Consider the following 72,089-nt stretch of genomic DNA (forward strand, 5'->3'; position numbering starts at 1 on the left):
TCTTCAGTTTTGGTTGCCAGCTCAAAACCCTGTATGTGACTTGTAGCTATACTATCTTAGAGTTTCAGGTGTAGTCAATAGAGCCTGTACTTGAATTTATAATGTAGTATAATGCATGTAAAATTAAGTAGTCATTGCTAAAGGTTGTTTGTTTTTTTTTTTGGCCATAAACTCTTATTCGGTTTCCCCTTAGTAGAACAGGGAAAATAACACCATGTGGAGAGCTTTGCAGAAATAGAACTAGTTATTATTTGTGCAGCACTCTGCTAATACATTGAGAGCCTGCACAAAGATTAAAGGAAATTAATAATGCTGCTTTCATAAAGTGCTTGAATAGTGTGCAGCAAGCAAGATAAGATACAGAGTTGCACACTTAAGAGGGAGAGGTTATTAATTAAAGTTCTTGTCTTGATGTACTGTCACTTAGAACAATATAATGCATATTCACATAACAGAGCAAATCCAACTTGTCTGGAAACACTTAGCTTAATACTTAAAGTGTGCTTGATTTTCCAGCCATTCTAGTTTTTGAGGTCTTATTTCTGGATATTTGAGCTTATGGACAGTCAGCTACATAACTAAATCTAAGTCATATTATTTTGAAAGGTTGATCTGAAATTTTGTCATTCTTCTGCGACACTCTAGTTAACCCAGCGGTTTTTCAGCTCATACACTCTAGGATTTCACAGTACTACAAATCTTCCTAAGAGAGTTTTCTACAATTTTCTTACCAGTGGAGAATTTCTGCTAGATGTAGTCTCTCTGTTATTAATTTCTGGTGTCTGTGACAGAAAGAGTAGAATGAGTAAATAATAAAAAAGAAAAGACATTTTTGAAAAGCTGGAAACAGTATGTTTAAAGAGGTTAAGCTGTGGTATGGATTTAAGAAGGCACTTTCCCCACAGAAATTTTTTCACATCTCATGTTGCACTCTCACAGGATTTCTAGCAAATATTTCTAGAGCTATAGGTACTAGCCACTGAATTCTTATGTTCATACCACTGTTTTGCTCCAGTTGCTATAAATCCAGCTAAAAGTCCCTGAAGAGAATTAGGATACCCCAGAGTCTGTGCTAAGTTGAGCTGTTAGTGAAATGTGAGCCCAGCAACAGAAAGCTAAGAATGACATAAACTCCCATATTTCCCCACCTCCCTCACTAGAGGCACTGCTTGCTATTCTGGGATATAAAAGCAGCTGGGTTGCTGAATTAGCCATATTTTTCTCTACTCATGAGCTCAGAATTTCCATTGAAGTTACTTTAAGTTTTGCACAAAAATCAAGGGCAGTACATTGGCCAGAACGTGTGCTAAATAAATATTTATACACAAATCAGAATGCTACTGACGGCTTCTTTACACTTTAAAATTCTAAATATTTTAAGAAGCATCTGTTACTAAACTGAGGCATCATTTTTGAAAGTACCCATATTTACTGAGTGGAAGTACACATACTTGGAAGTACACATATTTACTGAGTGAGTACCCGTATTTAATGAGATGAACGCTGTGACAAACTCTTGGACTAGAAGAATGCACATAAATAAAATTGTAAAAGCAGTATGACGTGATTGAATTAAAATCATAGTGAACAGACTGAACAGTTAGTTCGACTACTATTGAAGATAAACTATATCCAAAGAAATAACCCCTCTCATCATGCCTAAACTTTATATGTGCTGAAAGATTCCTGTGATCTTTTATGAGAAGCTTTCTGATTATTATTTTTTAACCTGAAAGCAAGTTAAATCAATACATTTATTTTATCATTTCAACAGGTAAGAGACAAAGGAGGTTTCTTTTCTTCCCTGAGTAACATACATATTATTCCATTTTCATTCCTCCATCCCTTTATAAAACTTATTTCATATAATTTTGGAAGTAATATTTCAAAATGTTGCAAATCCACAGTCACTTTCCTCCTTCAGTTAAAAGAAAAGCGTAAGTACAAGGCTGCATGCATGATGAGACGACGTTTGTCATGTTTGGAATTTTCTGTTTCAGAGTTCTTCAGAGATAATAAATAAATAAAATTGTTGTGTTTAAGTGTACAATTCAACAGGCTAGATTTAAAAGCTGATTTTAAAGAGCTGCAGTAGCTTTTTAACCATGATGACTTAAATCTGTATTGTATGGTTTCTTTTTACTCCTTAGCGTGTCTGAGTTCTTTATTTATTGCTTGTATTTATGCTTGTATTAGTTATGCTTGTATTTAAAGAAAAAAGGTGTTTCCACTCAGCAAAATTCTGTAGGAGGGATTCTCTGATAGACAAGCATATTGGTATGACCTGGAGTAAAAACAGGCTGTAATTTAAACATGGCACAAGATGTGTGCATGTTTTTGAGATTCTTTTTCCACTGAAAGGGAATTAAGAATTATATTTACACCTTACATAATACATATGCAATTCAAAGCACTCTGCAAACTCAAAATGTCCTTGTATTTCTAATTAATAGTTAAATAATGCACATAACAAGTTAGCATCACAGCCAAGATACAAGCGCACAAATTTCTTACAAAAGTGACATCGAGCTACTGAATTGTTTTAGAGTATAAAAACATCAGCAGTTTGCTTTAAATTATGTCTCATTGAAGACCCAAACATAACAACAAATCTAAAAAAATCTATTAATATTAGAAACACAGATGAATTGCTTGGAGTTTCAGCACTATAATCATTCCTGTGACTCTAGGTAGAACCCAAAATAATTTAAAAGGCAAGATGGAACACAGACTCAGCCTCTGCTGATTATCCCTAGTTACTTCCTAATGCACAGATACTGTATTTGGAAGAATACTGCTGAGATAAAAGCAATGGCCAGCTTATTCATGACCTTGGCAAAGAAAAGGAGAGAAGCATGTTTTTGCTGGCTCCATTAATATAGAAGGGCAAGCATCCAAAACAAGAAGAGCTAGTTAAGCAAGAAAGTGGCATTGAATATAAATTGACCAGGACTATATGCAGCCTAAAAAAGTGTAACAGTCTTGAAAACAGCATCTACTCAAATGTGTGACTTTTTAAATAATATATGTCTTCATGAATGAATTAACAGATTTTTGAAAAGAAAGAATATTTGATTTTTTGACGCATTAAGTCAATGAGTACAGAAAGCTGTGGAACTTCACAGAAGGCTTTGGAGAAGATGGGGTGCAGGGTTTTATTTTTCCCTTGACTACAAAGCAGTTTGGGGTGGAAAGTGACAGATGTGACTCTTCTCTGGGGAAAACTGAGCGTAGTGTTCAAGAAATTAGTTTTAATAGACAGTTGTGAGCTGGGGTGAGGGTCGCAGATGGGGACACACACACAATCATGGGTACCATTATGTCTGGTCTCACCACAACTCCCTTTTAAAGGTTCAGCTACTCTTGAGACTTGAAAACAACATACTTTGCCAAAATATTACTAAGTAATTTCAATGTCCATCTACTGTACTATCATAGGGCTAATGTAACTAAACAATACCGCTTACAGAGAAATATTTAATACATTACTTATAGGAGTGAGATCTTTATTGCTTTATTTGGCATTGCTACTGAGGGCTGTAATCATATGACCTAGCATTAGGCATCTAATACTAGTTTCCAATACCAGAAGCTCATTCAAAGCACTTAAATGAGTCCTGATTTGCCCTCTGGAAGGACCTCTGTTTGACCTTTACGAAATTGACCTTTATGAAATTTAAGACAGCTAATCACACTGGGACATCCAAAGGCTGAAAGCACAGGAAACATGGATTCCTCCTTGAGCTTTCACAGTTTTGATACCATGTGGAAATTTGAGGGGTTTGATGCAACTGATGATCTATCGCAAACAGAGGTCAGCGGGTTTGAGTTAGCTTTGCAAAGCTGTTTTAGATAATTTATCAGCTCAATTCCAAAATTTATTTGCCTGCCTACTTTTTGGTATGGAAATAGCTCCTAAAATGTTGCCTTGTGGGTGGCACTTAGACATGCTACCAGAAAAGAAATTTGAGGACTAATTACTGTCATCTCTGATCCCAGGAAAACATCGTAGCCTCTACTAAGTGTCCCATGCTGTCTCTTAAACACAAGTCAGACTTACAGCTCTCATCTGAAAACCAACTTTTTTGAAAGCCAAGGGGTTTTCAAGCTGTTACATTTCCACTTGTTCTGATACATACAAACATAAGCTACAGTGATTTCTGAAGTAGTCAGATATAATACAAGCTAATGGTGGAAGTTGGTGCTGCCTACAGTGTTCTTTCCAACACATTAGCTAGGGTGCTGCAACATGCTAACATGGCTCATCCAGCCAGCTCAGAGCTTGGGTAAATTTTACTCATAGTTTCTATATGTGTCCATGGATGCTAGATGGTGTACTAAGTGATGGAGAAAGGGCAAGTATAACTACCCTTTTGGTGTCAAGTGCAGATTTTGAAAAGCCTAAGTCAATCATGAAGCTGCAAACTCCAGACTAATTTAAAATAAGCATCTTAACTTGCTTACTTTTATCACAATTTAAGCGTCAGACAGGGTGCATCGGTGTAAGTCTATTTTAATAAATTGCTTTGCATTTGCATATTTTCATCCAATGCATGTTTCTCTAAAAGCTTCAATTATTAGACAAATAGTGTTCAGTCCTTGTTATTTAAAGAATTTGTTACCAGTACTTTTGTAACTTTTTTATTTAACTTGTTTCCATACAGAAAACTTACACCTTCTGGAAGCTTTAAAGCAAAGGCATGCAGTGGGCGTATTTATTTGAATACAGCCATGTCTGATCCTATTCAAGGCACTGTCATTACTTTTTCCATTCCCATTGCACATTCTAATTCAACTTCAAAAAGAATATTTAGTTTAACCTCTGCTTGAAGAAATGAAGTGGAGATCACCTTGATATCAAAACAAAGGAGGTCATATTCAAACAGACTTCAATGATATCTGCCTGGAAGTTTAAAGTATTCAAGTGGCAGGTGCTGGATAATGAGCAAAGAAACAAAGCACTGAAACCTCTCTAGAGATTCTGTTAAATTCCCCCCCTAATTAATCCATGTACCAAATAGAGTAGGCTAATTGCTAACAGGTCTAACTGATTACCAAATTGCCGACTTGTTTAAGCACGTAGTTTTTCCCTCTTACTTTTGCCTTCCCTCTCCTCCCCGAGTTTATAGGTGCACACACCGAACAGAACATGCAGCAGTGCTGGGATGGTGGTGCTGTCCGACATTAATAAGAACAGGTCCTTTCCACAGTACCTCCTGGACACTGTTTGGACCACAACTTTTGCTCTAAACAATAAAACAGGATCGCTCAGGCTTTCCATGCCTGGTTCCTTGGGTTATAGGGGCTGCTGGGCTCCACCTCGGCCTGCCCAGGCGGGTGCAACTCCCCTCAGGCTTTTCGGGTCTCCCTGTCCTTTCCTCGCCGGGGGGCGCTGCCCCGCCGCCACCGGCCGGGTGCGGGCTGCAGGGCCGGGAGGGCGCGGCAGGTGGCGACACCGCATCCCCTCCGTCCCCCCCGCCCGGCCGTCGCGCCCCGGAACCGCTCCGTACCGCTGCTGCCTTCCGCTCCCCTCGGCTCCGGGAGGCACGGGGCTGGGGCCGGGAACAGGAACGGGACCGGGTCGGGGCAGGGGAGGGGAGGGAGAGGCACCGGCGCTGCCCGGCGAGTGCTGCGATGGCGGCGCCGGCGGCCTCTGCGCCGCCCAAGAAGATCGTGGCGCCCACCGTATCGCAGATCAACGCCGAGTTCGTCACCCAGGTGGGCACGGCGAGGAGGGACCGGGGGGGTCCCCGCGGGCTGGCTGAGCCGGGTCGGGGTTTGGAGAGGCTGCCGCTGCTGCTCGGGAGCCCGGCCCCGCTGTGCGGCGTGGCAGTGCCAGCGCCTCGTTTAAATGGCCGCTGGAAGCCGCGGGTGTCGGGGAGGGCCGCGGAGGTGCTTGAGGGCCTGTGTCACCGCAGGGAAGCGCATGTGCCCCCAAACGTTCAGACTAGAGCTCTGTAAAAGCAATCAGGTCTGTCGCAATGTGTAAACAGCGGCTGTCTGTGCCTCGCAGCTGGTACGTAAAGTAGCTTCACAGGTGCTGAAAATCCTGCTTTCCATCCTCCTCTACAGCACGGAGAAGTGTGGTTAAAGGGGTCCAGGAAGGCCTTGGCGGCACAGCTTGGTAGCGATGCAGGGGCGGCTCCAGCGGTAGCCCTGCAGTGTTAGGCCCTGACCTGCTGCCTTCACCTCTGCCTGAGGCTTGCAGGCTGCAGTTTGCAGCCACTGAAAACTCCTGGTGTATTTTGGAGGGATTTGTTAGGGGTAGCCTAACCAAAATAACAAAAGAAGGTGTTTACTATATAATGGTAACATCAGAAACTCTTACAGAGTATCACGCTTCTTTCAGAAAATGTTTATATGTAGAACATTAAGTGGTTGAAAAGCACTGCTGTTGGAAAAACAGCATTGGTGTGCGTAGTTAAACCTGAAATTCAGCAAAAAAAAAAAAAAAAAAAGTGAAATAAAGCATGGGGATTGGATCTGTTACAGAGCTATTCTGTCATTACAATTGAAAATAAACATATTTGCCCTTTTTTTTTTTTTTTTTTTCTTTTTCATATAGTTAGCAAATAAATACTGGGCTCCACATGTGAAGAAAAAATTGTGCTTTGATTCAAAGGTAAGAACTTCTACCAGAACTGTGCCAGGGTGTGAAAGAAGGAAGATCAATGATATTCTGTCATGCTGACCTCTGATGATGCCTATATTGTAGAAGAGTATGGGAGACTGTTTGAAAGGTCACCAGTTACTTAACACACTGTAGTTACAAGTTGGTTGTTATTTATTTGAAATTTAAAAATGTATGCACTGTTGTGATGATATGTAATAGCAGCACATTTTTTTTGTGTGCTATATGTTCAGTTTATTTGAGCGAAGAAGCTGAATGTAAAAGATGTCTGAGGAGATATTCTTAAAAATCAATGGATGAAAGATACATGCAATACTTAACTTAAAAAGCTCTTCAGAGAGTTTTGAGTGGACAACTTGAGTGCTGTTCAGGTGGATATCTGTGTTTTTAATGTTTAAAGCTTGGCCTAATACGTTTGGTTTTGTGATGGCTTTCTGTAGTGCATATTTGATTCTGTATCATTAGGTGCTTTTTTTTTTTCTTTTTCCTCCCTAAGTTGATTCATTTTCTTTGTCAGAAATATATGTCTGTGAAGGTTTTGGTCTCATCAGAGCTGAGACTTACCTGTTATGACGTATTTCATCAAATAGCACTAAGCAGAGAGTAACTAATACAGAGTAGCTTTGACTGCGTTAAATATCTTAATGCATTTTTAATAATTTCATGAAGTATAAACTTTTTGAATTACTCTTCCCCATAGGTTATTGAAGATGTATATACAAAAGAAATTGTCAAGTCAAAGTAAGTATACTAGCATAAACACTTACAAACAGTATAGTATAAACATGTGCAAAGTATACTAGTCAGTTTCATATAGACTAGCATTCCATCATTGTTGCAGTTGTTTCTAATGTTCCATAGAATTCCTTGAAATTCTGTATTTGAAGCAAGTGAAGATGGCCCAAGTTCATTCTAGTAATTTAATCCTTATATTTTTTTCCAAGTCTGAATGTGGTAAAAAGAAAGCTCATGAGCTCATTCTCCTTGAATATGAGGGTTGGACGTAATATTGTTTGGTTCCTTGATCTGCTAGTATGTTGTGATTTGTGTTAGTTTTGTGTTGTGGTGGTTATAGAATGCTGGTCCCTCCTTTGTCACTGAGGTATGTAAAGAAAAAAATCAGTTAAGGATTGTGGTGCCCCTAGCTTTTTTGTTTTTTGTAATTATTATAATTAGCGAGAGTGTCATTTCAGTAAGTTTTAATGTTAGATGATGGAGAAAAAAAAATCTCGATAAACTCTTTTCTACAGCTTTGTGTATAGAAAAGAGTAGTAACCAAAGCTATTTGTATCTATTCTTCTGAAGTTTGAACTCTGGAGATAATCCTATTTGTGATTGCTTTATGAAAGTCATCAAAAAATTGCCATGAAGAATCAGAGCAAGCTTGCAGTTCCATTGACTGAGAAGTGATACCATTACAAACTGAATAAATATTTAGTTGTAGTTTTCCAGAATACTCGGTCAGTTTCCAGCAATTTAATGTCTTCAAGACTGTTGGAAGTGGTGTCTTCATACTTAAAAAAAAAAAAAAAAAAAAAAAAAAAAAAAAACTAATTTTTTTAATATGTAAATTCATTGGTTACTTAATGATCCTGCATGAACTTTAGCTTTCACAATGTTATAGCAGTTAAGCACTGTATTCCAGTGATTGCTGTTGCCTAGAAATGTATATGTGTGTGTGGGGGAAGATACCTTCTAGATGCTTCAATCAGTTTTGTTATATAAGAGTGTGTGTGTGTGGGGGGGAGTAGCTAAGCTAAGATGTGCGTGGGAGGCTTTCTTTTCTGTGTTAATTGATTAATTTTTTTCCTTTTTTAGGTTTGCTATTAGAAAGATAATGCTTCTTGAATTCAGGTAAACTTAAATGAGTGAAATTTAAGTTGTTTTTCTGTAGGAGCACATAATGATGAGAAGCAAATGCAGAACAGTGAATTTGCTTGAAGGTTGTATACTCATTTGCTTACTAAAGCCTTGAACACATAGGAAAATTGAGTGAGGAGAGTTGAATTTTAGGAGAAAATAGTTTCATAAGTAACATCAGAATATCTTGTTTTATGACTCTGAATTTCTAGTATAAATGAAGCACCAAGGAACAGAGTAGGAATGAAATAGGTGAAAAACTTGGGTCTGTAATTTGAAATGTGTCATTAAGTGGTAAATCAGCACTCGGTGAAGTCAGTGGAAGTTTTTTGTGTTAAGTCTTCCTGCAAGGGTAAAAAATTTGCTGCAACACATTCATCATGAAATTTTCTTCATTTGAAAAGAAATTAAGTCTGTTTAGAAGATTCTTACAACTACTTTAGACTCTTTTGGGCTTGCTTAGCATTCTAAAATGGTGTAAAACACATTTGCAATTTTACATATTTACAAATGGAATATTTAGTATTCTGGTTGTCTCAAATCTTATGAGCAGGCAGAATGAGATGGGTTTTTGTTGGGATGGTTTCTTTGCTTGGAAAGGCTGAAATATATTAGTACCACTAACTGGAAAAGTAGGATAAACTTTATTTTGCTTTCTTTAATAGAAAAGGCATAAGAGCAAATGGAAGCTATGATTTTGGGTTTGACAAACAGTGCACTGGTAGCATGCCTGTTCTGGAATCTGCGTGAAAGCAATACCATAGAGTTAGTCTTTTTAATCCTTTCTGTGAACATTCTTAATGTTACCGGCTTGTAATGTAATTTAAGTACTTCCTGGTGTATAGCCCCATCTACTGCCATTCGTCCTGTAAGTTGTTTTTCTCTCTGTTTTTTTTTTGCTTCTTTCCTCATCTGTCCCTTAAGTTCTCTTGCCACATCCTATGTACAAAATACATAGGATTTTCCTATTCTCCATTCATGCTCGTATATGTTTATCCTCACTTGGGGGTGTTACTGTTTTTATTATTATTATTATTGAAATATATGGAAGTTTATTAAAATGCCCGGGAGAAAATGAAGTATGGAACTCTCTCTGGATTTTGTGGATGTTCTTCCCCTACTGTTGGCAGATTCAAGCTCTTGGGACGCAGTATATGTTCCATGTTGAATATGCCTCTGAAGTTATCTCAGCTGCTCTATTTGATGCTATGCATTCTGGCTGAGCCCCCAGAAAGTATCAATTCTTGTCTGACCCTTAACTGAGTCTTCCGGTCCTGGCTACATACAAGCCCTTTCTGCCTTTTTTCTCCACTGTCTCTGGTACTTGTCTTACCTGAAGTGATTGAAGTAGCTTACTACATCAAGAAAATAGTAAGTTGTGGAAAGTAAATAAGTAAAACTGGATTGTCTCAGGAAGGGCAAAAAGAATGTTAGAGCTGGTATTAAGAGGAGAGCAGGTGAACAACTGGCCTGAGAAGAAGCAAGATGTTCTGATGGCATAGGGTGCAAGTACACTGTTGAAAAGGTTGAATTTAGAGATTGCCTCCTTGGGAGTAGCTATCCTGTGTAGGTTCAATTGGTAGTTAAAAGAGGGCGACAGTTGTGTGTCCAAATTGCTCCTCATCTCCAAGCTCTAATTCTAAGCGTTTCTTCTGTGAGAAATGTGCCATGTTAATGAAGAAGAAGTGCATGTTGCTAGGAAGCTGCTATTTCCCAGTGTCCAGTAATTTTTCCTACTTTCTTGAAATCACTTGATCTCTCCCATAATAAAGTTTTTTAGTTACACTATTTTTTTTTTTTTACTACCTTTATATGATGATTGCAAACAAAATCTCTGGATGATTTTATTTTTTTTTTTATAGTAAGAGGTGTTTAATATTACAAATAGTGTTATACAGTAGTTGTCTTTTACATCTTATGCTAGAAGTGCTGTAAGTGACGTTCTTTAGACAAGCAGGTTTTGTTTTTTCATTCTGGAAAATCAGTATGAATTCACGTTCTGACTTTGCATTGAGCTATGGCTACTTAGCACATTTGAAATCCTCCCTGAGTTGTGTTTCTTCCTGATGAGAACTCATCTGTCTCTTGTAGCAGTTATCTGAGCTGAGCCTGCCATTAACAAGTTATGCTGCAGTGACCTAGATGAGGGGTAACTTCAGGAACTATTCACAAACTACAAAAATGGCAAAAAGAAAAAAAACAACCCTGTGGATAAGTGCTTTTTCACATGAGTGACAGATTATGTGGGTGGCAGCAACTAATGAAATATTCTTTGTCTCTTCACAGCCAGTACCTTGAAAATTACCTATGGATGAATTATTCTCCAGAGGTGTCCAGTAAGGCATATTTAATGTCAATCTGCTGTATGGTGAATGAGAAGTTCAGAGAGAATGTCCCTGCGTGGGAGGTAACCAATTACAATTACAGTTAGAATTGACTTTTATCCACAAGTTGCAGCTTCTGCAGTGTGCTCACTTACACTGACAGAAGGTAGCAAATCTTGTAGTGTTAATGGTAAATGGTTCCTCAGCTGGAATGTCTCGTATGGTATTTTAAAGTGTGTGTTCTTTTCTGAGAAGGCAGGGGATGGATGGAAGATCATCCGATCTTCCATCGGAAAAGATGATTCTTTTCGGTGCATGAGTCTTTTGTTCTGCTGCATGATGCTTTTACATCAGCAGTGTTTGCTTTTTTTGGCACTCAACAAGTCTGGCATTTGCAGAGAAGTTATTTCTCTGATATTGAAAGAAAAGAGAGAATTTGTATATCTGTGAGTATAAGAAGGCACGGCTGGCAGTCTGACATTTTAACTAATACTGTCTTGCTTAAAATCTGTGTATATGGTTTTGTAGCTTTTCTGCATGAAATTTATCATAAAGTAATCTCTTATTCTGCTTCTATTTATACTGTTTTGTGTAGTAGTAGGTTCAGAAATAATGTGTTGTTCTACAAATAGTTCAGTTCTCACAGGACATCCCAATGACATGAGCCTACTTAGAAATTCTATGCAAGCATCACTTTAGAAGCACACTTACTCTGGTAGTTGTGCTATCACTTCAGTTCCAGCAAAACACAAAGGATTAATAACTTGGGCATATGATGTCTGTGTCTTCTATTTTGCTTTGGTGTAGGTGCTAGAAGCAAAATGACAGGTGCATGTAACCATCCAAGCAGTTTAGTTAAATTTGTTATTTGGTATGTGGCCGCCCTTTTAAAGAAACTATTGCCATAGTTACTGACTATCTTTTTCTGTCTGAGGCAGTTGAATGCAAGGTCCACAACTGTAGTTAATCTTTGTTGTTTTTACTTGCTTGCTTTTTCTAGATCACTAAACAGCTGCTATAGTTTTGGCTAAAATCTACCAATTCTGTGGATCTAAAGGAATTTTTCTAACCTGTGTCATTTTACAGTAATACTGTGTGATCATCAGTTGAGTGTTTCCATAACACAACCCACTCCACTTGCTCTTCTTGTTCAGTTTGTCTTATGCATCACCTGTGTTAGAGGCCAAGCAGAATGCAGCAGTTCCTCTAAGCTCTCCTGTCTATTGGGATTCCCTAATAGGAGGATATTGTAAGAGGATATCAAGTGTTTTGCTTGCTCTGCCTGGTCAGAATAAATGACAGAGAGAGAAATAAATCCTTCTTCCTTTTACAGATTTAAACAAACCTGGAGGTCTCAATCTATGTTATGTGAATGAAGATAATTTGTATCACCTTGACTCACGATTAACTTTCTCTTTTATTCCTAGACATTCAAAAAAAAGCCAGAACACTTTCCTTTCTTCTTCAAATGCATATTGGAAGCGTCACTGGTTGAGAATGACAGTGAATTCTCTCTGCATGAACAAACAGTCCTCCTGCTTTTCCTTGATCATTGCTTCAATAGTTTGGTACGTTAAAAGCAACTAATACGTGTGGTTACACCATTCTGAGTTAGCAGCAATTTAGTTTTAGTAATTCCTTAAGAAACAGATAAAGCAAAATTTCCATTTAGAGACAATGGTGGTACTGAATGGCTTTTACCCTTTTTGACACTTGCTTTGTTTCTGTCACCACGTTTATGTTGACACAACATTGTAAGAGACTAAAAATTTGGAGTAATGACACTTACTGCAATTTAGAGACATATTTCAAATTGTGCTTAAAAATGTTTTTATTTAAAAAGGTGGCTTACCCTTAAAAGCAAATTTGTTACTACTGTACTTTTTTAGTTTTGTTGCCAAATTGCAACATTGCAACCATTGTTTTTTTATTAACAGTTGAGACAGATGGCAGACTTATTAGCTTTTGAAATTAGGTTTTAGGTAATATTTGTCTGCACTTTTTTGAGTTAGTCTTAAGAAACCATTTGGTCAGATTGTGTTCTTAGTCTATAGTAAAAACTGGGCACAGTTGTTGATCCTAGTTTGCAACTGTGGAGAGTAAAATAAAAGTCTTTTATATCAGACATGGTACTGTTACCTCTCTTGTAACTGGACTTTGTGTTAGATGTAGGATGTATCGGTCAAAATCAGGGTTTGCACAAGCAAAGAACTAAATAGTGTCTCACAAACAAAGCAATTGAGGAAGTGTGTGATTTGATTTTGGAATTAGGGATGATCATTGGAGCCAGTAATCAGCATCACCCTCATGTGTCTAGTTTATTAATCTTCCTTTTCAAGGAGAGTTTGATAGTGACTCTATGTTGTCCTGTCTGCAGGACATTTATCATAAAACACAATATGTAAGCTGGTATAAACGTGCTTGCAAAAGCATACTTCTATTAGAAGCTATACTTCTTTGTGAGGTGCAGAACAGGATAGTCACAGTGATGTTTTAAATAGGGAGCACCAAAGTGTGAAGTTTCAGAATGCTGAATACGGAACATTTGTCCCTGAAGATATATTTAAGATATTGGTGGAAGTTAGGCCCTGGAATGTGCCCAGAAAAGGGCTACGAAGCTGGTGAAGGGCCTGGGACACAAGTCCTATGAGGAGCAGCTGAGGGAGCTGGGGATGTTTAGTCTGGAGAAGAGGAGGCTCAAGGGAGACCTTATTGCTCTCTACAGCTACCTTACAGCTCTCTACAGGTGTGAGGAGATGGGGGTCGGCCTCTTCTCACAGGTAACTAGTGATAGGACTAGAGGGAATGGCCTCAAGTTGCACCAGGGAAAGTTTAGGTTGGAAATAAGGAGACATTTCTTCTCAGAAAGAGCAGTCAGGCACTGGGATGGGTTGCCAAGGGAGGTGGTGGTGTCACTGTCCTTTGGGGTGTTTAAGGAAAGGTTGGACCTGGTACTTACGGACATGGTGCAGTGGATGATATTGGTGGTAGGGTGATGGTTGGATCAGATGATCTTGAAGGTCTTTCTCAACCTTAATGATTCTATGTTTCTTCAGTAGTTAAGGAAAGAAGCAAAATTTTGTGGATGCAGATCATAGGCAGAAAAAGAGCATTGAATTACAGAGAAATTTGGTATTTTAGAATTAGAAGAATGTAGATGAAGTGGGAGAAATTTGATAATTGAGGGGCTTACCGAGACCTCTAGAAGAGATTTTAAAAAGAATTGAGTAAAAAGAAAGCAGAGTAAGAAAACTCAGAAGGACAAGAAATGACTGAAGAAATAACATCAGTTCTCAGCTTCTATCCTAAAATACTTACCTGGATAAAGCCCCTCATAAAGTATTAAGAACTGACAGAATCCATGAAAAGAACCTAAAATGAGAAAGTCATCAACAATTTTAAGAGTTACCGGGGAGAGATACTGTGTAGTTTCTTTTCAGGAAATTGTGAAATCTAATATTGCAACATACATATACTTTGATGGTACTGTCTGTTGATCCACTTTGTAAGAATATACTTGTAAGACTGGCACATGAGAAAATACAAGAGCTCTTAAAAAGCACCTTTTATGTCTCTGACTTTCTAACAGGAAGTGGATTTGATCAGAAGTCAGGTGCAACAGCTAATTTCCTTACCAATGTGGATGGCTCTACAACCTGTAAGCATAACACTGTAAACTGGCAGTGATCTTCTAGGCAGTATGGGAGTCCTGGGGTGTGAATTGTATAGTGAGTGTTATTTGTCTAATGTATGAAGCTACCTACATTACTGTGGTATTGTATTTTTGGTAAAACTCTCTTTTCCGTTTGCTGTAAATTTCCTTGTAATTGTATTTTTCATTTGTATTTGTTGTTCTTTTTTTTTTTTTTTTTTCCATAAAACAAAGCTTTGATGCTTATAGCATTTCTGAGCTATAATTTGTAGACAAGGACATGAGAACACTGGGACTGGGAAATGGGTCTGCTGTGTGGGAACAGAAAACACCGGAATAGGGAAGGGAGGAATAATACCAAAAAGACAACTGAGAATGATAAATGCAGTGGGACTGGATTAACTGGCACTATGCGGATATGTATCAGTGGTTTCTATGGTATTTCTCAGAATTAGTACTTGGGATTATTGAGACTCTCAATACTTACTTCCCTTGTGAAAACAGGGGAATTCTTAATTCTTGGTGAATTAATAGCATTTTACCTTTTCAGAAACGACTGGAACAAGAGCTGAAAAAGACACCAAAACTAAGAAAATTCTGGAATCTAATTAAGAAAAATGATGAGAAAATGAATGAAGAGGCAAGAACGCAGTATGTTACAGAAATCTTTTTATTGTATTAAAGCCTAAACCCTTAATGGATTTATTATAATTCAGCTAAGTGAAGTTGTTTTAATAATAATATGTATAGTATAAAAACAAATAAACTAAAACCTCTAATGATTGCAAATAAGGATTGATCATCTGTGATCTCCTGGAAACTTTTGTTTTCCAGTAGTCTTTATGCAAAATAATATTAAAGAACTTAACATTTTATTTGATCAGTGAATTCATGATTCCAAATTTTAGAGCTATAATGTGCGTATGAGAATATTTGTATAGTTACTCATGTATTTTTTATGACCTTCAGCAAAGATTTAGCTCTTACTTGAACAGCTATTAAAGTGTGTGAATAATCTTGTGCGTATCTTAACAAAGATAAGTGTTCCAAAACTTTTTGGTGTCACAGTGTAGTAAAGTGCAGGTGGTAGCCTATTTCTCTATTACTCAGTAGAAGCATGGCTTGTTAATAAATTTTGTGCTGGAAGTTAAAAATACAGATTCTGCTAATCTGTCTGCCCAAATGAAAGGAGAAAAGTTATCATCTAAACAGTTTAGGTATGGTTTCAAGCAAACTTATCATTATACAAATGTTAAAGCAGCTAATTTTGATAAGGTGTACTTCTAGTCTGCATTTCAGAAGTGTTAATACTTTTGTCATGTCTCATTTTAGAGCCTATCGGGAGAGAAGATTTCTGTCACAGCTCATTCAGAAATTTATTTCTGTGCTGAAATCAATACCCATCTCAGGTAACTGTGGTTCTTCTGTTATTATATCATCTGATAATCAGCCTTAAATTTTTCTCTGTTTTTGAGAAGAAACTACTCCTTAGGATACCAACCTGACATTGGAGACCTTATCTATATAGGGTTTTAGTGAAAGACTGAATGGATTTCATGTCAAAATTAGTACTCAAATTTTCATATGCTTTAAAAATGAAATAGCAGAAAGCTACCTTAAATCTCCTCTACTTCTTTTCAGTATGGACTTAAAAATATATTTTGGGGAAGTGATATTCTTCATTGCTTGCTTATACCCTTACAGCATTAAAGCATTTTAGTGCGTACTTAGTTGTCCTGTTAAACAGATGTTATAAATGCATATCATAAGTATATATTCTCTCACTACTGTTCTCTATGGTGAGAACAAAAAGCTAAGTGAACTGAAATTCTGTAAGATTTGACTGCTCTTGATTTATAAATCATTGTGACAAGCAAAATTACATGCTCGCCTGATTTAGAAAGGAAAAGTGTTTCTACAGGAAGGCATTAGCCTTTTGACAAAAAAAAAAAAAAGCTTATTGTACTTCAAGCACAGCACTGTAGTAAATCAATCACTGAGTAAAATCAATTCTCAAAGTTCTGCTTTTGCTTTTGAGAGCTGAAGTTTGCTAAGTGTTTTCCTGAGCTGTACAGGAATTTCTGTGTATTGGGATTTCCTCAAAAATGATACCTAACACCTCCCATCTTCCCGCTTATGCAAAGATCAGTCTTACAAAGACTTAGAGTAACAGTTAATGCTGGGGGCTTTAGGAAATAGATGTTCATTAAAGTAGATTTGGTGTTATGTTTTGACTTGATCTTAAAAGCTCCTCAGCAGTCCACCTAAAGACTCTACGTACTGCTTTTGTCATTGTGCAGTGTAGCCCTTGATGCTTCGTTTGGTGAAGTTCCAATGTAAAATGGATAAGATACTGGTGAAAGTACCACTTTCTAGATCATTTTTGTTTCCTTTTAGATCTAAGATGGCTCATCTGACTGCTTCATTAGAAGAAAATCTTAACACCAATTTCACTTCTATTTCACACTATATTAAGTGCTTCATTTAAGTGTTTTCACAAGATCATAAAATAGTTGAGTTTGGACGTTTAATAAATTCCCTTTTAAAAGTCTGGTTCCATTACTTTTCTATATCCAAAAAGCTTCTAGTTTGCGGTGAAGGAAAGGATTGTGTCTGCAAAAGAGAAGAAGGTACTAGTTAGTTTTCTAATCTCATTATAAGGTGATACTGTATTAATACTGTGTATTAGCAACATTTAATATATTTTTAAAGAATAGTTAAATATAAGCATATTATGGTGTGAGTCAATTACAAAGATTTTTATTTCTATCTAGGTCCTATTTCTATGGACAAAGTTCATTATTGTGAGAGATTCATTGAACTCATGATAGATCTTGAGGTAAGTTAAGTTGTTTCGGCCTGTTTCCAGGTATACTTTTCTAGGTTTTATATGCATAAAATTGTCATTGTAGCCTTATTCCAATTAATGGGTAGTTATATCACAGCTGTGCATATTATGGTTGCTTAATAGTAGTTTTCCATCTGTAACTAGGAGGTTGTAACAGTGGAGCTACACTGAGAACTAACATAATGTTTATAAATCAAATAAACTATTAGAGAAATCTAGGATACTAAATTGCTCTCTGAAGACTGTTAATGGGAATGGTAATAATTCCAGCAATTGAGGAAAATGTGTGAGGCTTTAATCCATTAGGATTAATCTGGGAGTGCTCCTCCCACAGCATGATAGGCTATTTAAAATATCTTTAGTGTTACGTATTATAATCCTAGAAAGCATCTGTAGTTCTGAAATGCAAGTTATTTCTATTTGACTAGAATTCATTATTTACAGGAAACAGTTCTGGTGATTTAGTTTTGTTACAGAATAATATGAGGAGGCCAAGTGAGGTTTTCTATCTGCAGGTACTGAGAAAATGGGACAACTTTAAGCTTCACGGTACCAGAATTAAAAGTAAAACATTAAAAGACCTTCTCACACAAGTAACAAATTATATTTTAAATAATTTGAGCTTTAGAAGACACTTTGGAATAAGACAGAATTTGCTGAAACAGTAATGACTGAAATGAGTGTAGAATGCACACATTTAAAACAATATTGCAGCAGTTTGATGTATCATGTAATACACAATGATTATACAGACATTTAGTAGTAGAACAATTGCTATAATTAATTTAGTTTTATTGCTAATAGGAGCATTCTGCCTTGTGATGAGCTTGTGCCATGCTACCAGACCTATAAAAGTCAGTGTTCATAGCAGCCTACCCACATAAAAAAAACAGGCACAGGTAAATGCTGCTTTAATATGAAGACCTCTGTTAGGGTATTAGATACGAAAATAACTGTGCAGCAATCTACCTTGATCTGCTTTCTTGAAATGGAAATTTGAGAAACTAAGATTTCTTAAATTTTGAAGAACTGCTTGTACTAACATGAGATTGTTTGCCACAGGCTTTGCTTCCCACACGACGCTGGTTTAACACAGTGTTGGATGACTCCCATCTTGTTGTTCACTGTTACCTATCTAGTCTTGCCAAGAGAGAGAAGGAAGGTCATCTCTTCTGCCAGGTGAAATAGGAAGTTGTTGAAAATAACTTACTTCATTCTGATGCAACTCTGAATATTGCAATTGCTGTATTTTATGTTTGATTGTTAAGACAGGTTTTTATGAATATTTCTGATGCATGCAAATCGTATGTTTATTTAAATCCTTCAGATAGTAGTCCCTTCTAAACTGTGTCTTTGTGTGTCTGTTTTTACATTTCTGGCTGTTTTTCAGCAGTTTTGAAAAGTACAACCTAGAAAGCAATGGAACTTATGGCTTGCTTTACCCCATGAATAACAGAAGTCATGTCACTAATGCATTCTTGCCTTTGTTTTGACCTCTGGCAGTTCTACAATGCAGATGTTATTCACTACTGTCCTTCATTTTACTCAGCCACAGACAGTATATTACTAAGGATCTGAAGATCTTTTCCCTTCTCTGCTTCTCAGCTGCTTTTCTTGAGGCTTACTGTCCCCGATCTCTGGCATGTGTTCAGTTATTCTGAGGGTCGATGAAACAGAAAGCCAGCAACACATCTGATTGACAATATGTAACTTGGAAGAAGAAAATCATTGAAAAGTAGGATTAATTCCAGGGCTGGCATCAGAGAGGGCAGGAGTGAAGCAAGACCTCTCCCTTTTGATAGCAGCAAGCCAGAGGTTGAATTCAGTGTCTCTGAACCTCTGGCTAGGTCAATGTAGTATACTTAGTTTCTAATACTGATTTGTAGAAGAAACAACTTTGGCCATGGTCTGTGCTATAGTTTCTATGGCTTGATGAGATACCTACCAAAATTTTGCGCATCAACCAAATTTAGATACCAGTCCGTGGTCTGTTTCTTGAAGTACTCTGATAAACTTGTTTGTGCATGGTGCTCAGATTTGTTTGTTAAATGGTATTTTTTTGTTTGTGGTAAGGTGCCTCTTATTGTTAATCCACTAATTTGTATGCATAATGTCTCAGCTTTTAGATATGCTTAAATTCTACACTGGCTTTGAAATCAATGATCAGACTGGAAATGCTTTGACAGAGAATGAGATGACGACAATTCACTATGATAGAATTACTTCTTTACAGGTAAAGTGTTTAGGGGCGTGAATGGATGTAGTTGGGTTTTTTTGTTTGTTTTTTGTAGTTTTATACAACTCTTCTATGTACAAATTAGGCTATTTCCCAAAGCAAACCCCTTAATTTTTATGTTGAGTTTCAGGAATAGTTATAATTTGACTTTCTCTGCTATACGGAAGACTTAATTCACATATGTGACTAAGACTAAATAAAATGCTCTAGCAAAACACCATCACTTTTGATGTTTTTAAGTTAGGTGAACTGCACCCATTAAATCTGTTCAGAAGTGAACATTCAGTGCAGTAGGAACCCGATTTATGGTTATGCAGTAGGTGGCATCATTTCTTCAAGTTCAGTCCACACATGATAGCAATAATGGTACCTTCTACATAAGAGATAGAAAATAAAGATTCACATTGCCTATAGTCATATAAGGAAAGCTACGCTTACCAGAGTTTTTCACATCACTTTTGACAATAAAATTCAAGGAAGCATGGTTAAAATAAATTTGTTCCTTGTCTTCCTTAATTGTCTACAAGTCTACATGTCTGTCCCCTTATGTTTTTATTTTAATGACAGAACAAATGCTGATAGGTGGTGTATCAGAAAGACAGTATATCAGAAGTCCAGGAATAATAAATAGGTGGTGCTCAGAAAAATGGAGATTTCACCTGTTTTTTTTTATTTCTAGTCTGAAATTGTCCACAGGGTACTTTGTGTTATGAATCAGAAGAAAACATTGTTTTGTACAAATATTTAGATTGTTGTTTAATTGCTTCATTAATGTGCTTACGTTCAGTTTTGGGGGGTTGGGTCTTTTTGTAGAGAACAGCATTTGCACATTTCCCAGAGTTATATGACTTCGCACTCTCAAATGTGGCTGCAGTAGATACTCGTGATTCACTGGTGAAGTTATTTGGACCCCTCAGGTAATGCATCAGAATGAAATTTAACATAAAATTGATGTTCTTTGTTCTCAGTTTTTTAATTTAACAAATTTCTGTATGGCTTCTCACATTAGTAAGACTTTCTGTATGGCTTCTCACATTAGTAAGACCAATTCATATTTCTTCACTTTTGGAGCCTTTACATGTGTTGAAATAGGGAGAAATAGAGAGTTTGGGTCCACTAGTAGAAATTGGTAGTGAATTCTCAGAAATCCACCGTAAGAAAAATAACTTTTTCATTTTTTCTAATGTGAAGAAAAAGTATTAATTTCCTGGAAAATAGCTAGCTGTTTGTTTGTTTGTTTTAAATAAAGGTTATTTACTATAAGGCAATTACTGCTACAGTTATTTTAATTTAGCTTTTTTTCACTCTCATGAAATTTTGTAGTTGTACTTTAAAAAAAAAAGATACTCATAACCTGTTTTTCACAGGTTTTCAGTATTTGTCACTAAAGTTTATCTTCTATTATGCAGCTCAAACACGCTCCACCAGGTGGCATCATACCTCTGCTTACTGCCTCCTCTTCCTGAAGGGAATGACACTGGCTACGAAAAGGATTTTCTGCTAGAGCTGCTGGTAAAACTGCCATTCATATAATTTAGCAACTAAACTGTAGTAAAGTAGCTATTTAGCACCTCTTGTTAAATCACCAGTGAACCACAGCAGTGCTATAACAGTAAAGTAGACACTAAGATGGGGTTTTAAACCATATAAATTAAATATTTGGAAATGTTAATGTATAAAAGTAGTTTTCGTAAGAAATTAGTATACTTGGCGTAACTGTAAAGGTCAATAAGCAAAGCCAAGCAACAGTTTTGTGTTCTTCCAGAAAAGTTATTTATATAGTCACTGTTTTTCTCTTTTAAAAACAAAAAATGCTAAAATAAATCTAGCTGCCCATTATCTGTTTGGTTTCCCAAACCTATTTGTAACACCATTTCATGCACAAGATTTTTATTTTTGGATATTCAGTGTATTAACAGTTACTGTAGGTATCAAATACTGATATTAGAATCAATATTAGAAAGGTGTATTTGTTTTCAATGTCTTTCAGAACTCTTTTTTGTGGTTGTTTTTTTCCTTCAAAAATGTTTATATGATTTTTCTAAGTATTAGGTAGTAGGAATATGATGAGTACTGATACTATGAAGAGATGTTTGTTCAGCTGACAGTATAGTAATATTGATTTTTTTTTTTTTTTTTATTCTCCCTGATGGAATTAAGAGTAGCTATTGCTGGATGAGCAATGCTACACTTAGCTATTGAACATGTGCTTAATGCAAAAAATATATAATTTTTAAATTCATTTTAATTAGATTCTCTGCAAAGTATGCACTGAGTATTTTCGGTTCTGTTGTGCCATTTTTCATCAGGTGATTGTTTGATTCCAGAGCTATGATAGATAGTTGGAATATCTTTCAATGCAATTGTATATTTATTATTATTATTATTATTATATTTATTATAATTGTTATATTTAATTGGGAGAAAAAAAGTTATTAAAACAGGAAATGGCCAATGAACACCAGCGTTCTTATGGATTAATACTAGTGTTTCAAAGATAGCTTTATTGTTCTTTTTTCGACTTTTAAATGTTCTAAATGCATCCTTTAGGTTTCCCGTCATGAGAGACGAATATCTCAAATTCAGCAACTCAACCAGATGCCTCTGTATCCCACGGAGAAGATTATTTGGGATGAAAATATTGTCCCAACTGAATATTATTCTGGAGAAGGTATGATAAGTGTTCAGTAAAGGCAGAACAGGGCAGTAAATGCTCTAAAAAGCAGTTCTGATATCTGTGCTTATCCTGTCTTCGGAACTTATGCAGCAATTGACACGTTTCAGTATCTTAGGGAAGGGTCAGCTTTCAGATTTTTGACATGTGACTCAAGAACGCTGACGTGAAATTGTTAGTGAAAAAATAGTATATTTCAAGAAAAATCCAAGAGTTTGTGTTCACATAAAGCCAATTCTTTACCTGTAAGCTGGGCAACAAATACACTATACCTCCACATGGTTTCAGTGAGGTGAAACAGGTTTTAAATATGCAGCAGAAAATCAGTGCAAAAGACTAGTGCAGAGTATGTTTCTGGTTTGAACAGAGTGTATTCTATACCCTTGTCCGTATAAATTTCATACAGAAGTGGGCTTTTTGTGTGGATATAAGACTTAATAAATTTTGTTAAGCAGATATAGTTTAGAGGGGTGATTTCTTTATGAAGCACCAATGATGATTAGAAAGATAGACATTTGAATCTTAACCACTTTAGGTAACGTAGGTTTATGGACAACAGAGGATCTTTTGCATACATATATGATACAAATACCATTTATATATCTGCCCAAGAAGAGATGTTTCTTTTCTGTGTTCTTTAAAGCAGCAAAATTCTTTTTGTCTGAAACTTAAAGACAACTAATTTAGCCTGAGAAAGAGATATTTCTTTAAAATAAATAAATAAAACGGGAGAGAAGAGTATCTGTCTGATAAATGCTGTGCAGCCATAAGAGGAGTTGCTTCAGGCCCTGCCCTTTGTGCATATAACTAGCTTTACAGGACAGGGCTTGTTACTTGGTGTTGGGAAATGTGTTAAAGGATTTTATCACCATGTAGCTTTCCAGAATAGAAGTTGTATTCTGTTGCCTTTCTTTACTGCCAATATATCTCAGAACACGTGAAAGCCAGTGTGTAGTACTGGTTTCAAGGATAATATTGCATGTTACAAATGCCTGATGCTTTCACAGGTGTTAAGCACAGGTATCAAACTGGAAGAGTAGTCCAGTAATGATAAGTAACATTTAACAATTTTTATTATGGCAGATTCACATCTAAGACTACCTTAAGGGTATGCAAGTAGTTATGTGGACTTCTCTAGGAGTTTTGATACTCCTTGATACTCTTAAATCTAATTTTCCTATGTTTTCATTTTCACTGAAAAATCTATAATCATTAACAAACTTTTGGGAAAAGTTGTTTATTCAAAATTGATTTATTGGCTTAAATTTTTTTGTCTACATTAGTGATTTTTGTGGTTTTTAATAAACATAAAGGATTGGAGTCAGAGAATTGCTGTTTAATGCATTGTTTACTAGTAAATGAGCCTTTTTAATGCTGGTTTAATTGTTGAATTGCAAGGTACAATTACTTTACATTACATTTGTTTTTTTTTCGCTTGTTTGTTTTGGTTTGGTTTTCATAAAGTCATTTTCATGGGAGTCTGAAAACTGCAAAAGATTCAGTCTTTCATTGGTCCCCTGTATTACTGCCAGAAGGATGAAAATTCCTTTAATCATGTGCAGGTTCATCTAGAGAAAAATGGAAAATCTGGGGGAGGGAAGGAGAAAAATGTGTACTTTTTTTAGTGAAGTATATTCATAAAAAGATAAGTTTTTAGAATCTTCTAGGATAACTCCAGCAGTTATAGTGCTTTATAATATGTTTATGAATTTGTAGAACCAATATATTAATTCATGTTCTTTTTTTTTTTTTTTTTTTTTCTCATCAAATACCTCTTGCCTACCACCTCTATCCACCTTAGGCTGTCTTGCGCTTCCCAAATTGAATCTACAGTTTTTGACTCTTCATGATTACCTGCTAAGGAACTTCAATCTCTTCCGCTTAGAGTCCACCTATGAAATCAGACAGGATATTGAAGACAGTGTCAGTAGGATGAAACCATGGTAATATTTATTAACTGATGCAAAATATTTATAAACTGGTGCAGCTCAACTTTGATCAAAGTGACTTTGAGAATGAATAACTGATGTTGTGTGTGTACTAAATACATAATACTTTATTATAATTTAAAATGTTATTTTGTTTTGTATTAACTTCTTCCACAGGATGTTGCCGTCCCGTCAGATTATGTTGCAAGAGCGCGTGAATATGTATACCTGATATGTTAAGAACATATGTTGGATGTTAACAACCAACCTTTGTTGTGTTAACAACATAACATAAAAGTACTGAGCTGAGCATTTCTGACTTCATGAAATATGGAAACTCTGCCATCAGTTCTTGTATATTAAATGTGTTACTGAGTATTCTTGAATCTACCATCTGCCACACTTTGATCCTCTTTATGTTTCAAGGGGTCATTTGTTATGGCCTCTCTTATACTCATTATTTGCTGTTTGTTATCTTCCCTTTTTCTTATTTTGTCACTGACTTTGATTTTCTTCTTCTATTTTTTTTTTTTTTTAATAATGCCAGCATAAGTTGCCCTTGCTTCTTGAAATGTAAAAATAAATCAGTTCGTGTTACATTTCAATTCTAAAATGCAGGATAACATTAATCTAGTTCAGTAGCATGTAAAATTAAGACTTCTATTTTCTTAGAGTTGACTGAGATGAATTTTGTCAGAGTTTAGGAACTGAATTTGTTATCAGATAATGACTAACAAGCCTATTTTTTTATTATTTTTTTTAAGGCTGTCAGAATATGGAGGCGTGGTTTTTGGTGGATGGGCTAGGATGGCACAACCCATTGTCTCTTTCACAGTGGTGGAGGTTGCAAAGCCCAATATTGGTGAAAACTGGCCTATGCGAGTCCGAGCAGATGTCACAATTAATTTGAATGTCCGAGATAGCATCAAAGATGAATGGGAAGGTACCATGTGGTACTTTGAAATAAGATGCTCAAAATAAATGCTCATCAAAATATCCTTTGCCTTAATTTTAATTGTAGAGTTCTGTATCTGAGGTAGACTTGTCCATCTTAATACACTGTTTAAAAGCATGTTATTCAAATTTCAAGCCCAAGAAATTGGGATTTTCCTGAAACAAAGATTAAGATAGATCCAAGTTTGTTACTAATATTGAGATGTAATTTCTAATCATGCTTCTGCTTCAACAGAATTGCATATGCTTTTAAACATTTTAGCGTTAGGTTGTATGGGTAAATGACTCAGACAATTTTTTTTTTTTTTTCCAATGTTTTCTCTTTTTTTCCAGTTATCTTTAATAGGCTCTTCTTTTAAATTTATGATTATTTAATTGATCATGGTAAAACTCTGGCATTCATTAACATACCATGTCCTGAATATTGTTAGATTGCAGGAATATTCCAGTAGCTAATATCCTTCTTGTGGTTCTACTTTTCCAATGTAGGTTGATCCTTCCTCCACTGCTTTTAAACACTATAATAGTTTCTGAGAGATCAAAAGCAGTAACGCTTTAAGCTAGGTAATGTTTAAAACAAATAGTTAAAACTATTGTTGAATCAGGACAGAGGTGAAGAACTGATAACTCGTTGTCTGGCATAACAAGGTCTTGATGAAACTACATAAAGTTGGATAACAACATCCGGTGAATAATGAGAAAGTCCTTACCTCAGATAAAGGAGGTCTATAAAATGAAGTTCTTCAATGATCTTAATGCTGTGCAAAGTCTGCTAATTTTGTAGTGGAATGCAGTGTGTGTTTACTGAATTTTTTCTCGCAGATACGTGAGAATTGGTAGGTATACTGGAAGAAAGGGTTAGTGTTCAAAATGACAACAGCAAAGTAGAGAAAAGACCTTTTAAAAGTAAGGTATAATTCAACAGAGATTAATAAAAGAAATTAAATTAAACAAGAACAATTTACTGCACAAGCGTATGTTTGGAGAGTAACTTGTTAGGCAGTAGCTGTGCAGGAGGGAAAAAGTCAGAGTTCATCATGGTTCAAAAGCAAATGTGACTCCACAACAATACGCTACTCCTGAGGGAAAAACACTCTACCAAATCATATTGGGTTCTATAAACTGCAATGTAGCATGGAAAACAAATAACTTGGTTAAATGACCTTATACCCTACTAAGAAGATAACTGAAGTAACTTTGGAATTTTATGCTTGTTCTAGGCACCACACTTAAATTGTTAAAAAATAAAATTGAGAGTAATCCAGAAGAAAGCAACAAGAATAAGAGATTAATGACGCATTACTTTTGAGATAAGATTATTGGAAGCAGAATAATCTCAGAATATGAAGTGTGATGTCATGAAAAAAGCAATCAGTTTCTTCTCCTTCTATCTGAAGTCCTAGCAGATTTTAGTATGTAAGAGTAATGGAAAAGACAATTTAGTATGGTGCTGTATCGTCTGAGTTAAAGGGATGGTTTGAAACAGAATACATTATGATCTAAGCAGGTGGAATTTTACTTTTATTAACAGTATATATATTTAAAGAATGGAAAAGGAAAATGGCATTCAGTCAGTTCACTCAATGTTCCTTTTTGGACTCAGGTCTGCGTAAACACGATGTCTGTTTTTTGGTTACGGTACGTCCCACACAACCTTATGGCACTAAGTTTGACCGACGGCGACCTTTTGTTGAGCAAACTGGCCTGGTATATGTCAGAGGCTGTGAAATCCAAGGGATGCTGGATGAGAAAGGCCGTGTTATTGAAGAAGGTATAATGCACCAAAACTTGTTTGAAATATATGTCTGTCTTTTGTTGTTTTTTAATTATTAACTTGCTTCTATTGTAAATAACACAGACTGAAGTATTATTGGAAAATACTTCCTTGGAGAAAAAATATTATATTTATATATGCAGTCCCAAGAGAGGTTAATTATTTTCCTCTGGTACAATCTGATAAAAGTGGATTTAATTAAATATGCCTACTACATTTTTGGTTTAAGAATAAAATAGCTTGTATTCTAAAACTCAACTAGAAATGGTGTAAAAACATGAAACAATGTTTGAAGTGCTGTGCAGAAAATAATTATATGAATATGTTTAAAATACGTTTCAGAAGCGATCATGGGTCATTTATCTGGGTGCTAGTCTACTTTTGGCAACATGTCAAATTTTAATTTTACTATTTCATTATGGGCAGGACCCGAACCCAAACCTAGACTGAAAGGGGATTGCAGAACGTACAGAGTATTTCTGGACCCAAACCAGTATCAACAAGACATGACCAATACAATCCAAAATGGAGCAGAAGATGTCTATGAGACATTTAATATTATAATGAGAAGAAAACCAAAAGAAAACAACTTCAAGGTAAGGTTTGATACTCTTTGATACTTAGCACATTCAGATGAAGTTTTCCTGACTGAAATTAGTTCATTTTAGTGATGTGTACGTAGCCTTTCCAAATGGAGTTGGAACACTTTAGGATCTCAGAGCCCATCAGCAGATGATAATTTCTTCCTACAGCTAAGTGCTGGAGTAACTGAAAATCAGAACAATCTTAATTCATTTGAGGATTGATTTGAGAGAAAAAAAAAAAAAGTTTATAATTTCAGTCTTTCAAGAGATAGTGTACAGATTAGTTGTGTTTGGCCTTTTGGGTCAAGGCGTCTGTGTTCCTCTGTGTTCCAGGGCTATAAACTTATATTCCCATGTTATAAGCATGCAGAAATTCTAATGCATTTGTGATACAAACAGAATGGCCTTCTGGAAGTCCCGGAGAAGATTGTGAAACAGAAATGTGTGCTCTTTCGTAGCTCTTTACTGACAGGACAGCTTAGGAATTTGACACTGTTTTAGTTTTTGCATATATGCGCTGTATAGATACTGACTTGTCTAAAAAATAACTGTCAGTGAAAGATTGATACATGCTAACATGCTGGAATGACTTGGTTAGTCTTTAATATGTCATACTTTCTCGGTTAAAAAGTCACCCTCCAATCTTTTTTTTTTTTTTTTTTTCCCTTCTCCAATTTACAGGCTGTTCTGGAGACTATTAGGAATTTGATGAACACAGATTGTGTGGTTCCTGACTGGCTTCATGATATCATTCTTGGATATGGAGACCCAAGTAGTGCACATTATTCAAAAATGCCAAATCAGATTGCATCTCTGGATTTTAATGACACTTTCCTGTCCATTGATCACTTAAAAGCTAGCTTTCCTGGGTATAATATTAAAGTGACTGTTGACAATCCAGATCTGCAAGTACCCCCCTTCAGGTGATCTCAAAATTTCAAGTACTCCTCATCTGGTATTCTTGCTGCCTTGTCAGTTGAGTTCAGAGGTTGAAGTCAGGTGCTCTTTCTTTTAAGAAAACGTGTTCATATGTTAGTATCAAGACTTAATTGTATAACTGAGGTAGCTGTATACTACAGTTAGACTCAGGACCATCTTAGCTATTGTGTGCAAACATATGTCTCAGTGTTACTTGTAGGTCAGCCTATTGGTTTTATGAGAAAAGCAAGTGTGAAATAGAATCAAGACACATAGTATTCCCTTGTTGGTTGTGCTACCTACCCACCTCAAGTTCAGCCTAGTGATTTTTATTTACAAAATTTCCTTATATGTCACATTGAAGCAAATTACAGCAATTTCAACATCAGTTAAAGTTTGATATCCCATAATGCTTGCCTTATTTTAGAAATGGTCTCTGAAATAGGATGCCTACCTTTGTGAGGTAGAAAGTGAGATTTAGGTGTTTTGTTTCACTGGTACTGTTTTCCATCCCAGAATTTTAGTGACTAATTTTTAGATTTGAAAGTTCTCTTCCCTCTTTGTTGGCTTCCTTGTGCTTTTGGAACTGAATTTTGCATTGCATGGAGCTTTAACAAGCTTTAACAGCTTTTTTGAAACATGGCATGTAGAGTGTATGTGGAGAAAGTACTAACGCTATATAAATAATGTAATAGTTTGAAGGAATCACAAAAAGCTACCACATGCAATTTCCCTTGATGAACTGTTGTTAATTTTCAGATCTTGGGTCAAAATACAGATTTTCCTCTGTATGAAGAGCTATTTGTTGTTCTTCCTATTGCTGTATCTTTGCCTTCTAAAGAGACTTAAGAGATTATCGATGTTAAAAATGTCTGCATTGTTGTATCAAGATGATTGGATTGCTGTTGGAGTTCTTCTACCATGAAGTGCTTTTAATTATCTCCCTTTCCTCAAGTTTTTATTTCTAAATTTTTTTGCTGTCAGTGTTCTTCCAGTTGTCTCACAGCACTGCCCTTGCCTTTTATAGCTATGTAAAGTACGCTTTTAACATACTTTTTGTCAAATATGCTTTCTTAAAGGCTGCTTTACCAACATATTTTTTCTTTTCCATGTACTCATCAACATTTTGCTATCTTCATCTCCTGTTACCCTGTTGTGTGAAAGTTTATCTTTATGGTGATGAAAAAATCTTTCTTCATTAAAAAAATTCTAAGACAATCCAGTGTCATAGCGCATGTGTTGAAGTGTAAATTTATATTATGTGTTACAGGATAACATTCCCAATACAGGGAGGTAAAGGAAAGAAAAGAAAAGAAGATGATGGGAATGAAGAAAAACCTGAAGAAACTAAAACGTTGATTGTAGAGCCTCATGTCATTCCGAACAGGGGACCATATCCATATAATCAACCTAAACGGTAATAGATGCATGTGGACTTGGTTGCAAATGGTAACATGCATAGCAGTTCAGTTTCAGAACTCAAAATATCATGTTGTACATCATAAATTAAATGTCACTTTGATTTCATTACCAAAAAAAGATTTGGATATGAGACTATTATGCTTTGTATTTAAATCAAAGTACTCTATTATCCACTCTCTATTTAAAACTATTCAATTGAAAAATATGGAGAGAGACTAGCTTTTAGTATTGTTAGGACTTTGAATATTAGTATTGGAAAAGTTAATGCTTCATGCAATTGCCCTTGTTTTCTCTACTGATCTTTTCGAACTAATGACTTTTTGTAACAGTTGAGAGCTTAGTAAGGACAGAGGTGGATAAGTATTTTTCTTGTATGAGTATGCAAAATACTTGTTTTTTCTGTAACACTGGAATCTGAAGGGTCTCTTACATGAACGAAATACATTAAAAGCTTCCATTTGTTTTCAATAATATGTTTTAAAAGCAGTTAGAAATGTGAAATACTGTGTATCATCAGAACACTAAGTTGTATGCACAGTCACAGGACAAACATGTGACCCTATTCATGAAATAAATGACTTGTGGATCTTTTAGAGGTGAAGACCTGCATGTTAAAAGATGGGGGTAGGGGTGAGGGGGACTGGAATGGAGTATAACATCTACTCCTACCTATGATATCTGCAAGAGTATGAATGTGTTAGGAGGAATGTACCTTTTGGAATTTAGCAGTTTTTTTTGGAAAACTTTGTCTTTACAGGGAAACCTGGCTACTGGATTTGCTGAACACTTAATCAGTGCAAAGAAGCGCTGATTATGCTTAAACTGTTTTTTAGTAATTACAATAACAGGTAGCTAGCTATTCGTACAAAGACTTATAATAAAATTCCATTACAAATAATTCCTTTACTTATCACTTTGCAAAGGAATTTTATTATAGCATCAGCAATAATTTGATGCAATTAATGAAGAATCAATCCATACATATACTTAAAAGACTCTCTTTATATAGTGTATTTTAACTTAGGTCTGCTCCTACTTCAGATGAGTGGCATAAGTATGTGCTTAAAGTGTGTGAAGTAGGGAGAGCCTTGGTAGAACTCTTCTTGCTTGAAGAACAGCAGGATCTGAAATTGAATTTTTTTGACAATCCTTTGTCAGATTGCCTTTTTAAAGGAGAAAGGAAAAAAGTCATTACATTTTCTCTATATCCAGGTAATCTAGTAAAGTCATTTAACTTGCTACTTCAGCATGTCACGCTATTACTATAGGATTAAAAAGAATCATAGCTAAATAATTTTGTCGCACTCTTAGCCAATAATAACTGAGGACATCATTTTAAGTGGGATGATTTTGTTGTCACGTGGCCATTGTGATTTACAGTCTTGCTTAGAAATTGAAAAATTGCCAGGTCTAATAAGAAGATAATTGTAATTTTGGTTTAATTTATATAAATATTTGTAGGCATGTAGTTGGAGAAACATATAGCCAATTAGTTTGGCTTTAAACAGTTGCTTTTACCAAAAACTGCTGTCAAAATATGTCAATTTTCTGTGCATTTTCTTCGTTACAGCAATACTATTCAATTTACCCATACTCAAATTGAAGCTATACGAGCAGGAATGCAGCCTGGGCTAACTATGGTAAGAATTTTTTATTTATTTACCTATTTTAAACATTTTATGCTATCACTTGATTCTAGCTTCAGGTACATTCAATGAAATACCTGAAATGCCTGTTTCTGTAGCCTCTCTGAGGGTGCTTACTCTATTAGTAGCTTAAAATATAGGAAAATAACAAATGTTCAACATCCCCCTATCTTCACTAAATCGTGCTTTGGAAACACATTTGATCTCTGTATAACTGGATCCTGTGTCCTAGTGACTGAAGACTTCCCACAACAATCAAAACTTACTTTTTCAGTGCTTGAATTGCTAATTTTAGACTGTTTAGATTGCTAGTTTTAGCTTCTGCTATGTGTGTCTTTTTTTTCTGTTTTAAAGTACTTGCGTCATTTTTAGTTTGGTCTAGCTCCATTGAAGAAAATGAAAGTTACTAAATTGTCCTTAGGGGGCTTTTTTCTTCTGTCTTCTGAAATTTAATCTATAATTCCTTTATATCCTGCTGACATTTAGATATAAGAAGCTGTAAAAGAGTTGTAGATTTGTTAGGAAAGTGATTTCTGAACAATGAATATCTGCAAAGGTCTCCAAGGCTTAGCTGACTACAAGTGCCTGCATTCCAGTGAAGTAGTCTGTCCTGCTAGTGACTCCTCAGTGCAATGACTTCTCTGGTACTGTTAATCTCTTCTTGGACTATATGGGTGTTAATGCAAATTTTTATTTTTTATTTTTTTTATTAGTAGTAGTAGTACTCATTAGTAAGTAGTCCTCCTTCTCCCTTCCCTTATGTTTTTATTACTCCCTCTGCACTCTGTAGCTAGCACATGAAAAATGCAACACAAAGGAGAAAATAAATTTCAGTAGAATTGTATGCCATTTGTCACTGCCTTACTAGGTGTGCTGATACTCATAATGTCTTAAACCATGTATAAAAGTTCCTGAGTTCTTTGTAGTGTTTGAGTATGATGTGTTCTCTGTTGCAGTACTCTCTGTATGTTGATAGGATACCAACTTTAAGCTTTATTCATAAATCAGGAGCTTTTTATTTTGACAGCTGTAAAAATGTCACAGTGATAGATTAAATAATTTGGTTATTCAACAGTGCTGGAGGGTGGTGGTTTTTTTTTTTTTTTTTTTTTTTTGGAATGAACCCAATGATCTGAACTGCTAAGTTTTACATAATTAGAGTGTTTGTGTAAGAACACCCACACCAGTGAATAGGAGTATTGTTTTATATCAATATTATTGTCAACAGGAAAGAAGACTGAGAAATTAAAAATATTTGTTACTGTTTTTAGTATATAATTAAAAAACCAAAACAAAACAGGGCCAATGAGGGGGAGGTTGTATCTCTGTCACCTAATTTTTGCTTTCATTTTATTTTTTAGAATAGCACTGCATACTGTTTATTAGTGTCATTTAATATTTGCTGAGCTATAAATGACTTTCTATTGCAGTATGTAATGAATCATAATTACCATCTGTCTCACGTTTTGAGGGCTTTAAAGAAGTAACTTACTGTGCCTGATATTCCATCAGCTTATATGAATCTGTGAGAAGATGGTCTTTATGTGTGTGTATATATGTATAATTTTAACTTTTTTGCTAAAAATATATTTACCCATTTTTTAAGAAGAGGTTATGGAATGGAGTCTGGTAGTTCAACAGCAAAAAAGCAATGACCAAATCAGCTTTTTTTGAGGATGTATTTGTGCTTTTTTGATGAAATCACCTGGTTTGTGTTTGCAAGGAGAGAAGGCAGACTGCTTGAGAAAAGTTATGCAGCATAAGCCTGTGTTTTATTTTCTGTCATTATTTCATTTGTTCCTGTCAAATACGGTTGAGAAATACAATCCTACTTGTTTTTGAATCTAGCAATGAGATTGCTAGAAAATCATGCTTGTTTTATTCAGACAATTTGTGTGGTTATGTGTAAATATATATGAAAGCAGCTATTTGCTTCTTAACACTGAAGAAATTACATTTGAGATGTTTTTAATATTGTTTATAATATTTATTTACACTTTTAAAATGTCATATGTGTAAAATTTGTTAAAGTTGTTGGTATAATTGATCCTTTAAAAACATTAACTCTTGGTGTTGTATCATCAGTTGTAGATTTTTAAGTAAGTTAAGAGAATGGAGTCTGTCTTCTATTCTTTACTTCACCTTATTATTTCTCAGTTATGTTTCTTTGATGTATCTTTTTTTTTTTTTTCACTCTTTCCCTTATGTTTAGCCTGTCTTGGGGATGAACAGCATGGTTTTTTTGTTAGCGTTGCTTGTTTTTTTTGTCGGAGATTGTGAGATTGCTTTGTTTTTTTCCCCAACAGGCTATACTTCAGTCCTGTGCAGAATTTTTATAAATTGTGCATTTTTTTGTTTGTTTTTTCTTCTCTTTATTTTGTGGTTTTAGGTAGTGGGTCCACCTGGTACAGGGAAAACTGATGTTGCGGTCCAGATAATATCCAATCTTTATCACAATTTCCCAGAACAACGAACTCTTATAGTTACTCACTCTAATCAGGTGAGATATTTCATGTATGAAATTTTCCTGTAGTTAAAATCAAGAAGAGCAGCGGATATTGAGAATCAGTATGTTCAGGACTGCAGTTGTTTCTTACTAATGAAAGCTTAAGTTAGCTTGTGAGCAGATTTGCTAATTCTAAAATACGCCATGAAAATTTTGAATTTAAGGATAGTAGTTCTGAGGTATTAGAGGTTTTCCGGATATTTACCTTATTACGGGATAGAAATTAGGAAGTATTTTGAAAAAAAGTATCTGCACAGTTTTTACAATTGCACATTTACTGCATGCATGCCAAACTTGACTTGTACTAACTAGTTCTCTCAGGCACCAGTTGCTCCGTGCCTCATCCTTCCAAGGAAAGGCAGGAAAGGTAGAATGGCCTGTTCAGATGAATGCTTGCTTCCTATTCGTAAGAGATGGAGTCTGCCTGCTAATTTTTGAGCATATATAAAATAATAATAATAGTATTATAGATTCTTATTCTAAAGCCATCTGTGCTTTTGAAGGGTGTCTTTGAAAACTACAGTCATTATTTACTGGTCTCCCTAAGTAGCTTATCATATCTCCTTTATCAGCTATCTTAACTGAGCTTACCATTTGGAAAGCATTTCATCTTTGTTCATTAGAGTAAGATCAGGTACTTCCACTGACCGTCCTTTGGTCAACAGTGTAGCTTCATTTTGGTGGTAAGTTAAAACCTGGAAAATACAGGCCAGTCTGCAACGGGTTGTGGGTGAGTAACTGGCATTAGAGTTGAGAGCATTTCTGTTGTGGAGAAAAGGAAGTAAATAATTTTTGATGTGAGTATCTGAAATTGCACTTCAGGAAATAAACTAGTACCTCAGCAGGGTTTGTTTCCTGTGCCTTGACTATGTACTTAAACGTGTTTGTATGACTTCCATTTGACTTAAACGTGAACAAGCTCTGCTTGTACTTCACTCTCAGTTTTGTGGTTTGATGTTACAGTGCTTATAGACTCAGCTCTTTTAGAATACATTGAATTGAGGTGTGGATTCTCAGCTTTAGAAAACTGAAGAGTTTAAGGCAGGAGCCACAGCAAACCTTTAAGTTCAGCAAAATGTATTTATAAATATGGAATAGCCACGGTACCTGTCAATCACCACCAGACTGCACTCTTCTAATTTACAGTAAGAGTTAAATGAACAGTATTGTTTCAAAGTGATCTAAAAAAGCTAGTTGTAAACTGTGCCTCTCGAGGAAAAATGTATAAATTGACAGCTTTATCAACTAGATTTTTTGACTAGATAATTTAACGAAAGATGTAAAATCAAATTTAATTGTTGCATAAAGGAAGTGAAGACAAGAGCTTCAGTAGGCAGATATGTCCATTGTCAAGATTAACACAATCTAGCTTCAGTGTTGGCTTCATGTATGCTTTGGCTTTTGTTATACCAAAATAGGCATTATTTGCTGACTGTTTTACAAGTAATTCTTTGGTTTTCACTGCAAGGGTTTCTAAAAGCTACCTTTTCTCCTGCTCTTGTCAATCTTTAGGCCTTGAACCAGCTGTTTGAAAAAATCATGGCTCTAGACATTGATGAACGCCACCTCCTGCGTCTGGGTCATGGAGAAGAGGAATTAGAGACAGAGAAAGATTTCAGCAGGTGAGAAAGGAGGTGTTAATGATAGCTTGTATAAGTATTGTAGCTGAGACCAACGTGTTGAATCCATTCTACCTCCCTTGTCAATGAGCAAGGAGCTATGCTTGGCAAGTTTTACCTTTCTCATACGATTGAATTGCAGTTATGTAGAGTACGCTTGTTTTCAATGTAGGGTTAAGTAATTTTGATTTCTATTCAGTAGCCAAATGACAAAATCAGGCAATTGCTTGTTCACAAATTCGTCTGCTTGAATAAAAGTAGTTCACTATATTATACGTACACACGTGCTTTATAAAATTGACCTGTTTTGTGGGAGAAATCTGAATGATAAAGTTAAATTTTTGTGCAAACATGATAGCATCTCTGCTGGTGTACTGAATGTTGTGTACATGTAACTGTGAAGTAAAACTTGGTGCTTCTACTTCTTAAGAATATTGATTAATAACAAAATTGCTTGTTTCATTGGTAAGTAATACATTTTGCAAAATACATTCATAAGTCAAGCTATCAAGTACAAAGACTTGAGAACCTGTTCTGGTAAACACTTGTATGTTTTATATTACATGTTAGTCCAATTGACGTCAATAGGATTACCCACATTCATAAATGCAAGTGAGGGTATAGGGGTCATGCACTGGAAATAACTGGACTGTGATGTATTATTATAGCAATACCTTGACTTCTAGAAGTTGTAGTAAAAATTATATATAGTCACTAGAAGTTATTCACATATACATCTTTGAGTTTCATTTAGCAAAAGAAATACTTTGTGATTTTTTTTTAATATGAATCATTTGATATAATTTTTTTTTTTCCCAGAAATTTGATAACCAAGAACTTAGTGAAATGATGTCAGAGTAGATATTTATTTAGTAATATCTAAGATTTAGTAATATTCCTTGAACTATAGTGTTCATCATTAAAAGGAGTTTTTTCTGAGATGTTCTGTTTTGTCTATTTTCATTAATTTCCGGAGTAATTCCAGACAAGAAGTTTATTTCCTATATGCCTTCTGTATTTATTTTACTGGTTTTTTAAGTTGGTTTAGAATTCATGTTTTCTGTGTTAGGCTGCTTTAGAAGGCACAGTACCACTTAAAAGAACTTCTGCTTGCAAGCTTCTTGTCCTATTTTGCACCTGCAGTAGACACAGCAAAATAGTGAGTTTTGCCAGCATAAAATGTTTAAACAGAGGAGCTGTTTAAACTGGTACTGTCACTTAAGAAACAAAGGGAATCACAGCTAAAGAAAACTTTTGTAGCAAGGAATGAATATATAACAGAGGGCGGGCGTATGACTTGAACTGTGAGAAATAAGAGGACATCGGGAAGTGTGGAAAAAAATGGTTGCAGTCACTTGTAATAATGATGGATTGGTTTTGCTTAAGGAAAAAAAATAACATTGCGATGATCTTAACTGTCCTAGTTCCTGAGAAACTTGTTTTTTCCGGTTGCTGACAATATGATTGTCAGTTGTTTCTTAGTAAATTAAAATCACTAGGTTTAGCTTTTCTAACTTTTGTAAATAAGACAATAGAACCCATTGAGGTCCCAGGGATTGTCTTTTTTTTCTGTGCAGAAAGTTTGTTTTATGAATAGTAAGTTTTATAGGAACTCAAAATTTAGCCTTTATTCATATTTGAGGTTCTAACTAATTTCTATTTTTAAAAGAAAGTGCCCTGTTTCCCTCATTTGTAATTCCGACAATTCTCATATTTGTTATCTTAAAATGAAGATGTAATAAATGTGATACAGTGATTTTTTTAATTATTATTTTAATTATTTTTAAAGGAGAGGAAAAAAGCTGGGAATGAATTAGATAAGAAAAAGCAGACTGGAAGGAGTAAGTTACAAACTAATCAGCCATAAAAGGTTTTCAATGGACAGCTCTGCGTACAGGACTTCCTATGTGTGGATGCAGACTTGTCTGTTACAGTGGTCAAAGCATTATTGCAAGGCGTTTTGTGTATCACCAAAGGAAGATAGACTTGCATAGAAACTTGGGTTATCGGTTCCAGTTATGATGGATGGTCCATAGACTTCTGTAACTTGCATGTGCTTGTATAATGTCTAATGGTTCCTAAACAGCACATAGGAAGTAATGCTTTCATGTTATGAGAATATTTTTACTAATATTTATGAAACTTTTAATGATGTGATAGGATAAAAAAGCTTCTTTTACAGTAATAGTTCTTACATGGCTTTGTAAATTATTAGGGCTTATCAAGATAGAAATAGTCAGCAGGTAGCAAACGTTTGTGTTTTGCAAGCTGCTAGTAGGTGTGATATCACATTGTGATACTTAAATAAACCACTTGGGATTAAATAAATTGAAATACAAAATATGTTAACCTTAATTCATTTTGTAGGTATGGAAGAGTTAATTATGTTCTGGCTCGAAGACTTGAACTTCTACGAGAGGTTGGGCGATTGCAAGAGAGTCTTGGAGTCCCGGGAGATGTTTCTTACACTTGTGAAACAGCTGGCCACTTTTTCTTATACCAAGTAAGGACTAAAATAGCTTTACAGAGACTACATGACCTCAATGTAGTCTTTGGAAACACACTATAAAAATTACAGTGAATTTTTCAGGATTGAGTCTTAAAAAAACAAAACCACACAGCATTTTCTTTGGTGGTTCAAAATACAATAATAGCTAAAGCCATAATTATAACATTACTTATTTGTATTGCTATTGTTTTAAATCATGCCTCTTAGTTTGTGAGTCATCAGGCTAGCATTCCTGCCCTTCATGACTACTGGCAAATTTTCTAACCTGGAGTTTCCCCTTCAATTAAGAAAATCTGTGGGATGCTTTGTATTTTAGACAAACAGTAGATCAGCTACTTAATATTCCTTCTAGAAAGCTTTTATGGTTAAAATAAGATGCATAGTGTACAGAACAGTGATCCTATATATATTGTTTTTCCTTCATTCCCCTCCGTGTACCTGTCACTGACCGTGTCCACGTTAGCAAGTAATATGGCTTAAGCAGACTTGGGGAATGGTACTTAGGACCAAATCCCCACACTACAGGTATTTTTAGAGAAGTTAATTTGGGATAGCTGTAGTGTGTTCCTAAACATTATTAAACATTCATTTAGGTGTTGGAGACTGCTAGGAGCACTACTAAAGCACATTTTCTGGTTTAATTTCCTCCTGAAGGAATCCAGTTTGGCATTTAAATCAAAGTATTTTAAGTAGAGATGATCAGGAAGTTTGCTTGTGCATTAGGTTTATGTGGCAAGATTTTAATATCAGAAGGTGGAGGCTGCTGGGGTGACCTCTGTGAAAAGTAGCCAGGGGCTGACCCTAGGTTAAACAGAGCCAGTTCCAGTTGGCTCCAAAACAAACCACTGTTCGCCAAAGCTGAGCCATTCAGTGATGCTGGTGGTGCCTCTGTGAAAACATGTTTAAGAAAGGATGAAAAAACATCTCACATCGCTCCAGCTGTGAAAGAGGACTGATGGCTGGGGAGACAGGGAGGGGCATAGGAGATAGAGAAACAACCCTGCGGGCACCACGGTCAGTGCAGGAGGGGACGAGGTGCTCCAGGTGCCAGAGAATTCCTGCAGTCTACGGAGAGGACTATGGTCGAGCAGGCTGTCCTCTGGCAGTCTCTAAAGGGCCACAAAAAAACACATACTCACACTGCACTCTGTGGAGGTCCATGCCACAACAGGCGGTACCCTTTCTTTAGGTATCCTAAAGAAAGCTGGAGCCTTTGGAGAACCCATGCTGGAGCAGGCTCCTGGCCAGAAGTTATTTTCTGAAGAACTGCACCCTAGGGGAAGGACCCATGCTGGAACAGCTCTTCAGGAAGGGTGGAAAGGAGGTTGAAGGGTCAGGAATAAGAGTGTGAAGTTGAGCTTGGAAAGGAGGGAGGGTGCAAAGAGAAAGTGCTTTTAGTTTTGTCTTTGTTTCTCAGTGTCCTACTCCATTTTTAATTCACATTAAGTTAAATTAATTTTCACCAAGTCAAGTCTGTTTTGCCTCTGGCTTACTGGTAAGTAATCTCCCTGTCTTTATCTTGAGCTGCAAGCTTTTCTGTCGTATTTTCTTCCCTCATCCTAGTGAGGAGGTTCAGTGATAGTTATTGGGTGTAGGTCTGGCATCCAGCCAATTTCAACACACTGCACCACAGCTTTGAAAATGTCCTCCTGATACAAGATCAAATGCTAATGTAGACATCTTGGTTTTGTGATTAAAAACAGTTATTTTATTTAGTAAGTGTGCAAGATGATAACTGTCCAATGACTTCATTACATTAAAAACACATCTGCATGACACTTTTGTTTACTATAGGTAATGTCCCGTTGGGAGGAATATATCAGCAAAGTGAAAGTTAAAGGTGGAAAATTGCCAAATGTTACAGACGTGTCCAGTTTCTTTCCTTTTCACCAGTATTTTGCAAATGCTCCTCAACCAATTTTCAAAGGCAAATCCTATGAAGAAGATATGGAGATTGCTGAAGGCTGTTTTAGACATATTAAAAAAATATTCACTCAGCTTGAGGTAGGTGATATGTAACTGTGAAAGGTAAATTAATCTGCTTAATCCTAAAGAAAGTTTACACAGTTCCAAAGTACAGTTTGCCCTAAATCCTAAAAGCAATATATGCCTTTAGGCACCTTCTTTATATTGCAGGGCGGCATTCAGGTGAGAACATCCCTCTTTGAGTAATTCAGGTGTCCATCACAATAGAGACAAGGGTCTAATCTGTTTTATTTTAAGCCTAGGAAGCACCCATTTTATGTGCTTCTTTTTCACTGATTATGTTACTAAAGTTGGTGCACTTATCACTCACTGTTCCCTTGATCCTTACAGGGTCTTTGTATTTACAGTGATTTGCCTTTAGTCAGATAACCTAAAAGTGTAACATAAATGGTTTATCTTATTTTTTTTTTCCCAAAATTGCTTGAGAGACTTTTAAAAGCTCTAAGGTAAGGGTTACCAGGGTATCTTTTCATCATATTACCTGTATTGGCCTTTCTAATATTAGATGTGATGTTATGATGCTGTTTAAAAAATAAAAAGGGGAGGGGAGTGGAGGACAGAATGAAAATATGAAGAACCAGTAAAGCAAAATTGTTTAGGGGAGGGCTCCTGAGAGTCAACTGAATAATGGTCTGAGAATTTTTATATGCATACAGGTTGCAGAATTCTTGGATATACTTTAACAAGCTTATGTTTTGAAATCCTGTTGTCTCCAGGTTTAGGATACAAAGAAATAAATAAAAATCCAAGATGGAATTGTTAACAGTACATACTCATAACTTTCTTGCTTAATTTTACTAAAAAGGTGGACAGATAGATAGTTTCAGTGAATATGTTTCATAAGCAGTATTTTTATTTATTTTTTAATTCTGTTCTTCAAAATTTCTTTTTTCTACAACAGGAATTCAGAGCATTTGAACTTCTCCGCAGTGGCCTGGATAGATCCAAATATCTGTTGGTGAAAGAAGCAAAAATCATTGCTATGACTTGTACCCACGCTGCTCTGAAACGACACGACCTAGTTGAATTAGGTTTCAAAGTAATGACATTAGTGATGCTACACTTTTTTTTTTCTTCTTTTTGTCATTCCCCCTGCTTCATTTAGACCTTTATCTCTCTTAATTCTTTGCATCTAGATTATTTTGAGTTGCATGTTTTTACCTCTGTTTTTAATTGTAATTTTAGTGAAGTGAATTTTAACTTCTGGTTCTGTAAGTAAAAGATTGCTTTTAAATTACATATATTGAAATGCTTAATAGTGTATGCATATAAAAATAAGTTAGCTTTGCCATATGAGATGAACTGCAGTGATATGATTGGGTGATAAAATAAAGGATGAATTGGGGAAAAACATGTTTATTGTAACTTTGCTTACCTAAAAAATGATCAGTTTGAGAAAAATAGCTATAATGCAGTGCTATTTTCACTCTGCAGTGTTAACCCTAAGTATTCATTTACTACAGATGTGAAAAAAAAAAATTACCACCAATAATTCTTTTGTATTTTTCATCTATAATGGACTCCATTGGATCACAAAAATGCACCTTTTCTACTTCACTACAAGAATACCAAATTAAGTTTGCTCCACTGCAGAATGCTTTTCCATCAAGGATGGATTATGGCATATGGGAAGCATATCCTGTAGTTCAGTCATTGATTTTTTTTCTAGATGTAAAGCCTGATTGGTACAGATAGATTTGCCATTGATGTAGTAGAATTTCATCCACTGGCACTGACTTAGTAGTAGTGATATTTTGCCTATAAAGGAAGACGTTGCTGTAATTGTCCTAGTAATGAAAAAAACTTTAATTTCCTAAATAAGTAATTGATGCTTGTTTTTGGTAGGTTGAATAACAACATTAACTTGTATTACTTGGCTGATGGGCATCTCTATTTTTATTTTCTCAGTATGACAACATCTTAATGGAGGAGTCTGCACAGATTCTGGAGATAGAGACCTTTATACCTCTCCTGTTGCAGGTCAGACCTGAATTATAAAACATGCTACAAAAAAATGGTAATTGAAAGTCTGTGTTCTTGAACAATACCAAATATTGAAAGGAAAGTATCATGTGCAGAAAGTAACATAGAACTGGTATTTCCAATGGAGCAGACAGTAAGAATTCTCATGTTATTCCTCATTAGTTGTTTGTCTTACATACCAGTGACTAAATAGTAGTACTATCAGGGTTTCACTTTGGAAGCATGAAGATATTTAAGTGAACTAGCTTTGTCACTTTCTTACTTGTATTCTTTCTCATTTAATACATATTGCTAAATCATTGCTAGTTTTATTAAATAATATTTTTTAACAGTTTTTATGAAATAACTGCTCTTTGTTTCCCAAGATCATAAGTGCTCTCTGTCATCCTGACTGCCAGTGTTGCTTGTTCAGTTTCAGTCAAAATTAACAGAGATAAAGTGGATACCAAGTATCTACAACTTCGAGGAAAACTGTAGCCAAATAAAGAGGAGACATTCTAAGTGATGTTAATGATGATAACACCACAAGGAAAAAAAAATGAAAACAGCAAACAACAAAAAATTGCTGCTTATACTATGTCTGCTTTGGGCCAATAATTTTGCACCTTTTATTTAGCTAAGTTGGTAAATGTTTAGTTTGGTATCAACTGCTGCTTATGCTGTTTGGCAAACCAATAATTGGTAGCTATAAAAGGAATGTGTATGTGATATGGTTGAATAGAAGTCTTGCAGTTGGAAGGGTGCCATTAATGCAAGGAAGGAAGGAAGGAAGGAAACTGAAGCTAATGTGACATGTGGTATGTTTATAGGACAGTCTTTAGAAAGCCACATAGCAGTAGCTCTGTATGCAAAGAAATGTGTCCCCTACCCTTGTACTGTAAGGGATTGATGTAGTAGAGGGCTAACACTGTTACAGTTGCATATCTTTCCCTAAAAACATTTACTCTTATCCTTCTAAGATCAGCCTGTCTTTAAATTTGTTGTGCCTCTGGTGAAGATTGTTGGCTCAGCTCTGGGGTTGGTTTTGGCATCCTGAGCTTGAGCTGCATCACCACCTACTTTTAAGAGCTGTAGGCCTTCCTAAGTAGGCCTAAGAGTGCTTCTTATACACCAGTGGCTTAAATGACAATTTCAACCCCTTTCAAGTTATCTCTGTAATCTCAGATTAATGTAAGATAAAAATTCACCATTGGAAGGGAAGTGTGGGCTCCCTCAGGAACTCTGCAAACTCTTTAGCTGCAAATCAGAAGATGATGTGTGGGAAGCTGGTGAAACTTAAAACAGTGTGTGCTATTCGTTTGATTCTTAGTGTTGTGGCTTTCTAAAAAACTACAGACTGTTCATTTTCTAGAAGTAATTTTCCTTTTTAGATGTTTTGCTTGGAGCAAGTATTTTCATTGAAAAACAATGATTTAAATTCCTCTAGAAAACCACATCCAAGCTCGGACTTTCATTCCAAAAGAAACTTAATGTCAGTTGAAAAAGGCATGACAGAAACTCCATGAAATATTGGTTAGATTTATAATTTTTCGCTTTGCTCCTTAACAATACAAGTTCAAATACAGTTGCAGGAAAGCAACTCCATATGGGCCTAGTGCACAAAAGAATGTGTGTATCCAAGATACTGCTATTAAAGCCCAAGTCCTGTGTTCAGTCTTACTGCAGGTTTCTTCTGTTCTGGGGCCATTACTATGGTTCTTCTTCACCTTTTTGATTTGGTAAAGGTGACCGAGTTTTGATAATTCAGAGCAGGGAGGCAACTTGTTATTTTACCATCTAAACCCCAAATATGGCCTGAACTCTGAAGAGGAGCACATATTTCTGTCTTTTGGGGGGTGTATGGAGAGCAATCAAACTTGAAGCTTTTTGCAAATCATAAAACAGGAACAGTTCTGCTCTCTTTCACTTTAGTTCAGCAATTACAATAATAAAGTGGAATGGACTTGGTTTCTTTATGTCCTGTGGACTTAATGAGCCCTCATTGTAGTCTCTAGAACAGCAGTGAAATTAGGGAAACCTGAAATATAAGGAGATTTCTGCTTAGCTAGATAGCTCTGTGTCATAACAGTATGTAAGCATAAGTTGTAGTTTGGGTGGCTTCTCATGCAAGCTGGTCTGTAGAAGCTTAGGTTATTTAAATCTCTGTTTAAAGACAAGTGTTATACTCCAGAATGTTGTTTTTGCCTTTTGGCAGTCTTGAATTTAATGCTACTGTAGTGCTGTGTAATGAATAATTCCTGCATGGCTCTTTCCACGGTTTTCATTTATAATGAGATTATTCCATTTAGTGAAATAATCATCATGTAGTGGTTTTCTAACTATTTGAATCAATACTGAATAACATGATGCATCAGGTTAGTGAAGGGAAAGGGCCTTCACTGCATATATAAGGGCTTCTGCATATATAAGCAATGCAGAAGCTGAAGACTTCTGTAACGAAGGCAAACTTTTTTTATGATAAATCTACATTCTGTGGGATATCCCATGATCATTCTTTGAGGAGCCATTCAAATAGTCACTGAAAATTGAGACTGGTTTGTTTATGTTTGGTTGTTTTTTTGGTTGAAAAAAAAATAGGCTTACAAAGTAGTAGTACTTGATTTCTTGCACTTGTAATTCAGAGCAAGAAGGTTTTTTTAAAAAAATCAGAGAGCTCTTTGCTGTCTGAGATTAAAACTGATGATAAGAGCAGAATGTAGTATACTTGGACTTCTCCAAATCAATAACCTTTTTTGGAGAAAAGGAAATAGTGTTTTTCCCAGCTATTGAAAATATTTTTCATCTTCTTCCTTTCTTAAGGAATCTTCAGGCTTGATGAGGTGGACAGTCCAGAGTGCAGTTTCCGTCCTTGCTCCCTGATCAGAGAGGGCTTCAGAGTTCTTCAAGTGGCAAGAAAAGGAGCTTCAGGCTCTGTCTTGAATAGTTCTCCCATGGGGACACGGAAATATCAGAGGAGTGTTTAAAATAACAGGGTCAGAACTGTAAAAACTGGCAGTCAGAAATCTTCAGGATTCTGATTCCAGGGTAATGTTACCCACACATCTGTTCCTTTTACATCCCTCTGTTAAAATAATCCTTCATGAACTTTCTCAGTACTTAACGTAGGTAAACAGAGGACGATGGGGAACTGGAAACAGCTATGCATAACATACTGAAGGGCTTTCAGTCCAAGAGCCATGGTGACACATCTTGGTCATGGAAGAGAAAATGTGAGAATTCTAGAGGTAAACAGGAGAAGCATACAAACCACAAAAACACTTGAAAGGCAGGCAACATAGAGATTAGAAAGAAGTTAATAGTTGTCTTTAAAATGATTGCAGTTCAGTGTAGCTTAAGAATAAAATTTAGGGTTTAGACAACTAATTTGACTATTAATGTGTTGTAATTGAGTGCCTCGATTATATTGTAATACTTAAAATTATGCAATTAATTCTAGAACCCTCAGGATGGATTCAGTCGTTTGAAGCGGTGGATTATGATTGGTGACCATCACCAGTTGCCACCAGTCATTAAGAACATGGCTTTTCAAAAATACTCCAACATGGAGCAGTCCCTTTTCACACGGTTTGTTCGTGTTGGAGTACCGACTGTTGATTTGGATGCACAAGGAAGAGCAAGAGCAAGGTAAGCTAAAGAAAATGGCATGTGTAGCTAATACCAGGTCAAGTGGAAAAACGCATGTATAGTATTGGAAACTTTAGATTATCAAGACAGGAGTTCGCAAAACTGTGATTTATATTTTGTTCAATTTGTTTCAGTTTAGATTAGACTAGCTTAGACTAGGAGGCGGGTTTTACTTTGCTGAAATGCAGTAAGATTGGCTTTATTTTATATAGTAGTATTCTGAGTATTTCAGTGAAAATGATATTTGAATGAATGTTAAGTCTCTTTCCTCCCCACAGAAGAAGCTTAGCTTTTTTTTTTTTTTTTATTCCTTTTCTGAATTAATATATTCAAGGCTAAATAAATATTTGCTATTCCTCATAAGGTCTGCAAAAAGATGCTTTTATTACGGGATTTCAGATGAGCTTCAGCTCTGCCTGATAGTCAGCCAGGTTGTCCTCCCAAGAACATAATGCCTTAATGCCTTTTTGTGCATAGATAGATACTTATTCCTCATAGTAAGAGAGAACTTTTATTTTTTTTTTCAATTTAACTGACATTTTCAATGTGACAATTTAGATATCAAATTTATTCATATTTGTGGCATCTTATTAATAAGGAAAAAGAAAACCAAAGAAGAGAAAATGATTCCATATAAATCATATATGTATGCATATATATATATATATATATACATATATATATATACACAAACATGCTTAGTCTTAAATCCTAGGTTTTTTCTAGGTATAAAGTACAATGAACAATTTGAAGAACTTCTTTTTCATTTAACAAACATTGGCTTTTAGAATATTATTTTCTAGCCATATGGACAACAGTTATTTACATTATTATATAAAAATGCAAATTATGCTTCAGTGTGAGGACAAATGAAGCTTTTTTTGCCATCTACTATTTTACAACATCTCAGAGGGAACAGCAGAATGTTTGCAAAGTGAAGAAAGTTTCTTGATCAAGTATTATTTCCATACCTTTCTACTTTTGTGCTCATAGGTAACTTCCCCATGAAGTATTTGTTACTTTACCTGGTTAGGATATTGTTCTGCATTTCTGATTGCGGCATTTTGGTTATATTACTCTCCCTGAAAGTATCAGGGATGATTGAGAATTGTATAGATTTTTGTCAGCTTCCCTTTGCTTTTCAGTTAATACATGGCAACGCACAAAATAAGAAAATAAAATTCATTTTGCAGTAAGAGTCTTTGCAACAAATAATACAGAAAATCCATTTGCCTTTACTCCTTTCTTCCTTGTAAAGAAGCATTAATATTTCTTAAATTTTGTAATGTTAAAATGCCTTCTAGATTTCTTTGCAAAATTTGTACCCTTCAATGGAGAGCTGATCAGGCAGAGCAGGCTTATGGCTGAGACACTACTGTACTGAGTTTCTGCCAGACATATATGTATGCTTCTGTGAATGACATGCTTCTTTGCATTTTGCAGGCAGGCCTCTTGTGTTACAAGCTGGCCAGTCTGTGTAGTTACAGTACACTTTTCATCAACACTTAGATCAGGCTTAAAACTGTTATTTGTCAAACCGGCCCTGTAGCTAAGTTATCAGTTCTATCTCCAAGCACGTACAGAGTATATTCAGATCCTTCAGGCAAAAAATGTTTACATATTGGCTCAACATTAAGGGGACAAATCAAAATTCTTAAATGTGAGGGACCACTTGCCTGTTTACCTCTCAATGTACAGCTTATCTAGTGGGGAGAAGATGGTGATCAAACTGTTAGAGACTTTTTTTTTTTTTTTTTTTTTTTTTTGACTTCTGTTTCAGACTGATAGCTTAGTTCTAAATAAAATGTCCTTCTAAGCTCATGGTGTGAGTTTGTCACAACTGCATCACATCACTGGGTGGCATGAGATTTTTCTGCAAGATCATGACTGTCCAAATTTATTATGATTTTAGCCTACTGCTTTGCATTAATGACTTGTTCTGACTTCAAAACAAAGCAGAAATGGGGAGCATGTCAGGCTTTTCCCCAGTTTAATCTGAAATAACAGTGAGTAATCATTTCTGTCCACCTTCTTCCACATTTATGGAAGATGAAAGTGAAATGAAGGAATTAAGCATTCAAGGTTATGACCTCATAACCTTGGTTAGTGGCAGGAAAGAATTCAGTCTTGAGAGGTCACAGAGTAATTCTCTATACAGTAGTGTTTCACTGCAGGAAAAAATATTTAAAAGAAGGTAGTAGTTAAGCAACTGAATTGCTCATGTGTATAATCTAGCAACTTAGTTTCCCTTCCTTGCCTCTAGCTTCTTCATTAATATTCATTAATAGCTTAAATACCAGGATCTAATATCCAAATTCTTCCTAAAGAGGTAAATCACGTTCCCTTTTTGGGAATCCACAGGTAAATTAAGGCTATCCATGACAATGTTCAGTTACCACAGGAAATTTCTGTTAGCTGCAGCATTTGAACAGATCTGCCAAAACCCTTTCTGAAAACTTTGCTATTAGAATGTTTGTTTTTTTGTTCTCAGTTTGCAAAATAGAATATACTGTGGTTCTTTCAGTTTCTGCCAGCAGTTCTCTATGTATAAGATGCCATATGTACAGTTCTGTACAGTTCTGTACAGACATATAATTATGTATAGTTCTTTAGTATAAGATGCCATAGAGCAGGAGAAGGGGGAATTCACTTCAGGTTACAACCATATGTGATGAGGATGTAAAGAATTAGCCAGATTTGTATGCTTTGTAGAAAGAAGTAAAGTCTACAGTTTTCTGTGAAACAACCAGACAAAATGAAAAAAAAAAAAAAAAAAAGTACTAAGTTCAAGAATTCACCTTTAATTATTTTTGTCTTTGTGGTTTTGGACAGTTTATGTAACCTCTACAACTGGCGCTATAAGAATCTGGGTAATCTGCCTCATGTCCAACTTATGCCGGAGTTTAGAACAGCCAACGCTGGATTTTTGTATGACTTCCAGCTTATAAATGTAGAAGACTTCAATGGTGTGGGAGAGTCTGAACCCAATCCTTATTTCTATCAGGTAAGAGAAATAGTGGATAGTGTATTTAATCTGGATATGGTTTATTAAATCTTCAGTGAAGACTTTAACAATACTGTAAACTGGTGTTTATGTTCTCAGATAACACAGCCGTGCATATGAATGATACTTTTTCTCCTCGTAATCAGTTTTGAATGTTGAAAAGGGTGATAATGTGTTATGTTGTGCTTTTTTGCTCAAAGTGAATGACTGCTTGCTGTTTCCATTTTCTCAAAGTTACTGGGTTGGGGCAGAGATTTGGTGCATAATTCATTATGAAACAATGTTTTGGCCTATGGCAAATTAAAGGCTGCTGTACTGTCATGATAACAAAATAAGCACAAGCATTTATCTGTATGAAGGATCGACATTTGCTCTGTGGCAGTGTTTTAATTTGATCTGTATATAAGAATGCAAAAGAGCCCATTCATAAAAGAAAGAAACAGTACTACAAGAAGTATGCATAAGAAGCAGAGAGACATTGAGGGTGAAGTGAATTGCAAAAGAAAAGCTTAGCCTTGAAATTTCTTGACTAAATTTTCAAATTAAGCCAGCAACAACAGCCTTTATCTATTTGTTTAAAATAGGAAATCCTTTGACACTTGTAATGAGATGCTTACATTTTCAGTCCTCTTATTCTTCTTCACTAAAATTTTGTTTTAAAAACAAAGATGGGAACATTCTGGCACTTAAATAATCTATTTGGGTTTTCCAAAAAATTAGAAGCTGGATTTGTGTGCAAGTTAGTTAATACAAATAGAGAACTAACACCTTATATCTTGTTTAATGTTATGGAATGCAAACAATATAGTTCAATATAGTTTAAGCTAGTAATATGCATGTTCATTTTTTTTTTTTTTTTTTTGCTTACAGAGATCATTGAGAATGTTAATCTGTTTTTTTGCAAGGTATTCATAGGGTATGCTTGGGTTCCTCTTGCTTTTTATTTTATTTTATTTTTTTCTTTTTAAATACGAGCTAGCATGCTGTTACTGAATGAAACAAAGGCGTGAGCCAGAGTCCACTGCTTATCATTTCTAGCTTGGGGTGATGGTTGTTTGAAGGGGAGAGTTTTTGGTGTTGGAGTTTAAGCAATAACACTAGCATATAAGTAGTAAAAAGCTGTCTGCTGAAACAGCAGTAAAGCAGAACCCCCTTAATAATAAGAAAAAAATAAATGAGGCTGACATGTCCAGCCTGGTCAAACACATGCTAAATGGCCATAAGATCCTTGTATAAATATAAGAAGAATAAAATTCCACAATTGAGAATAACGTTTTAACTTGAAAGATATTTTTGCTCACAGAAAATGGATGTAAACAGGCTATGAATAAGTTAACTCTGAAAATTGGACAAAAGCTCCTAGAGCCAGAGGAGTGATGCTCTGGGACAACTGTCTTTTTTTTATTATTTATTTATTATTATTATTATTATTATTATTTACTTAGAAAAGTTAGGAAATATACTTTAACATTAGATACTTTGAGATTGAATAGGTGTGGCCTGAAATAGAAATAACTGAATTTGATAATCCAGGTGTCTGTCTGTCTAATCAATTGTTGAAAGGAGTTTCATTATTCTAGTTCAATGAGCTCTTTTTCTGAGCATACTGGAGAGTGATTCACTGCAATTTTTTTTTTTTGCTTGCTTGTTTAAAAACTTGTTAAACTGTTGCTAAACAGATTTTGTTTGTTTGCCTCTTTTTTTTTGTTTTGTTTCTGTTTTAAACCCCTTAAATTTAAATACTGGTATCTGTAGACTATCAACTATTAATGTTTTAATAGCATTAATGCTATTAACATGGAATTATAATTCCACAGTTCTAAATAAGAGGTGTGTTTTTGGTATATTAAGTAGAAGAAAAAAGTTGTATTAACACTTCTTGAGTTCTGTAGAAATACATTAAAGTGGAGGTTCTTTTGGGCTGCCAAGTATATAAATGCATTAGGTGCAAATATGTAAATATTTACGTCTTTGAATATAATTTAAATGTTAACACTTGTTATAAATGAAGTATCAACTCAATCTGAATTTAGTAATATTTATAAAATAAATATTTATAAAAGCTATAAAAGGCAAGTAATCAGTGCTGGGTGTGCGGGGAGTCTACGCTCCACCAACACGCACACACAAAGATCAAACATTCTAAATATACAGAACATTGCTTTTACATATTAAACCCAAGTATGCCTATACATACATACAATCAGGAAAGGTAACAAACAATCCTTTAAGTTCCATGACTTAACAGTCTCCATTTTCCACTCCTTTTCTTGATTACAAACAAGTCTCCATTTTCTATTCCTTTTGAACAATATATCTTGCTTTAAGTTGTCAAGCAACTCGGCCTTCGGGCCTTATCTATCCCGTTCTTCCCGGATCGAAGAAAAGCATATCCATCTCCTCTTCAAGGCCAATAGGCCTGGGTCAAAAGGCACGTCCAGGTCAGCAGGGGGCGTAACAGCAAAAGCCTTCGATGGCTGTAGCAGCAGAGGGGCCCATGGTGTAGCAGTCGGATCAGTAAAGGAGCCCGCAGCTCCCTCGCTGCCTGGCAAACCACACGTTTCTGACTGTGGTCCCACAGGGCTCTTTAAGGCCTCAGAGATTGCTCACCAGGTGCTGAGCAATCCCACTGCAACCTTGTCGTTTTCAGTTGCAGAGTCCCACACCTTGACCTCAGTTTGGTCCCATGTTTCAGGCTCATAATCTGTCCAATTGTTAATAAGGAAAATAAGCTGTAAGGTTACCAGGACAGTCTTTATTTCTAAGGACGTATGATTCCCCATAATGCGCAACCACTTACCAGCAAGGGGCAGTTGTGTGTGCAGGTCTGCTTCTCTCAGCTTGAGCTTCTTCCCAGCTCCAGTGCGCCCATTTCCAGCGACTTTCTGTATGAGCTTCTTTGAGCGGTTTGCCGAGTTTGGCCGAGCCTATCTTCATGAGGCAATCAATGCGCCTCTTCCCATTCCGGTCTCCATTCTGCTAGCCTGTTCCTTTTCATTCCTTCTTTTTGCTTCTTTATTGATGACATAACTTTATTATATCGTGTTGCCTTTTTTTTATCTTGAGGACAGGCTCCCCTCTTATACCCTTCTCCCCACAGCAGTCCTTTTCAAAAAAAACTTTTCATTGGTCAAACAATTTTGCAAATAACAGCAACGGCAAACACCCAGAAACTTCCATGCCTTAACGGCTGGAGAACAAGCAACCCAAGACTGCATGGGGTCTTCTGAATCACCCTTCTTTGCTCCCTCTAAACTCTTACATTCCTGATGGCCTCATCGTTAAGAGTTTAATCCTATCAACCACGGGGCTTTCCGACCCCCATGGCCACACTCCCAAATCTCCCCCTTCTTTATTAATATCAACCATTTTCTCGACACGAATTACCACTCCATATATAGCACACTTCTTTTAAACATTTTAATACATTCGAGGAGTACTAAATATTTAGATTTTAATTGAAATAAAACTGAGTACTCCTCAGTTGATACTGGAAAGTCTAAATCTGTTGCCTAACAATAATGTTGACAGATTTTCATCAGTTTTGCGACTGAAGAGGGATAGGGATCTCAATTATTAAACTTACTTGTGATTCTTTTATTCCTTCAAAATGACTTTTATGAAGTGAAATCAACAGATCTGTAAATGTTTCAGCACTGAGATTTTTCTCTAAATAGACAGTTGTTCTTTACAACCTTACAAAATGAATATCTTGTTTTTCCTTCCTTTTCAACTTAAGAATCTTGGTGAAGCAGAGTATGTTGTGGCACTATTCATGTATATGTGCCTGCTCGGTTACCCTGCAGACAAGATAAGCATCCTGACAACATACAATGGACAGAAACACCTGATCCGTGATGTCATTAACCAGCGTTGTGGAAATAATCCACTGATCGGACGGCCAAACAAGGTGACTTTCAGAATACATCGCTCATTAGAGTGGCTCTGTTTTTTCATAATTATTGTGTTTATAACATGACATGACATGATTGAATCTGTTCAATCTGATTGAATGGAGTCACAGCACATACTTATTAACTTGCATTCTGCGGAATTTCACTACTCTTTTTGCCTGTTTTGTAATTAGTCATACAAAGAAATTGCAAAATCAGTGAAGTTTGATAGGCCACTGACTACACGGGACAGAATATTATTCTTTTGTCATTTATTTTGTCTGCCTTTTAAATAAATAAATAAGAAATATCCACCCAGAGTAGAAATGGCAATTTGATAAAATGCATGATGAAGAATCTTAAGAACAAATAATATTTACAAATAAATAATATTTACAAAATTCTGGTGTCTGCAGGTTAAAATTCTATAAACTGGTAGCTTTCCACAAGCTTTTTTTTTTAATTAGTACTCCACAGTTAGCTGTCCTAATTGAATAAAAAAGTGACTCTCTATACTGTTACTCTCACATCTCCCAGAAAGAGGAATTTGATGATCTTTGGTTAGAGGTCAACTAAAACAGAATTAAAACATTCTCATTTCCTTTCTTATTTAATATAGTCTGAATAGGAAGTTGATGTTAAAATTTGGATATCACATTGTAATCGAAATGGCGAAGATTAACCTATTTAGTTTGTTGTTTTTTGATTGTCTAGGTAACAACTGTGGACAGATTTCAAGGCCAACAAAATGATTATATCCTCCTGTCACTAGTGCGTACCAAAGCTGTAGGCCACCTTAGGTATGTAAGAAAATACTCTTGTAGGGACATTAAGGTGCACATATTACAAACATATTTCTGATGTGGAAAACATTATGCAAAAGTGTTCAACTTTTTCAGTATACAGTAGAAATGACGTTTAGTACTGTATGTTGAATGAAATTCAGACCCAGTTCCTTTTGACAACTGTCTGCTTCCCTTTTTACATCCACTTTATCTTTTAGTAATGGCTCTTACACAATAAGAAGTGTATACTGCTGCAGGTGGGCAGAACTTGGTTTCACCTTAAGTAGATTAATAGGAATGCAATTAATGCTTGTTGAATAAATGCAGGCTTAAAATTTCTTATAGATTATTTTCCATAAGTGAGCATTTTGTTTTGTATCAGAACTGTTTGCTGCCGAAGTTGTGTCATCATGTGCCGTTTAAAATGTTTGCTCTTCCGTTTTGGGGTTGAGTGGGGGCAGACTTACTCAGCAGCAGCGAGATGAGTTATGGTACGCATGTTTTCTCATTCAGGGATACAGACAGGCAGTTGTGACTTGTTCCCAATGTAAAACTTAACTATAAAACTTAACTGTTTTTCTGGACTTTAGAGCTAAAGGGTGAGTTTCATATCATTAACAATGTAGTGAGCTCTCTTTTATGTAAACGTTCTAGGATTTTGTTTGTTATTAAAACTATAGTAGGAAGAAAAATTGAAAACAAAATAGTATTTTAGCAAATGCCTTTATAGTTACTTTAATTAAGACTTCTGCATACTTCTTGTTACTTTTATTGGAATTGTATCGTCAGTGAGAAAGAACATGATTAATTTATTTGTTTTTTTTGAAGGGATGTTCGACGATTAGTTGTTGCCATGTCAAGAGCCAGGCTTGGCCTTTATATCTTTGCAAGAGTATCTCTGTTTCAGAACTGTTTTGAACTAACTCCAGCATTCAGCCAGCTCACAGCTAGACCACTTCACCTCCATATAATTCCCACAGAATGTTTTCCAGCAGCAAGACAGGTAGGAACAGCTACTGTGAATTTTGCTGTCTGCAATGGGGTGTACTTGTTGCCTGCCTTTAAGTGAGCTATAAGAGACGAGACTGCAGTGTCTTCACTGTTAAATCAATGCTCCTTGGATAGTTATATCCCTGGAGTTAAGTTTTATCGTGATACCAGCTGTTCTTAATTGATTATTCCACAAAACTAATTTATCAGTCATACCTGCTTTTTTTTCCGAAGTTCTGCCTTTGAAAGTAATTCTGCATTTTTATTTTAGGATAAGTATGTAGGGTTTTCCAGTGTTATGTAATTTTAGTCTTGTTACAAAACAAATAAATGTCACTTCTCAAAAAAAAACAAACAAGCAAAAAAAACCACAAAGCTAATTGCTTTTCATTAATATTGGTAAAATTGCATTTGACTGAGTAATTCAGGATAGCAATTAAAATTGTTGCTGAGCAAGGTATATAAATACAAAAAATTTGTAATGTTGTACTAGAACTTTAGTAAAACGTTAAGTGTTTAAGTACAGGACACTTAATGAGTAGGATGCTAAACAACCAAATAAGAACTGGAGGAACATGTCTGCTTTGCTGTCTGAAGCTTTGAGAAGAGTACCTGCATGAATCCAAAACTCAATTAGAAATCTTTACCTGGTCTTAAATACTGTTGACACGTTTGGGAGGGAGTCTTTCTGTTGAAACTGGTCTACTCTGCAACAAAGAATGAGTGTACAAGTGTACATGGTCAGAGAGAGTGTGAGTGTAGGCAAGGATGAGGTGGTTTCTGGCAGACAAGTAGGCTAATGTGAGCTGAAACTATTTATGCCTTGAGTTAAATAACTGGAGTCCTAAGTGTACTTCATGGATTAAGTATTGGAACCCAGCCTGTCCTTCTGAACTGAAATTTTTTCGTTGGGCTGCAGTGTCATGGTTAATCCAGTCACTCAAAATGCAATTCCCACATTTCCTACCATTCAAAAAGAATGTAGCTATTTCTTTCTTTAAAAAGCATTTTTTCATTTACTGGGTTTACGTTTCCTAAAACAGTATAACAACTTTTTGGATAATGGCTGTGTTGCTTTGCTTGTTGAATTTCTACTTTTTTCCTCTTTAGAACGGAGAACGACCATCTCACCAAATACATGTTATTAAGAACATGCCTCAGATGGCTAACTTTGTGTACAACATGTATATGCACATGATACAGAGTACACGCCACTACCAACAGGTAAGGGCCTTCTTACCATTGGAAGGTGCATACCTAAAATAACATAAATTTCAGTAAGTAACCAGGGATACTGTTGAGGTTTGAGATTGTTGCTGTTATGTTTAGAATTCAAGAAGGTTTTATGGCTGAGAGTGAGAATATTGATGTCTCTAAAATCTTGCAGTAGCAGGATTTGCATCTTTTACTAACTTAGGCCCCAATTTAAGGCCCCCAAAATAGCCATAACTAGTGCTGAGTGCTTAAAATAATTCTGTCTGGGCCACAAAATTCCTTATTAATACTGAATATCTAGTCTGTTTGATACTTACTTGAGGTAAACTTGTGCATTATGCTCCAGGTAAGTGCAGCTAGTAACGTTACAGCACTGCTGCATGGTGTGATAATGCTTTGTAATAGATATTTTCATGACATGGCTGCTGTGTATGGAGAGACTAGGTCATGTCTTCAAACCATTTTAACCAAGTTAGCTGGCTGTATTATCCAGGCTGGTTAGCAGCTGTCTAGTGGAACTTTTCATCAGGACTAGTTCAGCACCAAGCTAAGTAGTATGGTCTTAGTGGGGGTAGATCCTTTCTCACTTTTGTTCCTAATTTTGTCACTGCGTAATCCCTGGAGCAGAAAATGTTAGAAACACCTTGACTCCTTATCATGTACATGAGCAGAGCTTTGAAACAGTTTAAATGCTATACAGAGAGCTGCCTTTAGTCAACACACTTGGATCTGTAGATGCTTAGGGATAGTTGACAGTAAACAGAGAGAGAAGTCTTTGTTATCCCTGAACTGCAACACATTACATTTAATACCTTGGTGTTTTACAGTTATATTAGTTATAACTTATTCTTACATGGTACTCTGTGTAGCTTCCTTGTTGATTTTTGCTTTTCTGAAGAATTTCCAAAGGCAGAAGAAATTGATGTAAAAGAAACACTACTCACTTTCTTCTAGCTGACTGTGGAAAGAGTGTGAGCATGACTCTCCATTCCTGAATAGGGTGCTTGTCTCTGAGATCTAGGTTCTGTTCATTAATGCAGGGGTATTTCTCTGTCACCTCTTCCTTCCTTCTTCCAATGACTGTTTCATCTAATATCAGAACTGTGTAACAAGTAGAGATCAGAACCTAAAATGCTCTCTCAGCTTAATGTTGTACTTACGGATGGAACATTTATTTTCCTCAATTTCTTTTTCTCAATGAATCATGGATTTTTTTTTTTTTCTTCTGGGCAATATAGTTTCAGTCAAATTTAAGTACTTTGCTACCTAGAACAAGTCTTTGCCAAGTAGGCTGGATGCTTTCTTGCTGTTTCGGGGAAATGCTTGAATTACCTGTCTGTAGTAAAGAAAGGGAGTAAAGAAGAATGACACCAGTAAAATCGTTTCATGTAGCTGTGTATTGCAGATTGCATTTAATGAGGACACAGTGGACTGTGCAATTGGTTACACTCAGAAGTGTTTGAATGTCCTGAAAAGCAGATGGTAGCAACCGAATTTTATCAAAAGATGGGTTTGCTTGATTCCCTAATTGAATATGCACCTGAACCTTCTGCTAATACCAGCTATTTCTTTTAGTATCCTAATCTTACATTGCTAGCTAAAATTAGTTTAAAAAAACAAACAAACAAAACAAAAAAAAACCACTGGTTTCCTACTGTGGAAATGAATCATGCTCTTCTTGCAGCAGTAGCCAAAAAGTAAAGTTAAAAAATAAAAAAATAAAAAATTGTAGACATAAAGCTTTTTTTTTTTTTTTTTACCCTTTCAAATAAAAAATGGTGTTTTTCTATTATTTTTGTATTCTTTTCGTATTCTTTCTATTCTTTTCGTATTCTTTTCCTTTGGCCCTCACAGTACTAGTCACAAAACACAGTATGAATCTAACTTCATTACAGAAGTCTCATGTGTTGAGGATGCATATTTTTGTAATTAAAGTATCTCTGATTTTTAGACATTCTTTTTCTGTGAACAAATGGATTATGGGGAACAGCGTAACTTTAAAGTATGTAGAAAAAAAACAAGTTATTTGCTGGTAGTCATAATTGCTGCATAGATTGGTCCATGCTTGTCAGAAATTTGTAATATTAATGTCATCTAACTGAAGATAAGACTTTACAATAATTAAACGCTTAATTGTACGTGAGAAGCTAAATTGCCTTTAAGCAAAACATAACCAATCACCCACAGGAGATTTATCAAATTTTCATTTCATTGAAATGCTGCACAGTATTCAAGGAAGTATCTAACATGTCATTAAATAATATCAAGCTGCAAGAAGGATGAGATTTTCTATACAGCTTCGAGTTGAATAGCATTCATCATAGTTTTCAGCTCACTGTATTCTTTGTTTGTTTGCCCCATGTCTGTAACGTGGCTACAGCTGCTGCTTGTAATGTTTTGTACCTGCAAACCACATTCTTGGTTGTGAGCAAAGCACTTTGAACACACTAAAATACTTTTACATAAGTAGTATGTGAAAAATATTTAAGTATTTCTTTACCTGTTACTTGAACTTATATTGTTCTACTTTTAGAGCTGTGGATGAAACTTGCATAAATAATGTCCACATAACACTTTATAAGATGTTTTGAGGAGAAATTACTGAGTTACTGGAATAAGTTGTTAAAGGCAGGCTTAAAAAGGAGTCCAGCTTATCTTGGAGTTGAAAATGATTGATAGATGAGGTTTTGGTGGGAATGTGGTTGTTGCTCCAAATAGGGCTTTACTGTGGTCCCGTCACTTGTGTGTCTCTTTGGAATAATGAAATGTTTGATACCCTTGAGTTGGAAGTACTGAGATCTTAACACCTGCTTTTCATGCCAAAAAAAAAAAAAAAAAGACCCATGTGTGAGCCAAGGTGACTCTACATTTTATTTATATAGGCACTTTCTAAAAGGCTTTAGAAGCCTATTTAAGGCTTTGAAATTTTAAGGCTTTGTTGTTATTTAATCTAATGCAAATCCTTAAATCTAAAATGAACAAACAGTTAGGCTGAAGTAGGAATAGATACTAAAATGATTTATTTGTTTGTTGTAAAAACTGAAAATTACTTCTTTTTCTATTATCCAGCGTTTATTGCCCCCACCTGCCATGACTGAAGAAGCTGAAGTGACTCCAACTCAAGAGACTGAAGCAGAAGTTGAAGTGCAAGGCATGCAGGAAGATGCAAAAGAAGAAAATAAGGTAGAAGAAATAAAGGAAGAAGAATTGAAAGTGGCAGAAGTGGCTGAACATCGAACAATGCCAGAACACCCCGGAAGAGACAGTGATAGTGAAGACAGTGAACCTGAAGAAGAGACTGAAAAGTGATCCAAGTGATGTTTGTCCTCATATCTGTATTTTGGAAAACAGATGGGAAAAAGCAGTTAGAAATATGATTGCTATTTTTACATTGACTTTTTTTAAATGGTTGCTTGTGTAATGTGACCTTGTTTTGTATATTTTCACTGAATACCTTGTGGACAAGCAAAATGATTGGCAAACATTTTACTGAGTTCTTGTCAGTAATGTTATTTCTTTAATTGCCTCAAATGATATAGTTTCCTTTTCATAAGTTTTCCAGTAAAGATGCTTTTATACAAGTTGTGAATATTTTTTTAAGTTATTGGTCTTTAATTCAATCACTGCATTATATGTTAAAATTTACTGATTAACTGTATTCAGTATTGACCAGACAGTCTTTGTAGTTTCCTTAATATATTTTACAGTGGATAATTTCTTACGCAGAACTGCTCTTATATACACTGAGATGGCATATTAGGTTTAGGCTCAAGTTCGGTAAGATTTAATTGCACATATGAGCAATGTGAATTACCATGGGACTTTGAAATTTTTAAAAAGCTTTATTGAATCATTCCTTACACAAGAAGTAAAGATGCAGCTTTTTAACAGCATTATTAAGTTAGTGCTTTGAAATAAAATATCTCATTTTAAGAGGACACAGGATAAAGCCCTATGAGAAATAAATATTAAAGCAGTTCACTGAATGAAGGATTTACAAAACATGCAATACTGATAGTAAAGACATAATGGCTGAGTGGGTTTTCTAGAGTAATATCTTTCCTAGAGTAATACATCTTTCATAAAGTGACAAGTGAGAAGTTTTTCCCTGGTTTGTTAAAAATATCTGCCAATTTAGCAAATTTTCCAGTGATAGCGTAATAGAATCATTAAGGTTGGAAGAGACCTCCAAGATCATCTGGTCCAACCATACCCCTGTCACCCACTAAACCATGTCCCTAAGCAACTCAATAAGACCTATGAATTTCCAAGTTTGATTTTCAAACAGAGTAGTAGCCATAGGAACATCTTTGACTCCTGACAATGGGGAAATACTTGGGTTTCAAGTACTGCAATTCTGGATCTGCCAGAAGAATTTCCTCGTTAAATGGATTAGAGATTCATCAACCTACATTAACCTATTACTACGACTTAAGGTCTTTATTTTTTCTTAGTATTTTTGTAGTATAATAAAATAAAAAAAACAAATATAAGCCAAGCTCAATGAAACACATGTATTTTATATTTGTGCACTCATTTCACCTGCCTTTCCCCCCTCTAACTCTGTCAGTTAGAGGGTAGCTCAGGAGTAACAAACCATAATACTTACTATTGGCACATACATGTAGTATTCATTTTTCTGGTTTGCTTTTCATTCAGTGCTGAGCCATCTCAGACAAGAATACTCTTTTGAACAGATTTGTATTGTCATTATTTGTTCTGTGTGGAAAGGAATGTACTGCTTACTTACAAACAGTCTGCCTTTGGAGGACAAGTAGCAGTTGATGTCAGGGTGGTAAGCTTCCTGCAGTAATGTTCACGTGTTCAAGCAGGGATGAATAATACAGGGCCTTCAGGCAATATGTGACAAACTCAGCTGAGGGTTGTCATCTTTGTTTTCCAAAGCATTTTCTATAAATGGTCTGACAATCGCTTACTGTGCTCAGAATTTTAGGAAACAGTGGTAAAGGATTCTGGAAGGTTTTTTTGTTTTGTTTTGTTTTCCTAAAATGGATGATTTAACTGGCAGGGATTCTATCAATAAATACAACAGAAAAAGCAACCAAAGCTTAAAGGGATTGTGAAGACATCCTTGATTCGTATGTGGTTTGTGGTGAAATCTTGCTGTTGGTCTGAGAGCACACTAGCCTGTGTGATGCTGCATCCCATGTGCAGGCATGCGTATGTGGTCCCTTCTGACTCACTGGGTCCTTGTAGAACAACAGCCAGGTATACAGTTAAATTTCTAGACCTCAGTGTTGCCCTAAAATGGTCGGTAGACTTGTGACAAAGATTTTATTGGCTAGTCCTTGCTGCAATCTTCTGTACATTAAACTTTACACTTTTCGGGAACATGAAAGCATTGGGAGAATGCATTTTCAGAAGCCTGGAAAATAATGTTTATCGTGTAGCAGTGGTTAGAAAATTCTTTATAGATTCAGAGGCCTTTTTTTTTTTTTTTTTTAAAAAAAAAAGGTTCTGTTTATTATTTTTTGGTAAAGCATAAACTTAGCATTTTCCAGGAAAATATATTTAGTTTTGATTTTCTATTTAAACTTTACTATGAAAAAGAGTTGGTGGGAGAAATGATAATGTTAATTTCGACCTACACACTTTGTTTTCCAAAGGCAATGTTTGCTTGGAATTTAGCATCCCCTTTTGATGTCTGGATCTTTATTCTAGCGACCAACGAGGTCTAGATGTTAATAATGTATTTAACTCCTGAGATAATTGAAATTTCAAACAAAAATCATGATAATATGTTGTGTTTTTTTTTTTTTTAAGTGAAAAATGAAAAAACAATCACCATTCAAGCATTATTGCAAAGAATGATTATAGCAATGCATGAAAACCTAGAGAACAAAATCCTTGTGAAGAGAAGATCCTTTAAACATACGAACAAAAGGAAAATATTTAAAAGCACTTTTTTTTTTTTTTTTTTTTTTTCTATTGTTCCAAAGCCATGCAATAAAAAACTAAGGACATTTTAAATGAAACTAAAGAAGTGTTAGTGGTTTTTCTTCATATTTACTTAGCCAGTGCTTCCATTAATTGGTCTATTTTTTCTCTATTACACTGAGCCTGTGAAACACCTTGGAAGCTACTTTCCAAATTTATTCAGCAACAGCTCAAATCCTTAGACTCTTAATTTGTGCAGATATAAAAATGACACCGTAATTCAATGTACTACTCATTTCTGTAACAACCAGAAAAATGAGCAAAGAGCAGTTCACTTTCTTACTGATCCTTCATCCATACATAGCTGAGATAGGGGCCTGTATTTGTGCAGTACTTTTCCATCTGTGACTGAAATAATGCAGTAAGTACAGGTTTAGAAATGATCACGGAAAATGCCTTAGTAATGGTTTGCTTTTGCTTTGGTTTATGGCTTGGCCATGTGGCCAAAAAAAAAAAAAAAAAAAAAAAAAAAAAAAGAGTTTGCCAAGGAAAAAGATTAAAGAAGTGGAGATCTTAATGACAGCATCCATAAACTCCGAAAGACAAGGCTGTTGTTTTTTCCTAGCCTACCTTGACTTTGCCTTAGTACTGCTGTATGTGTTGGGTAAGGTTCTAACATTTTTCAAACAGCGAAGCAAGCGTTCTGCCACTTCACTTCCTTCTTGAACTGGGTCTTTGCTGTTTCATGGGACATAAAAGGGTATCAGTCCTGAAGAAAAGTATTCCTATGTGGAGTAGAAGTTAAGTACTGTTGACAGAACGCCTTTGCTGACAGGACAGGAAAGACTAGTTTTATTCTTTGAAATCAGAATTATTTTTAAAAGAGAACCTGCAGGCAAAGTTGCTCACATACTGGATAAACAAGATGACTTACAATTCTACTGAAACGAGAATTAGGTAACACTTGGAATCTCATAGGGCAAATAGACAAAAGTAAATGTCCTAGCCAACAAATGAATCATGACCCACAGCAGTCAAGAAGCTGTGAATGCCATTAAGACATACGGCAGTGTAGCTTCGTTTGCCAAATATGGTAATCCTCCCAGCAGAATCAATCAATAGAAAACGAATATTTTCAGGGGATTTTTGAAGGCTGTTTTTACGTCCCTTAGTGCTTGCCCTGCTATGTGGTTTCTCAGTGTAGTTTTCATACAGTCCTGTACCTCAGAGGATTGGTTGCTTAAGAACCTGACAAAAGAAAAAACTCTGTACAATGTTTGTGTGCTGTAGTACTAAGAAACACATTTTAAAAGTAAGCTATTAAAATTACAAATTAATAAAGATTTTCCTTAAAGTTCTTTCAGCTAAGCATCCTCTGTAAGTCCATGCATTTGCCTAATTTTTGTGTGGTTCCTGAAAAAATATAATACTCAACCTTCCAAAACAATTTTTTCCTTACCATCAGGTGTATCTACACAATCTCTACATTAAAAGAATGCAAGAAAAGAGGAAGAAACAACATCTGCAGTGCTATTCAATCTCTGTTTGTAAATAGTAATATTTCAGGACACTAAATACCACTATTGAAATGAGAAAATGATATTTCCCACTCCTATGGTAGGTAATAAGGGCAGATTATTTCTCCAGGCCTTGCTCTGGAAGGGCTTTAGTCAGCTTAATCTGGCACACATGAGGGATAATGTAATATTGCGAAAAATAGTTTCATATACCTTTTGTTAGATTTTCTATCACCTTGGGGGGGGAAAAAAAAAAAAAAAAAAAAAAGAGCAAGGACATGGATATTTGAATCAAGTAATAATAACATTAGTTAAGTGTAATGCAGAGAAGCCTGTTGCTGTACTGTTGTACCTGGAAAACAAGATAAAAATAAAAGCAGAAGAGTTATTTCAGCTACAAATAAGAAACTTTCCAGAGTTCAGACATTATCTCTTTGCTTGAAAAACATCAGAGGAAACAGAGAACACATTTCTCTATACATGCATGATTCACTTTTAGGAAAATATAGACTGAAGCAAAAAGTTGAGCCAACTGTTGTCAATTATGTGGTTCATCTATAGATATCTGTAAAAAAACATATAGAGCCACAGTGTACATTTGCCTGATGAAACATTAGAATTTTATGATTCCAGAGAATAGCATAAAAGAATAAGCTAGAGACTGAAATAAGGGTCAGGAATATATCAGTCTTGGCATTGTTTGTGAGAGATAAAAAGAAGCCGCCCTTATTGCATTTATCAAGTGTGAATTCCTAAATTGCTGCAACCCAGAGTAAGAGAAGCCCTGCTACACATCTAGAGACGCTTCAGCATCCTGCTGTGCTAGCCTGACATCTCTTGTGTGTCAAGAGCACTTATTTTTAGATGGCACGGTCATTAGGGACATAATGCATCGTAACTACTGTAAAGGAAGTAGTTTAGGGGCAGCAGAAGTGGGTAGGGGGAAGCTCAGCATGGAGGCACTAAGATTCTGTTTCTGACCTTAATCCACAGCAGTGCAGACTTGTCCTATTTTTGGGAGTGATTTTTGGCAGCAATGTCCTATTGGGCAATACCATGTTTTCTAAAATGAGACATACCACATGTTTTGCATGCTGAGTCATAAAGGGGAGAAAGCGCCTTAACAGTAATCCTCTTTTGCTTGAGGACACATGCAAGAACACTGAAACAAGACAATTAGGGAAAAAGAAAAACCCAACTGCAGAAGTGTTGTCTTGCTTTTTGTTGCTGTTGGTTTTTTTGTTTTGTTTGTTTGTTTGTTTGTTTTGGGTGGGATGGAGTTAATTTTCTTTATAGAGGTTTATATGATGCTGTGTTCTGGATTTTTGATGCAAATAGTGCAAATAACACACCAATGTTTTCAGTCATTGCACAGCAGTGCTTACACAGAGACAAGGGCTTTTCTACTTCAACTTTCATGTACTCTGTTCCTCAACTCATTTGATGTACTATGATGTATTATGAGCTAATTGTACTACTCCTTACATAGATACTTCAGCGATGGAGCAGTTGTCCTAGATTGCTCCCTGCTCCTGCAGTGTTCACCCACCGGCACTCTGTCAGTCTGAACTGTGTAATGAGAAGAGGCATTGAGGACAGCTGCTGGTCCTGACTCATCTTGGTTCTCGGTCCTAAGCACAGTACCTTCCTGTAATTCCAAGCTGAAACAGTTACCAACTGGAAAGAAAACCTTAGCTAATGTGGTGGATTTAGATGCTCCACATGAATATCAGGGGAACACACACATCTTGTGTATCAGTAATTTTTTTTTTTAAAGAGAGTCAACTCTTATGAGAAATTCTTAGTATAAAAACTAATGTGATATCCTTGATATTGTCTGTATGAAACCTGGTATTTTACCTCACTTGATATAAGATAAAGTCAATCCAGTAAATTACTAGTTTAAATTAGGACTTAAAATGTTTTTGGTATTATTGCAATGTACAGAACTATAAATGCATATATATCCATGCCCTCTTTCAGGGTGGTGGGCATTAGATCAGAGATCAGTAAGCATATTATGATATGCCCCATAATGCATGTATGTAAGCCATGTATATACCACAGTGCTTTAGCTTTAACTTATGAATCTAATAAGTTATTTTTCACCTAGCAAGATCTTTTAAATGAACTATAAATACAATTGCAAATATATACATACATATATGCACAAGTAGGAAAAGGTTTTAGTAATTTTAGATAGAAAAACTGGGATAGATGTGCAGCTGACTAAAGGTTAGTTCAGAAATATGTGTGTATGTGCATGTTTATGTACTGGGTCTTACCCAGGTATGAAAATGGCAGATTTCTTACCCCATGTGTCTACAGATATTGATTTTTTCTGTGGTGCAATTTAGACTGCAGCTGCACTTCACTCCAGTGAAGCACTCAACTTTTCCTGGAGAGAAGCATCACAGTAAGTTTAGGGCACTGACTTTGACTGTATCCTGGCAGGCAGCTCCAATTCCTTCCCAGAACTTCTGTGCAGCAGTTTGTACCTATGGGGAAAGCAGTAAAACATCACAGTAGAGTCTATAGTAAGGAACTATTTAAAAATAATATTCCTGTGAAGGTGGGGTGGCCATTACTGGATATAAAGATGATCGCTGTATCTCTGGAGTTCTGTTTTGGAGTCTGTAAAGGCTCTCTCAGAGAATGAGGTCACTGACTCATACACTGAGTTGTTATCACTCTCCCTTCATGTTATCCCAAAGAATACAAACAAGAAAGTTTAGGTAACTGACAGCCCAGTTAGAGCATTTATACATGTAAGTTATTTTGGGTTTGGGATGTCTCATATGTCAATTTCAGAATCTAGATTGTAGCACTGTTCCAAGAGAAATAGCAGACAACAGTGAGTACATTGATGGGACACAAAGCTAAAAACCAGGGCAAGAATCCTGGGATCAAAGAGATATCTATTACCGGACTCACTTCTCATGGATATCCTTAGTCTTTCCGTCATCTGCTTTGATCAAATAGTCTTCCAGCTGGCACCTGTCTCCATCTTAGGCTACCTTTCTCCTTTGAGAAGGTAGGGAACAGGCTGTTGCTTATGAGTCTTCTCAAACTCATGCAAGCAGGGAAAAAGTGTTCTTTCTCAAGTCAGCTAGCTAAGCATTAAGTGGGAATCTTCCCCATACTTTCCACCTTCTGACATGAATTCAATATCTCAGTCTGCTGGTGACCAGACTTTTTTCTTCCTACTTGGTAACTGTTAGCTGCCTGAGTTTTGCTATTTTCTGCTGCAGCATTTTGCAATCTGGTCACATCACACAGAATTGAGGGAAAAAGACATCAGCCATGTTTGCTTTCTGGACTGGATATAGTATGCCTGTGAAAGATGTAATGTGAAAAGGAAACACTGTGCATGTAAGTAGAAATGTGTATTAAGGTAATCTGCCTACATTGCCAAACTGCCAGTAACCTAGTTTGCTGCTGCCTGGCTCTGAATTTAGTCTATATACATCAAGGCCTCTCATGAACCATACAGCCTCTTGGGATTAGACAGGAGCTTTGTGCAGATTTTTCAGGTTACAGTTTTAGATTTGAATGTTTCACATCCCATGATAGCCTCAAAAGTCTGTTTTTTCAGATCTAGCTCCTAGCCTGCATACATAAGAATAGCTGAAGAAAAAGCAGTGAGTCTTGCAACATCCTTTTCAAACCAGTGATGTTGGGGACAAGGAACAATTACAATGATCTTTTTGGTACTTCTGAGAAAAGTCTTGAACATATTCCTAGTTGTTTTATTAAATTTTGTGGACTATCAACATAGTAAAATCTGCTCAGAACAGGATAGGGAAGTCATTCAATAGAACAACAAAGACTGCATTTTCTTTTTCTGTATTGAAGGCAGATTTAGGACAGCTTGATTATATGGACGCCCGAGATGTCTGAAGACAGTTTTAATTAGCTAGTTTGTTTACCAAAGGTGATCAGAAATTGAAGACCACTTTATAATATTATTTCAGTGAATACCTGCTCAGATTGAAGATTAGCCTGTTAGTTTTCTATCAGGAGAAGAAAATAAGCTTTCCAACAACAAGGACCTGCATGGTGAAGAAGAGACTGAAGATTTAATACCAGTGTTTTGCTATGTTCTCCTGCTGGTGTACAGCTCCCCGCGGCCCCCTGGGGCCACTCGGCCGCAACGGCCAGGAGTTGGCCGTTGGGAGGTGGTGCTGAAGGGAGGAGAGGTTAAGAGATGGCCAGAAAACAGCTTGTATTTCTTTCTCTGTAACCAGGGCTTGGCGTGAGGAATTACTCAGGGGTCTGCCCTGAGGTGAAGGCATGGTGGGACCTGGTGCTCCCTGTGGCTCTTCTCTGCCACCCTTGCCAGCAGAGGCACAAGCTGCTTCACGTCGCCCCAGGTCCTGTTGAGCTGCTGCCCCAGGTGAGGCAGCGTTGGGCCCACACCTAGCACCCAGCTGCTGGCCCAGGTGAGGCAGGTTGGCCTTGGTGTGGTGAAATTGGTGTGGTCTTGTTGCCCAGAGAGGTTGTGGAGTCTCCTTCTCTGGAGATATTCAAAACCTGCCTGGATGCCATCCTGTGCAATGTGCTCTACGTGATCCTGCTTGGCAGGGGGGTTGGACTCAATGGTCTTTAGAGGTCTCTTCCTACCTCAGCCATTCTGTGATTGCGTGTGTGTGAAATCCTCTGCCCTGAGGAGGTGGCTGATGCACAGCTGTGAGGGCCTGCCCTCATCCATGTGTGTTTTGCAGACAAAGGTCACCCAAGGCAGAAGGTTTGTGAGGGGGACTGTCAGGGAAGGCCAGGCATGGGGGTGCCTCAATTTGAGGAAGACATTTGGGCCATCTGGTGTTTGAGGCAGCCCTCTGTTCTCAGTACCTGGCCTAGCATTTAAGCCACTGGCAGAGACCATGTTAACTGCTGGGGATTGGTTGGGGTATGGTCAGAAAGGAGGAGGAAAGGGCTTTAGTCAAACAAGGTGTTTATCTTGCTTTTCTGCTTTAGTGAAAGACTGGAAGAAACATTCTGCTATTCTAAAGGACCATAGAGTTATTCTTTAAAGGTAAGGCTACTAGCCATATATTTTTCTGGTTTTACTGATAATTGACTCCTTTGTACGCTTTTCAGAACTGTATCATGAGGCTGTGTAAATTCAGCAGATAAATGCACGCCATCCTTTCTCTGTGTACTGCTTGTATGCTGCTGTTGTCTCACCTAAATAGTAACCGAGAAACAGCATTAGGTTGTTAATATGAAATATCAGTATGAAATTAGTCCATGAGTCACTCTATCAAGGTAGAATTATGTCATTCAAGAAAAAAATATTTCTGATCATATTTATTCTTTCTGGATATATTTTTAATGCTTTGTAAATGAAACATTGCTAAAGAAGTGGAACTGTTTAGGATGTCCTTAACTCCAGAGTTACTATTGTGTTATATGGCACTGTTTACTCTTTCATGATTTGAGAGCAGACTGTTGCTGTGTTCATATATTTTATTAGCATCTGAATTAGGACAACCTATCTAACTCAATAATACTTTAGCACCTGCAGTGATAGCTCATTAGACTGAGAAAAAAAAAATTCTCTACCTTTTGTTTCTGTTTCCCTCTCCTCAATGTATACTTTATCACTTTTATATATATTTATATACTTACATGTTATATATATAAACATATATTTGAATATATTTATATATACATATTTTTATATATGGTTGTTTAGTAATCCTTTTATAATCAAGTTGCACATATTATTTTTTTAATATTAAAATAACTTCCTCAGTATCCCAACAATTCATATATTTACCATAAAATCCCAATTCTGAATTATTATCGTAAAATACTGAGAAATGGTCCAGTGTTTTATGTATGGTCAATTCTTTTTTTTTTCTTGGTTTATTTAGCTGCAACACATCTCACAAGACTAGCTGAAAACTCCAGCTTGTGCTTTGGATTGTGTAGCATTTTCATATATATAACTAACTGCATTTTCCCAGACTGCTGAAAGAATGAACAAGGCAGAAATAAAATGCTCTGACAGCTCACGACACTTCTCCGTCACTGGGGATATGGCTGTTAATAATCTTGGTGAATGATAGGCTTGATGGATCTATTTAGGAAAAAAAAAATACGCACATATTCTCAAAGCTCGGTACAGAGAGTAAATGATAATGAAAAAGACCAGCAGATACAGAAAAAAATAAGCTGGTTACAATTGTGTGCAATCATTTCTCATTAAACCAAAGAATAAGCAGTGGGAGGCATCCTCCATAGGTTGGTTACCTGTTGACAACCTGTGAAGTTCTGCAGCTTTATGGGCCACCTATTTTCTGGACCTCAGGATTTTCCTAATGTATTGCATAATGTTCTAAACATCAATTGTTTTTTCATCTGTAGCTCTATTTTCTCATGTATAAGCAGAACATTGCAACTTGTAGAGCTATTTTAAGAATTTGCATCCAAGTCATTCTAGTCTAGAAGACTATTCATTAAATGGAATCTGATATTTTCCTTTCCTCCTTAGGAAGTTTCCCAGGAGGCATATGTGACTTAGTGTTTGTTATACTAGACTTTTGTTAAATATAGGAAACAAATTTTTTCTTGGCTGAAAATACACTTTACCCCTCAAAATAAGATTTTCCAAACAAAATTGAGTTTTATCTATGTATTTCTATATACATTTGCCATCAAAGTTAACCCTCCTTTTCTCTGTTGCTAGGTTTCAGATGGCAGACTGCAACTGCATAGTGTGGGCATTCTTTTGGCTCATTGTGCTGGTGTTTCTTGGCTGGCCCTTAAGCATAATCATGTGTGCCCTTCATGGATTCCTTTCTCCTTTGGCTACTTTAATAGGACTAGATGAATTAAGCGATGCGTTGCTGAAGGGTGCATGTTTGGGGAGGCAATGTGCTCAGAATGTGCGCAATGGCAAGTCCCCGTGTTAAGCAATGAGGACAGTCCTGCATCAGACAAGCACTCAACTGTATACAACAGAATTTCATTGTTTACACTATTAGTCTCATATTTTTTTTTAACTCTAAATATTTTTCTTTGTATTTCAGTGTGTACATTTCTCTTTAGTGTCTAGAAACCTTAACACTTCAGAGGCTTGTCTCTGAGAATACAAAATAAAAGTTGCAGCTATTGTTTTCAAATTGGGTACAAGTTCAAAACTGATGCTGTGTACATGGAGAAGGTAGCTAAGTGCTTATCTCAGGATTTGAGCTTAATGTCAAAATCTAGTTAAGTGGTTGAAAATACTGCCTAAGAGATGGAATGCACCTAATGGGTGGGACTAAGACACACGAGAAGAATAGATGCTGAATTGGAAATATATTTTTGTGAATATTTTGATCTCCAGTGTACAATGCTCAGTAGTAAGAGAAATAAAATTCTGATCTGAGAGTGTGCATGTTTTCATATATATGTTTCAGTGCCTTCTTAGTTTATTTCCTTTGCAATAGACTTTAGAAATATTTTGTATTATGATGTTGTCTTGTGTTAATTTCTTGTGAACAACAGCTTTTCAGTGGAACAACATTACTGATGGGGGGGCTCTATGCACTGATTTCAAGTATATTAAATAAATAAAGAATTTCTGTAAACACTTTCCTTGACATATCTCCTACTTTGTCTTTTTTTTTTTTTTTTTTGGACATATTTTTATGATCCTTTGAACACTAAGCATTATCCAACCACCTACTTGTAATACTTGTTATTTCCAAGAATTTGAATAGGTCTATAGAGAAAGTATTTTTTATTTTGCTTTTTATGGCCCATGTTTGCTGGTTCTGTTATCTTTATATAATAGAGAGTAAATATATGAAAACATGGCTTGTTTTCAAAAAGTTCGCTTTCTTGCTTCAAAAGACATTATATACCAGCTGACAGGGTGACAGTAACTGCATTTTACAGGAATGATCACACCTAGAAGGCAGTTTGAAGAGGTTTAATTGATTGCATGGGTCTCTATGGCAGCTGGAGACTGGCCTTGATAGTTAGAGACCTCCTCTATTTTTGCCAAAACTGTGGCTGTTTGGTCAGAGATTTTTCATGTAAAATGAAAAATCCTCAGGTTGGACACCCCCAAATTACATAGCTATTTTTGAAAATGTTTTTGGGGAAGATTATGTGTTATGTAAAAATAAGAAAGTAGAGCCAATCTGTTGAGAGGTTCTAATCATTCCATCATTTGCATGTTTAAAATTTGACAAAGACAAGGGTAAGTATGACTGATAATTTCTTTTGCTCCTTTCAGAATAGAAGACAATTGCATTCATCTTTGCTAGTAAGCTACTGCAATAAAAAGGACACTGTAAAATAAAGTTTGCCATAACTGAAGTCTTTGTATTTTATCAGAATAGTTAGGGGTTTGAATCCTTAGAAGAAGGTTTCAGAGTGTGAATCTTGAATAGTAAAAGAGCATGTAAGCTGTGAACAGGAATGGTATTTCAAAAACACCCTTGTACTCAGTTGCCCTCAAACATCAAGCATCATCTTAGGCTGAATTAGGTGATGATAAATAGAAGTTGTTTTTTTTTTTTCTCCCCGCTAATTCTGATCTCTGAAACATTTAACTGTCCCTGTGTATTATCACTGAACTGAGTACATATGAATTTTGCTATGGCATACCAAACAGCTGTAATGTAATGTAAAGTAGATGTAACATCTATCAAAATGCATTTTAAGATAAAAAGTGGAAATACATGATTCTGACTGACCATAGTATGTGTTCTGAATAAGGAAGATGAAGGAGAAATAAATGCACCCAAGCTCAAACCCTAAAACAAGTTTGTGGTTCATGTGGTGGACTGCCTGTAGGGAGCCTTCAAAGTGCTGGAATAAAAGAATGGTTATGTATTTGACCTATTCAGCACAAACAGAATTACTTGGATATTTTCTATTTTTTCTCTTGTTTATAGCTCAACAATAACCAAATAGTATTGAAACAAACTTATGGAAAAAAAAATTGTTGAAAGTTGCTTTTAAAATATGTCTGTGGTAATGGTCTTTTCTCACATAGAATAAGCTTTTTGAAATCAGTTCTAAATGTTACTATATGTTTTCCAACAGCAATTGTACTAACTGGTAAAATGGAACTTGAAATGTCAAACAAGTTATCGCTGAAATCTAG

General features: G+C 35.9%; 1 protein-coding gene across 1 annotated transcript; it reads left to right on the forward strand.

Moving 5' to 3' along the window:
• The first annotated feature begins 5,595 nt into the window (after positions 1 to 5,595).
• On the forward strand, positions 5,596 to 59,146 carry AQR (aquarius intron-binding spliceosomal factor). The gene is made up of 35 exons (XM_032188147.1): positions 5,596 to 5,718; positions 6,566 to 6,622; positions 7,332 to 7,372; positions 8,450 to 8,485; positions 10,778 to 10,898; positions 12,243 to 12,383; positions 14,405 to 14,473; positions 15,018 to 15,118; positions 15,800 to 15,876; positions 17,242 to 17,306; positions 18,378 to 18,494; positions 19,435 to 19,548; positions 20,365 to 20,468; positions 20,961 to 21,063; positions 22,102 to 22,222; positions 24,027 to 24,168; positions 24,918 to 25,096; positions 26,711 to 26,878; positions 27,308 to 27,477; positions 28,147 to 28,388; positions 29,654 to 29,800; positions 31,376 to 31,445; positions 33,841 to 33,951; positions 35,470 to 35,579; positions 37,944 to 38,079; positions 39,880 to 40,089; positions 40,973 to 41,110; positions 41,980 to 42,051; positions 45,491 to 45,678; positions 48,511 to 48,682; positions 52,422 to 52,592; positions 53,290 to 53,375; positions 54,189 to 54,363; positions 55,461 to 55,574; positions 58,635 to 59,146. Exons 1-35 carry the CDS (start codon positions 5,635 to 5,637, stop codon positions 58,872 to 58,874), a joined length of 4,392 nt encoding a protein of 1,463 aa, XP_032044038.1. The 5' UTR covers positions 5,596 to 5,634; the 3' UTR covers positions 58,875 to 59,146.
• Positions 59,147 to 72,089: the final 12,943 nt, after the last annotated feature.

This window comes from Aythya fuligula, chromosome 5 (assembly GCF_009819795.1).
Source record: "Aythya fuligula isolate bAytFul2 chromosome 5, bAytFul2.pri, whole genome shotgun sequence".
Lineage (NCBI taxonomy): Eukaryota > Metazoa > Chordata > Aves > Anseriformes > Anatidae > Aythya > Aythya fuligula.

Coding starts and splice junctions, on each gene's coding strand:
- AQR (XM_032188147.1), top strand. CDS start 5,635: ATGGCGGCGCCGGCGGCCTCTGCGCCGCCCAAGAAGATCGTGGCGCCC. Junction 17,307..18,377: donor AACTCATGATAGATCTTGAG/GTAAGTTAAGTT, acceptor TGTTTGCCACAG/GCTTTGCTTCCCACACGACG. Junction 38,080..39,879: donor GCCACTTTTTCTTATACCAA/GTAAGGACTAAA, acceptor TGTTTACTATAG/GTAATGTCCCGTTGGGAGGA.